At 49.1% G+C, this 71,446-nt stretch overlaps 2 protein-coding genes and 1 pseudogene across 5 annotated transcripts; all 3 read left to right on the forward strand.

Moving 5' to 3' along the window:
* Window positions 1–4,311: 4,311 nt before the first annotated feature.
* Window positions 4,312–16,188, forward strand: LOC144508360 (uncharacterized). 4 transcript variants are annotated; one of them, XR_013500266.1, is made up of 4 exons: window positions 4,312–4,580; window positions 6,319–6,474; window positions 6,566–6,667; window positions 13,180–16,188. XR_013500266.1 is itself a non-coding variant. In XM_078236212.1 (3 exons), the coding sequence occupies exons 1-3, from the start codon at window positions 4,421–4,423 to the stop codon at window positions 10,425–10,427; spliced, it is 765 nt and encodes a 254-aa protein (XP_078092338.1). In that variant the 5' UTR covers window positions 4,367–4,420; the 3' UTR covers window positions 10,428–11,269. The 4 variants fall into 4 exon arrangements, 1 of the variants encoding a protein (XP_078092338.1); XR_013500265.1 differs by lacking the exon at window positions 13,180–16,188 and adding an exon at window positions 9,979–11,276 and having other exon boundaries at window positions 4,342–4,580; XM_078236212.1 differs by lacking the exons at window positions 6,566–6,667; window positions 13,180–16,188 and adding an exon at window positions 9,979–11,269 and having other exon boundaries at window positions 4,367–4,580.
* An 11,371-nt stretch (window positions 16,189–27,559) lies between these two features.
* On the forward strand, window positions 27,560–29,740 carry LOC144508361 (dehydrogenase/reductase SDR family member 4-like). Its single transcript, XM_078236213.1, has one exon. It carries the CDS (start codon window positions 27,701–27,703, stop codon window positions 28,466–28,468), a length of 768 nt encoding a protein of 255 aa, XP_078092339.1. The 5' UTR covers window positions 27,560–27,700; the 3' UTR covers window positions 28,469–29,740.
* Window positions 29,741–37,967: 8,227 nt separating this feature from the next.
* LOC144508206 (dehydrogenase/reductase SDR family member 4 pseudogene) lies at window positions 37,968–38,951 on the forward strand (annotated as a pseudogene).
* Window positions 38,952–71,446: the final 32,495 nt, after the last annotated feature.

The raw sequence follows: 71,446 nt of genomic DNA on the forward strand, positions 1-71,446 counted from the left end.
CATGGTGGGAGATATAGGAAGGATATCAGAGGTATGTTCTTTACACAGAGAGTGGTTGGGGTGTGGAATGGACTGCCTGCAGTGATAGTGGAGTCAGACATTTTAGGAACATTTAAGCGGTTATTGGATAGGCATATGGAGCACACCAGGATGATAGGGAGTGGGATAGCTTGATCTTGGTTTCAGATAAAGCTCGGCACAACATGGTGGGCTGAAGGGCCTGTTCTGTGCTGTACTGTTCTATGTTCTACATTCTAATACTAGAGTTCAAGTCCAATATAAGACCTTAACTGCGTGACTGGCAAGTACCCAGGCAGATATTGGCCTTTATCCATGTGTTGGTCTCTGTAGTCCTCTGTGTAGTCTGGTCCTTTGGTCTGGTCTGGCACTCTGGCTCTGGTCTTCCTTCCTTCTCGGGTGTGGTGGCTCTCCTCGTGCTGGTCATCGCTGGCGATGGTCACTGTTGTTGTAGCCCGTTCGTGGGGTCAGAGAGAGAGATTCCTGGTTGTGCAGCACCCTTTATACCCCGTTGGTTTTCGCGACCCTTTTGGCCATAGCCAATCAATCGATCAGGACTTGATCACCCTGATCGATAAAGTCCAATCGGGTGCTGCCACACCAATCTCTGGGTGTGTCCCCAACGGCCATGTCTGCAGGTGCTGAGGGCACGTAGAGTTCACACCTCCCTCCCAAATACGAGGTTACGGCGCCCTCCTATCTGGTAACCCAGTCTGACCAGAAAGTCTCTTTGATCCTGGAGATGACCCATTTCCTGTTTATTCACTGGTCTGAGTTGAAGCCTGTTTGTCTCTGTCTTTTAAACTGCAGTCTGTCGTTTTAGTTTTGCCCAATTGTCCCAGAGTGCTTTACAAATCGTCATTTTAGCTGGCCCGTTTGGCCACATCGCTTTGAAAGTCCTCCACTGTTCCTCAATTGTCCCACCAAAAAGGTTTTGCTCCCAGTCTATCTCAGTCAACTCCTCCCTCATGCCTTTGTAGTCTCCTTTGTTTAAGCACAAGACACTGGTATTGGATTTTATCTTCTCACGCTCCATCTGTATTTTAAAATCAGCCAGACTGTGATCGCTTCTTCCGAGAGGATCCCCAGCGGTGAGGTCATTAATTATTCCTGTCTCATTACACAGGACCAGATCGAGGATAGCTTGCTCCCTCGTAGGTTCTACAACATACTATTCGAGGAAACTATCACGGATACATTCCATGAACTCCTCAAGGCTGCCTTGACCGACCTGATTTGACCAATCGACATGTAGATTCAAGTCCCCCATGATAACTGCAGTACCATTTTTATACGCATCAGTTATTTCTTTGTTTATTTCCATGATATTATTTGGTGGCCTATAGACTACGCCTATCAGTGACGTTTTCTTACTATTTCTAATTTCCACCCAAATGGATTCACCACTTTTCTCCATAGAACCTATATCATCTCTCACTATTGTCCTGATGTCATCCATAAATATCAGAGCCACACCACCTCCCTTACCTTCTTGTCTGTCCTTCCGAACAGCCTGATACCCTGGATATTTAACTTTGGTCGTGACCACCCTGCAACCATGTCTCTGTAACGGCCACGAAACCATACTCATTCGCGATGATTTGTGCCGTCAACTCATTTACCTTGTTTCGAATGCTATGAGCATTTAGGTAAAGTGCCCTTATGCTAGTTTTTATACTTTTTGAATCCTAACACCTCCATTAATAATATCTCCTGAGTTCTCCTTTTAATTTTTTTTGTAGTTTTCCATGTAGTTGAACTCTCCTCCCCACGTGCTAACCTTCTGCTTTGCTTCCTGTTAACCGTTATACCTCCCATAGTTTTACCGACACCACCCCCCCAGCCACTTGCTAGTTTAATGTCCTTGTGACCACCCTATTTATCCTTTCCGCAAGAACACTGGTCCCAGATCGATTCAGGTGAAGACTGTCCCAACGGTACAGATCCCTCATGTTTGGTATGGCTCCTGCTCTGCCCAAGACCGCAAGAAACTACAAAAGGTCGTGAATGTAGCCCAATCCATCATGCAAACCAGCCTCCTATCCTTTGAGTCTGTCTGCACTTCCCTCTGCCTCGGCAAAGCAGCCAGCATAATTAAGGACCCCCCCCCCGAACATTCTCCCACGTTCTTCCTTCGGGAAAAAGATGCAAAAGTCTGAAGTCATGTACCAACCGACTCAAGAACAGCTTCTTCCCTGTTGCTGTCAGACTTTTGAATGGACCTACCTCGCATTAAGTTGATCTTTCTCTACACCCTAGCTATGACTGTAACACTACGTTCTGCACTATCTTGTTACCTTCTCTATGAATGGTATGCTTTGTATAGCGCGCAAGAAACAATACTTTTCACTGTGACAATAAATAAAATCAGACAAAATCAAATGATGCCAATGCCCCATGAAATGGAACCCCTCTTCCCCGCATCACTCCTTTAGCCACATGTTCACCTCCCTGATTTTCGCATCCTTATACCAATTTTCAGGTGGCTCGGGTAGTAATCCAGAGATTATAACCCTTGGGGACCTGTTCTTTAATTTAGCTCCTAATGCCTGATAATCCCCAAACAGGTCCTCTTTCCTAGTATCGCCTATGTTGTTTGCCCCAATGTGGACCACAGCAACTGGATGTCAGAGATGTCCCTCATCCTGGCACCGGGCATACCGTGTGCGACTCTCGATCTGGCTTACAAAGGATGCTATCAATCCCCCTAATTATAGAGTCCCCTACAACTTCCACTTGTCTTTTTGCTCCCACTCTTCCTTTGTTCAAAGGATGGGAGAAGACAATAGGTGATGGAAAGTTTTTAGGAATAATCTGGGTGTAAATCAGTAGTCTTATAAGGGAGAGGTCAGCACTGCTACCTCATGGCGCCAGGGACCCGGGTTCGATTCCTGGCTTGGGTCACTGTGCGGAGTCTGCATGTTCTCCCGGTGTCCTCCCTTAAAAACCAGTGAAACAGATTTTCTTTTATGACAATCAACTGTGGTTTCATGGTCATCATTAGACTTTAATTCCAGATTTTTTTTGTTGAATTCAAATGCTCTGGTGACTCGGGTTCAAATTCTAGCTTGGGTCTCCGGATTGCTTGTCCAGAGATGATATTACGCATCTGCGTCCCCTGATAATGCATTGTTCCATTGCAAGAGTGCTTACCTACATAAAGTTACAAATGCAATAGTCAAACACATGCATGCTGATCCTCTCCAAATGTGTGTGCATTGGCCGTGCTACCTTCAACCTTCTCATAGAATCATACAGTGCAGAAGAGGCCCTTCGGCCCATCGAGTCTGGACTGACACATTAGACATACCTGAACTCCCACCTAATCCTATCGACCAGCACTTGGCCTATAGCCTGAATGTTATTTTTTTTATTCATTCGTGGGACATGGGCATCGCTGGCTGGCCACTATTTATTGCCCTTCCTTAGTTGCCCTTGAGACGGTGGTGGTGAGCTGCCTTCTTGAATCGCTGCAGTCCATGTTCTGTGGGTTGACCCACAATGCCGTTGGGGAGGGAATTCCAGGATTTTGACCCAGCGACTGTGAAGGAACGGCGATATATTTCCAAGTCAGGAAGGTGAGTGGCTTGAAAAGGAACTTGCATGTGGTAGTGTTTCCATTTATCTGCTGCCCTTGTCCTTCTAGATGGAAGTGGTCGTGGGTTTGGAAGCTGCTGCCTAAGGTTCTTTGGTGAATTGCTGCAGTGGATTTTGTAGATAGTACACACTGCTGCTACGGAGCGTCGGTGGTGCAGGGAGTGAATGTTATGATGTGTCAAGTGCTCATCCACATACTCGAGAGGCAACCCGACTCTACCAACCTCCCAGGCAGCACCTTCCAGACCGTCACCACCCTCTGAGCAAACCTTTTTCCTCACATCCTCTAAACCTCCTGCCCCTCACCTGAACCTTTGTCCCCTCGTGACTGACCCTTCAACAAAGGGGAAGAGCTGCTCCCTATCCACTCCGTCCATGCCCCTGGTAATCTTGAACACCTCAATCAGGTCACCCCTCAGTCTTCTCTGCTCCAGAGAAAACAACCCAAGCCCAGCCAACCTCCCTCAACCGCAAGGTGGGAGAGTTTGGCACTGGTTGATTGCTCACTCGGAGGGCCAGCACAGGCAGAATGGGCCGAATGGCCTCCTGCTGTCCAGGTCCACTCAGCCCATCTCAGTATGATGGACAGCCGCGATAACCAATCACACCGCTGCTCGGTGAGAGCCAATCACGGAGGGGAGGCGGGGCCAGTCCCGCTGAGTGACAGAGATATTGTCCAATGGGAGGCCTCCGCCGGAGGGACGGGCCGATCAGGGGAGCGGGCGGGAGGGTGCGCGGGACCAATGGGATTGGGGAGGGGGTGCGGGCCTAAGCCTCGGGCTCCAGCCGGGAAGCTGCCGGGATCATGTGGATGGGGCGGTGCAGCTGTGTGTCCCTGAGCCGCGGCCGCCGCTTTTGTTTGGGCTTGTTGGCCTCCATCGCAGCAGCGTGGTATCTCCACAAACCGCTCCGGACTCTGATCCACAGGCTCCGCTCCTCCTTATTACCCCGGGTTAATTATAAAGGTAGGAGGCAGTGAGGAGGGATATGAGGGGAAGGATACAGGGGGCGAGGGGGGGAAGGGAGGGGTACGAGAGTGGGGGAGGGGGGGATACGAGGGGGACGGGGGGGATACGAGGGGGAGAGGGGAGGGATATGAGGAGGGAGATACGAGGGAGGGGAGGGATACAAGGGAGGGATATAGGGGAGATGAGGAGGTAGATGGAGGGGAGGGATATGGGGGGCGGGAGGGATTTGAGGGGGAGGGAGTGGGAGAGTTAATCGGGGTTGGATGGGGGAGGGTAGTTGAAGGGGATGGGGAGGCAGGCTGGGCTGTGGGTGTTGGATAAGTGAGAGAGGAGGGTATAGAGGAGGGATGAGGGAGGGAGTGGGAAGGTAAATGTTGGGTGGGTAGGTGATGGATTGGGGTGAGGTTTGGATGTGAGGAAGGCCAAGAGGGGTGGGGAGGGTATAGGAGGACCTCGGCATCATTTGGGAGAAGTAGTGGGGAGGGTTTTTTTTATTTATGGGATGTGGGTGTCGCTGGCTAGGTCAGCATTTATTGCCCGCCCCTAATTGCCCCTTGAGAAGGTGGTGGTGAGCCGCCTTCCTGAACCAGCTGCAGCCCCTGAGGTGTAGGTACACCCACAGTGCTGTTACGGAGGGAGTTCCAGGATTTTGACCCAGAGAGAAGGAAATGCCAATATATTTCTGAGTCAGGATGGTGAGTGACTTGGAGGGGGAACCTCCAGGTGGTGGCGTTCCCAAGTATGTGCTCCCCTTGTCCTTCTAGATGGAAGTGATCGTGGGTTTGGAAGGTGGGAGTGTGGAGAGGCAGGGGAGATTGGTTGGGGTGTGGCTGGAGGGGAAAGTGAAGAGTGAGTGAAGTGTCAGAGGCTCGGGAGAGTGGAGGGTTCGGTCGGAGCGAGTGTGGGGTAGTACGGCAGAATAGGGGAGGGTTATGGTTGGTAGTTCGTGGGGTAGGGGTGGGCTGACCAGAATGATGAGGTGAGATTGCAGAAAGTGTTGGTCTGTTCTCCTTGGAACAGAGAAGGTTGGGAGGTCTCTCAGAGGTTGCGCCGATTGCAAGTTTAGACAGAATAGAGAAAGTCTTCATAGAAACCCTACAGCACAGAAAGAGGTCATTCGGCCCATCGAGTCTGCACCGACCACAATCCCACCCAGGCCCTACCCCCACACCCCTACATATTTACCCACTAACCCCTCTAACCTACGCATCTCAGGACACTAAGGGGCAATTTTAGCACGGCCAATCAACCTAACCCGCACATCTTTGGACTGTGGGAGGAAACCGGAGCACCCGGAGGAAACCCACGCAGACACGAGGAGAATGTGCAAACTCCACGCAGACAGTGATTCGAGCCGGGATTCGAACCCAGGTCCCTGGAGCTGTGAAGCAGCAGTGCTAACCACTGTGCCACCGTGCCGCCCCTTCTAGTTGTCAACGTGACTTTGTCACGGAGCAATCAGTGATGGGGAGAGATGAGCAGAATTCTTTTCCACTCAATTGGGTTCTGGATCAATCTGAAAAAGTGCTGGTTCCATCATTAATTTTAAATGGAAATTTTGGAGGGGGCGAAACTTAACAGGATTCGAGACCAAAAAAAAACATGGGGCTGGGCACAACTGCTTCTACTGGCTGAATAAGTTTTTAATGCATCTTACTCCCTGAAAGCCATGTGCAGTGTGAAATATCACCAGTGTAGTGATGAATGATTTAGAATAAGCTCTGTTTTATCTCAGTGAAATGTTATGGTCGAGGAAAAGTACACGAAGCTATTCTGAAAAAACTAAACATTTCTGAACGTGAAGACGGGCCAGGAATTCCGTGTATTCTGTTTGTCTACAAAGTGTCTCGTGATAATGAAGATCTTCGAAATGCTCTACAATGGGCCACGGGTAAATATTGTCCTTCTGGTTTACCTTCCTTTTCTTCTTGCATATATTTTTCTATGGTACCTGACTCCTTTCCCACGAATTCTGTTTCCAGTCTCCTCTCTATCTGTCTAAGACAGCGGCCGGAACTCTTACCACCTCGCCCGCCACGGAATCGGTGCGAGGGTCCGACAACAGAAATCTCCATCGACCTCGGGTGAGAATTCCCGGTCTCGCCCGAGCGAGGCTTTAAAATCCTGCCCATTGTGTGTGCTCCCCATCATGGGTGAATTTTAAAAAGAGAATTTGCATCTTGAGTGCCTTTTATGATGGCCCAGTGGTGCTATCGCTAGACTATTAATCCAGAAACTCAGCTGATGTTCTGGGGACCCGGGTTCAAATCCCGCTGGTGGAATTTGAATTCAAAAAAATATCTGAAATTAAGAATCTACTGATGACCATGAAACCATTGTCAACTGTCGGAAAAACCCATCTGGTTCACTGATGTCCTTCAGGGAAGGGAATCTGCTGCCCTTACCCGGTCTGGCCTACATGTGACTCCAGAGCTACAGAAATGTGGTTGAATCTCAACTGACCTCGGGCAACTAGGGATGGGCAATAAATGCTGGCCAGCCAGCAACACCACAAATAAATTTTAAAAAATGATCTCAGGACACCTTAAGCGCTTTACTTTCGAAGTGAAGTCATTGTTCTGATGTATTGAATGCAGCAGCAAATGTATGCATAGCGGTTTCCATAAACAGCAAGGTGATGATGATCAAAGCATATTACGGCCGATGCTGGAATCTGAAACCAAAAGAGAAAATGCCGGAAAATCTCAGCAGGTCTGGCAAATTCTGGAGGAGAAAAGAGCTGATGTTTCGAGTCCACCTGACCCTAGTGTCAGCGGGGTGAGCAGGGTAAATATGTGGGGTTAGGGGAGTAAGGTCTGGGTGGGATTGTAGTCGGCGCCGGTTCTATGGGCCAAAAGTTCATTCAGCTTTGACAAAAGGTCATCTGAAACATCAGCTCTTTTCCCCCCCTTGCAGAAGCTGCCAGACCTGCAGAGATTTTCCAGCATTTTCTCTTTTGGTTTCAAATTCCAACATCCACAGAAATTTGCTTTTATACAGTTTAGAGAGCTTTAGTCTGTATCTAACCCCGTGCTGTACCTGTCCTGGGAGTGTTTGATGGGGACAGTGTAGAGGGGGCTTTACTCTGTATCGAACCCCGTGCTGTACCTGTCCTGGGAGTGTTTGATGGGGACAGTGTAGAGGGAGCTTTACTCTGTATCTAACCCCGTGCTGTACCTGTCCTGGGAGTGTTTGATGGGGACAGTGTAGAGGGAGCTTTACTCTGTATCTAACCCCATGCTATAGCTGTCCTGGGAATGTTTGATGGGCATGATGTGGAGATGCCGGCATTGGACTGAGGTAAGCACAGTAAGGTGTCTGTTGTGAAGAAAGTGTTGTGAGACTTCTTACTGTGTTTGATGGGGACAGTGTAGAGAGTCCAGGTGACCCTTTGACAAAGGGTCACCTGGACTCAATGTCAGTTCTCTTCCTTACAGATACTGCCAGACCTGCTGAGATTTCCCAAGGTGATGATGATATTGGTTAAGGGATAATTGGTTGAGGACTCTGCAGAGAATGCCCCTACTCTTCCAGTAGTACAGGAGGATCTTTTGTGTCCACCTGAGGGGGCAAACATGGCCTCAGTTTAGTGTTTCATCCAACTCTTCTGACAATGCACATGCCCTTAGTACTGAACATTGGGAGTTTCACCCTAGATTATGGGTTCATGTGGCTGGATTAGGCTTTGAACCGACATTCTGACTCGGAGAAGGATGCAGCCACTGAGCCTTGGCTAACAGTGCTGAATGTCTGTTACTGTAGTGTGGAACTGGAGGCCAGGTGTGTAGAGCCAGCATTACGTTGGAGTTGAACCCTGCCCCTCTGAAGTGAGGGTGGTGATGGGGGCCACACAGGTGTGAGGTGGGTGGGTGCCTGTTGAGCCAATTGATGTGTGTATATGAAGGTATACCCCATTTTAAATAAGAGATACTCCTGGAACTTAATCCCATTTAAATACCTGCAATATCAGGATGTTTCCAACTCATGGCTTTCAGACCTAATCCATATCATAAACGTGAATCTGAGCACAGTGTGAATCGATTGTCCCATTCCCAGTGAGATTGTAACAAGGCAAGGATGACAAGTTTTGTCTTTCCCGATCCCTACAAAATGAAGCTCCAAAATACATCCCCAAGATATTCATGTCACAGAATCCCTACAGTGCAGAAGGAGGCCATTTGGCCCATCGAGTCTGCACCGACCACAATTCCACCCAGGCTCTTTTCCCGTAACCCCACGTATTTATCCTGCTAACCCCCCCTAACACTAGGGTCAATTTCGCATGGCCAATCAGACACGGGGAGAATGTGAATACTCCACACAGACAGTGACCCGAGGATGGAATTGAACCCGGGTCCCTGGCACTGTGAGGCAGCAGTGCTAACCACTGTGCCACCGTGTCGGCATTTTTTTGTGTGATTGATTTCTCCTATTCTCGCTCACGTTAATTTCTTCCTTAAAAAGATCTGGTCGACTGTGTCAATAATGGTCACAGACCAATGCCAAAGTGGAGGTCAGGGAGACCAGAACCAGTTCTGGAGAGTGGGGAGCAGTCCTTTCATTGACTCGTCCAAAGGCGGAGGAATTCCCTCCTTGGGACACTTTCATATCCTGTGTAGAAGGATGGTTCTGCAAGAAATTGTTCAGAGCTGACTGTGTAGTGTTCATTCTAGTACCATAGAAGATTTGCAGTCATTAACTGGTAATTGTGGGTTGCGGGTGGAGTAGAAAATGGAAGCTCTCACTGCTCTTCTATCACTCCACGATTGACGGTGGTGCCTTCAGTTGCACGGACCCTAAGTTCCAGAATTTCCTCCTTGGGCTCTTTGCCTCTCTCTCTCACACATAGGGTTCCATGATACATTTTTTAAAAATTCATCCGTGGGATATGGGCGTCGCTGGCTGGCCAGCATTTATTGCCCATCCCTAGTTGCCTGAGGGCAGCTGAGAATCAACCACATTGCTTGGCTCTGGAGTCACATGTAGGCCAGACCGGGTAAGGACAGCAGATTTCCTTCCCTAAAGGGCATTAGTGAACCAGGTGGGTTTTTCCGACAATCGACAATGGTTTCATGGTCATCTGTAGATTCTTAATTCCAGATTTTTAAAATTGAATTCAAATTCCACCATCTGCCGTGGCGGTATTTGAACCCGGGTCCCCAGAACATTAGCTGAGTTTCTGGATTAATAGTCTAGCGATAATACCACTATGCCATTGCCTCCCCTAAACATGTCCACAAGGAGAGGGTACAGACTCTCGCCCAGATACGGTGTGTGATCTTTTACAGTGCTCTGTGTGTGTGAGTTTAATGTACTTCTATCTGCTATCATCCAATTAAAATATCAAGAAACTGCAGATAAAGCATTGAAGTTCTTCTGTTGATTCACACTTTAGAACATGGGTCAACGCGAAAGGAAGATATTTTTGTCGTGTTTCTGCTTGTCAAGACTTCAGAGAAATCCAAAGATGTGGGAGAGGAGAAGATAACAGGACTGGATTTCTTTCATCAAGATACAAAGGTTCGCGTTCTTTGGAAGGAGACAAGTGGTTCTCAGCCTGATTTCAGCTGCCCTGAAGCGATTCGGACAGTCACGGAGATGATTAGTCAAAGGAACGTGAGAAATCAAGATGTTCGCCAAAGGGCCAGGAATTGGTTCTACATCCAGAGTCTTGGGCTGGGCCTGGGGTCGATTCTGATGTTGATTCTTGCCAGAAGCGTCTGCCAGGCAGCTGGCACATGCCACCCCTGGATGCAGCTGCCTCTACCGTTCCCTCTCCCAACCATTCCACCTTGGTGCCTTCACTTCCGATGCTTCTGCCCAAGTTTTGTTTGCCTCCACTAATCTCCGAATGTGACTCATTGTCAAACTCCACCTGATTCACGAGATGTGGAGGATTTCTTTGAGAAAGAGAGAGGACAACGGGAAGGGGATGTACGAGGGACAAGGATATTTAGTTCACACCAGGGGCACAATTCAATGATGAGATTTATAAGTGTGTCGCACCTTTAAACAATTGTACTGGAAAGAAAGACAGCAGCCCTGGAAGCTGGCTCCTCACACAGTCTCTAAAAAGGAGTTCCATGAATCCACATAGTCACAGTTAGAACATAAGAACATAAGAAATAGGAGCAGGAGTAGGCCATCTAGCCCCTCGAGCCTGCCCCGCCATTCAATAAGATCATGGCTGATCTGACGTGGATCAGTACCACTTACCCGCCTGATCCCCATAACCCTTAATTCCCTTACCGATCAGGAATCCATCCATCCGCGCTTTAAACATATTCAGCGAGGTAGCCTCCACCACCTCAGTGGGCAGAGAATTCCAGAGATTCACCACCCTCTGGGAGAAGAAGTTCCTCCTCAACTCTGTCTTAAACCGACCCCCCTTTATTTTGAGGCTGTGTCCTCTAGTTTTCACTTCCTTACTAAGTGGAAAGAATCTCTCCGCCTCCACCCTATCCAGCCCCCGCATTATCTTATAAGTCTCCATAAGATCCCCCCTCATCCTTCTAAACTCCAACGAGTACAAACCCAATCTCCTCAGCCTCTCCTCATAATCCAAACCCCTCATCTCCGGTATCAACCTGGTGAACCTTCTCTGCACTCCCTCCAATGCCAATATATCCTTCCTCATATAAGGGGACCAATACTGCACACAGTATTCCAGCTGCGGCCTCACCAATGCCCTGTACAGGTGCATCAAGACATCCCTGCTTTTATATTCTATCCCCCTCGCAATATAGGCCAACATCCCATTTGCCTTCTTGATCACCTGTTGTACCTGCAGACTGGGCTTTTGCGTCTCATGCACAAGGACCCCCAGGTCCCTTTGCACGGTAGCATGTTTTAATTTGTTTCCATTGAGATAGTAATCCCATTTGTTATTATTTCCTCCAAAGTGTATAACCTCGCATTTCTCAACGTTATACTCCATTTGCCATATCCTCGCCCACTCACTCAGCCTGTCCAAATCTCTCTGCAGATCTTCTCCGTCCTCCACACGATTCACTTTTCCACTTATCTTTGTGTCGTTTGCAAACTTCGTTACCCTACACTCCGTCCCCTCCTCCAGATCATCTATATAAATGGTAAACAGTTGCGGCCCGAGTACCGATCCCTGCGGCACGCCACTAGTTACCTTCCTCCAACCGGAAAAACACCCATTTATTCCGACTCTTTGCTTCCTGTCGGATAGCCAGTCCCCAATCCACTTTAACACACTACCCCCAACTCCGTGTGCCCTAATCTTCTTCAGCAGCCTTTTATGGGGCACCTTATCAAACGCCTTTTGGAAATCCAAAAACACCGCATCCACCGGTTCTCCTCCATCAACCGCCCTAGTCACATCTTCATAAAATTCCAACATGTTCGTCAAGCACGACTTTCCCCTCATGAATCCATGCTGCGTCTGATTGATCGAACCATTTCTATCCAGATGCCCTGCTATCTCCTCTTTAATAATGGATTCCAGCATTTTCCCTACTACAGACGTTAAGCTGACCGGCCTATAGAATCATAGAAATCATAGAAACCCTACAGTGCAGAAGGAGGCCATTCGGCCCATCGAGTCTGCACCGACCACAATCCCACCCAGGCCCTACCCCTACATATTTACCCGCTAATCCCTCTAACCTACGCATCACAGGACTCTAAGGGGCAATTTTTTAACCTGGCCAATCAACCTAACCCGCACATCTTTGGACTGTGGGAGGAAACCGGAGCACCCGGAGGAAACCCACGCAGACACGAGGAGAATGTGCAAACTCCACACAGACAGTGACCCAAGCCAGGAATCGAACCCGGGACCCTGGAGCTGTGAAGCAGCAGTGCTAACCACTGTGCTACCGTGCCGCCTTTTGTCTCCTTCCTTTTTTAAACAGCGGCGTAGCATTAGCCGTTTTCCAATCAACCGGCACTACCCCAGAATGCAACGAGTTTTGATAAATAATCACTAACGCATCCACTATTACCTCTGACATTTCTTTCAATACCCTGGGATGCATTCCATCCGGACCCGGGGACTTGTCCACCTTCAGTCCCATTAGTCTACCCAGCACTGCCTCTCTGGTAACATTAATCGTATTAAGTATTTCTCCTGCTGCCAACCCTCTATCGTTAATATTTGGCATACTATTTGTGTCCTCCACCGTGAAGACCGACACAAAAAACTTATTTAAAGACTCAGCCATATCCTCATTTCCCACTATTAACTCCCCCCTCTCGTCCTCCAAGGGTCCAACATTCACTCTAGCCACTCTATTCCTTTTTATATATTTATAAAAACTTTTACTATCATTTTTTATATTAATTGCTAGCCTAGCTTCATAGTCTATCCTTCCTTTCTTTATCGCTTTCTTAGTCTCTCTTTGTTGTTTCTTAAATTTTTCCCAATCACTTGTTTCTCCACTATTTTTGGCCACTCTGTACGCAGCTGTTTTTATTTTAATACTCTCCTTTATTTCCTTCGTTATCCACGGCTGGTTCTCCCTTTTCTTACAATCCTTGTTTTTTGCTGGAATATATTTTTTGCTGCTGTATCTCTCATCTGATCGGTTCATATATTTTAAAGCTTTTTGACCTTTCTCCCCTGCAGCTGCTGCTCCCTGCCGAGTCTGTGCCTGACTCTCTGGTTCCACTGTTTCATTAGCTTCAGCCTGCTTCCTGATTCACTCTCCTGGGCTGGAGGACATTTCACCGGTGCTTCTGGAGCGTATGGCAATCTCAGACTTCACTGTCCTCTTCCTGCCTACACCCAATTCTCTGCAGCTCTTTTATTTTCATTCTATGTCCATCCTCCAATATTTTTACCCTTCAGATTGCTGCTGGGATTCTCTAACTGTTTTAGACTTCTCTTGCTCTGCCTTGCTGCGCGCCTCCTGTCTTGCTGCACGCATACGTAAGGTCTAGGCAACTAAAAACAGATGAAGCACTTGAAGGATACAGGGAAAGTAGAAAAGAATTCAAACAGGAAGTTGGGAGGGCAAAAAGAGGTCACGAAATGTCTTGGTAGGCAGGATTAGGAGAATCCCAAAGCATTTTATACATGTATTAGGAACAAGATGGCAGCTAGAGAAAGAGTCGGTCCACTCAAGGACAAAGGAAGGAAATTATGCATAGAACCAAAGGAAGTGGGTGAGATCCTTAATGAGTACTTTGCATCGGTAGTCACAAAGGAGAGGGCACGTTGATTGATGGTGTCTTGGAGGGATGTGTAAACCCTTTAGGACAAGCCCTCATTACGAGGGAGGAAGTGTTAGGTGAATTAAAAAGCATTACGGTAGACAAATCCCCAGGGCCAGATGGCATCAATCCCAAGTTACTGAGGGACATGAGAGAGGAAATTGCCTCTAACAGAAATCTTTGTTTCCTCGTTGACCACAGGTGCAGCCCCAGAGGATTGGAGGATAGCCAATGTTGTCCAGTTATTTAAGAAGGGCAGCAAGGATAACCCGGGTAATTATAGGCCAGTGAGCTTGACGTCAGTGATAGTGAAATTGTTGGAGAAGTTCCTTAGGGATAGCATCTGGAACTGAATAGTCTTATTAGCGACAGCATGGTTTTGTACGAGGGAGGTCATGTTTCACTAATTTGAGTTTTTTGAGGAGGTGACAAAAATGATTGATGAGGGAAGGATCGTGGGTGTTGTCTACATGGACTTTAGTAAAGCATTTGACAAGGTCCCTCATGGCAAACTGGTGCAAAAGGTTAAATCACACGGGATCAAGGTGAACTAGCCAGATGGATTCAGAACTGGCTTGGCCATAGAAGATAGAGGGTAGCGGTGGAAGGGTGTTTTTCTGAATGGAGATCTGTAACTAGTAGTGTTCTGCAGCGATCAGTGCTGGGACCTCTGTAATATATATATAAAAGACTTGGAAGAAAATGTAGCTAGTCTAGCAAGTTTGTGGATGATATTAAGATTGCTAGAGTTGTGGATAATGATGAAGATTGTCAGAGAATAAAGCAGGATATAGATAGACTGGAAAATTGGGTGGAGAAATGGCAAATGGAATTTGGACAAATGCAAAGTGATGCATTTTGGTAGATCCAATTCAGGTGGGAGCTATTGAATAAATGGCAGAACCATCAGGAGTATAGACACACAGAGGTCTGGGAGTACAGGTCCACGGATCCTTAAAAATGGCAGCAAAGGTGGTGAAGAAAGTATATGGCGTGGTTGCCTTCATCGGACGGGGCATCAAATTATGTTATAAAAAATGTTGGTTAGGCCACATTTGGAATACTGTGTCCAATTCTGGTCACCACACTATCAGAAGGACGTGGAGGCTTTGGAGAGAGTACAGAAAAGGTTTACCAGGATCTTGCCTGGTATGGAGGATACTAGCTATGAGGAAAGATTGAATAAACTGGGATTGTTCTCCCTGGAAAGGAGGAGGCTGAGGGGCGACCTGATAGAAGTTTATAAAATTATGAGGGGCATAGATAGGGTGAACAGTTGGAAGCTTTTTCCCAGGGCAGAAATGACAATTACAAGGGGGCATAAGTTCAAGAAAAAGGGGAAAGGTTCAGTGGAGATGTGCGGGGAAGTTTTTTTACACAAAGGATGGTGGGGGCCTGGAATGCCCTGCCAAGTGAGGTGGTTAATGCAGGTACATAAGTGACATTTAAGACTTATCTGGATAGACACATGAACAGGCAGTTGAGGGATGCAGGCAGTTGGTCTAGACAAGACAATGTGATCGGCGCAGGCTTGGTGGGCTGAAGGGCCTGTGCTGTGCTGTACTTTGTTTGTTGTTTGCTGCGCGCCTCCTGCCTTGCCCTCAATTTTTCCTTGTCTTCGAAGATCTCAACCTCTATGGGGTTGGGGAGTGGAGAAGGAGGTGAGGAGGGAAACCGTAGTGGAGCAGGTGCTGGGTAGGCTATCTAATTCATGGTTTGAGTCCCAGTTAGTTTCTGAAACATAACATTTAGTTCCACCACAAAGTTATATAATCACAACATGTGAAATTGTTCTGTGACTTTTCCATGGTTTAACACATTTTTAAAAATCAATGCGGGGATATAGTCTTTGCTGTCAGGACTGGTGCCTATTTCCCACCCATGGTTGTCCCTTGAGAAGGTGGTGATGAGCTGCTGCTGCTGTGGTGATGCAGTGAAGGTTTACCTACGTAGTTCAATCAGAAGCTCCAGACGTCTGACCCAGTGATGATGAAGGAATGTTAAAAAGTGTGTCCGAGTCTGGATTAGGGGCTATGATTTGGCGATGATGGTGGCCCATGTCCATGCTGCTTTTAACCTTCGAGATAGTGCAGGCTTAAGACTTACCGTTGAAGGAATGTCACAGTCTAGATGTGACGCGAGTCATGTCTGCACTACTTGGAGCCCTTGTGGACTATGTACCCCTTGGCTAAAGAAAGGTTGACTGCCGCAATCAAGGTGCGACATCTAGAGTGTCCTAGATCTGGTTGGATTGTGGTACACATGGACCTGGAGAGGTGCGCAATTAACTGAGAATGAATCTTGCAATAAATTGTGCTCTCTTTAGTTCATGAAAGATTTGTGAAATTAAAATATGATCAAGTTTATGAAAATGCCTGTGACGAACTCAAAGCAAAAAAAATAAAAATATATTTCACTGTGATGGTACTGTGCCTTTAAGAGATGTATTCTAATATTCTCTGCAGTTATAAGCAGGCCTTTTTTTATTTTGGCACCCAGTTGTCTGAGCCGATGTGCTTTTATTGTTGATAAAACCATATAATGGGCCTTTTGTTTATTTTAAATCTGGGCCTAATGCAGTGTTCTGGAGTTTTGACCTTTTTGGGACTGATTGACAGGTCAGGCGATACAGTGGATTTGGTTTTTAATCACAGGAGAAAAGTAAAAGATATTACTTTCAGTCTGGCAGAAGCTGTTTGGATTCCAGGTTGAAAGCAGTGTTTGTCTCCCTGGTATTGGAAATTTTGCTGGCTAGTTAGAAGCTAGAGGCAAGGGGTGCCCCTGTGCTGAAAGTTCCATGGCTGGAAGGTCTCAGCGTTTTCAACTCTACATCCAAAGGAGTAAACCTTTGGAAGGGATTGGGAGCTGCAAAGTCCAGCATCACGTAAGCATACTTGCTTTCTGTGCTAAGCCACATAGTCATCTATGTCATTAATATAAATAACGAAAAATAGGGGATGCAGAACAGATCCCTTTGGTACGCCACTGGACACTGGCTTCCAGTCACTAAAGCAGCCTTCTGTCATCACCCTCAGTCTCCTACAACAAAGCCAATTTTGAATCCACCTTATTAAATTACCCTGTATCCCACATGTATTTGCTGCCTTTATCAGTCTCCCAGGTAGGACCTTGTCAAAGGCTTTGCTGAAACCCATCTAAACTACACTGACTGCACTACCCTCATCTACATACCTCAAAATTCAATCAAATTTGTTAGGCATGACCTCCCTCCATGTTGACTATCCCTGATCAAACCTTTCCTCTCCAAGTGGAGAGTTTTCTTCAGAATTTTCTCCAATAGTTTCCCTATCACTGACGTGAGACTCACTGGTTGGTTGTTTCCTGGTTTATCACGACAACCCTTCTTAAAAAGCGGAATCACGTTAGCTGTTCTCCAGTCTTTTGTTATCTTCCCCCGTGGCCAGAGAGGAATTAAAAATATGGGTAAGAGTCCCTGCAATTTCCTCCCTTGCTTTCCACAGCAGCCATGGGACAATTCTTCCGGACATGGAGATTTGTCCACTTTTCTAAGCCTGCTAACACCTCCAAAAGCTTGTCACTCCCTATGTGAACTTGCTCAAGAACCTCGAAATTTCTCTCTGCGTTCCATACCTTCATCCTCATTCTCTTGGGTGAGGACAGATGTGAAAGTATTTGTTCAAAACTCTACCAATGTCTTCTGGCTCCACCCACAGATTGCCCTTGGTCCCTAATGGGCCCTACTCTTCCCCTGGGTTATCCTCTTCCCATTGATATACTTGTAGTTGAGTAATAACCAACCCTAAAGGGTGAGACAGATAGAAAATGCAAAGCGAAACAAACATCTCCTTCCGCCTCTTCCCCCGCCCCCCCCAGCAACTTTCTGCACTCCATTTGTTTGACTGCACTGAAAACTCTGAATTTAAAAAGTTTATTTATTAGTACACTTAGATTAACACTGCAATGACGTTACTGTGAAAATCCCCCAGTCGCCACACTCTGGTGCCAGTTCAGATACACTGAGGGAGAATTTAGCACGGCCAATGCACCTAACCTGCATGTCTTTCTTATTTGTGCCAAACTCTAACTCCCTTCTCAGGATGTAAAACCTCCCACAACAACTGCTGGAAGAGCAGAGGCGATCTCTCCATATCCTGGGGTCTGCATTCAGCTAATGTCAGAGAAACAGATTATTTTGACATGATCGCAATGCAGTTTCTGGGCGTTTGATGTGTTTTCTGCAGTGTTACCGACAGCCGGGCCTGCAATTCAGAAACATAGTTCATCAGGTGTGAACACATAGAACAGTACAGCACAGAACAGGCCCTTCGGCCCACGATGTTGTGCCGAGCTTTGTCTGAAACCAAGATCAAGCTATTTCCTCCCTATCATCCCGAAGTACTCCATGTGCCTATCCAATAGCTTCTTAAATGGTCCTAAAGTTTCTGACTCCACTATCCCTGCAGGCAGTCCATTCCACACCCCAACCACTCTGAGTAAAAAACCTACCTCTGACATCCTTCCTATATCTCCCACCATGAACCCTATAGTTATGCCCCCTAGTTACCGCTCCATTCACCCGAGGAAATAGTCTTTGAACGTTCACTCTATCTATCCCCCTCATCATCTTATAAACCTCTATCAAGTCTCCTCTCAACCGCCTCCGCTCCAAAGAGAAAAGCCCAAGTTCCCTCAAACTTTCCTCATAAGACCTACCCTCCAAACCAGGCAGCATCCTGGTAAATCTCCTTTGCACTCTTTCCAGTGTCTCCACATCCTTCTTGTCGTGAGGTGACCAGGACTGCACGCAATATTCCAAATGTCTCACCAAGGTCCTGTACAGTTGCAGCATAACCCCACGGCTCTTAAACTCAAACCCCCTGTTAATGAACGCCAACACAATATAGGCCTTCTTCACGGCTCTATCCACTTGAGTGGCAACCTTCAGAGATCTATGGATATGAACCCCAAGATCTCTCTGTTCCTCCACATTCTTCAGAACCCTACCTTTGACCCTGTAATCCACATTTAAATTTGTCTTACCAAAATGAATCACCTCGCATTTGTCAGGGTTAAACTCCATTTGCCATTTTTCAGCCCAGCTCTGCATCCTATCTATATCTCTTTGCAGCCTACAACAGCCCTCCACCTCACATCCACTACTCCACCAGTCTTGGTGTCATCAGCAAATTTACTGATCCACCCTTCAGCCCCCTCCTCCAAGTCATTTATAAAAATTACAAATAGCAGGAAGCACTGATCCCTGTGGCACTCCGCTGGTAACCGGTTTCCAGTCCGAAAATTTTCCATCCACCACCACCCTCTGTCTTCTGTTAGATAGCCAGTTACCTATCCAATCGGCCAAACTCCCCTCTATCCCACACATCCTTACTTTCTTCATAAGCCGACCGTGGGGGACTTTATCAAACGCCTTACTAAAATCCATGTATATGACATCAACTACACTACCTTCATCTACACACTTAGTTACCGCCTCAAAAAATTCTATCAAATTTGTGAGGCAAGACTTGCCCTTCACAAATCCGCGCTGACTATCCCGGATTAAGCTGCATCTTTCTAAATGGTCGTAAATCCTATCCCTAAGGACCTTTTCTATCAACTTACCGACCACCAAAGTGAGACGAACCGGCCTATAATTACCAGGGTCATTTCTATTCCCTTTCTTAAACAGAGGAACCACATTCGCCACTCTCCAGTCCTCTGGCACCATCCCCGTGGACAGTGAGGACGCAAAGATCAATGCCAAAGGCTCTGCTATCTCATCCCTTGCCTCCCAAAGAATCCTAGGATACATTTCATCAGGCCCAGGGGACTTATCAACTTTCAGTTTATTCAAAATTGCTAGTACATCTTCCCTCCGAACATCTACTTCCTCCAGCCTATCAGCCTGTGACACCATCTCTTCCTCAAAAACATGGCCCCTCTCCTTGGTGAACACCGAAGAAAAGTATTCATTCATCAGCTCTCCTATCTCTTCTGACTCCATGCACAAATTCCCACTGCCGTCCTTGACCAGACCCAGCCTCACCCTGGTCATTCTTTTATTTCTCACATAAGAGTAAAAAGCCTTGGGGTTTTCCTTGATCCGACCCGCCAAGGACTTCTCATGCCCCCTCCTAGCTCTCCTAAGTCCCTTTTTCAGCTCATTTCTTGCTAACTTGTAACCCTCCATCGAGCCAACTGAACCTTGTTTTCTCAACCTAACATACGCTTCCTTCTTCCTCTTGACAAGACATTCCACCTCTTTTGTGAACCATGGTTCCCTCACTCGGCCATTTCCTCTCTGCTTGGCAGGGACATACCTATCAAGGACATGCAGTATTTGTTCCTTGAAAAAGTTCCACTTATCATTAGTGCCTTTGCCTGACAATTTTTGTTCCCATCCTATGCTTCCTAATTCCCGCCTGATTGCATCATAATTACCTCTCCCCCAATTGTAAACTATGCCCTGCCGTACGGCCCTCTCCCTCTCCATTGCAATAACAAAAGACACTGAATTGTGGTCACTATCTCCAAAGTGCTCTCCCACAACCAAATCCAACACTTGGCCCAGCTCATTTCCCAGTACCAAATCCAATGTGGCCCCACCTCTTGTCGGCTTATCCACATATTGTGGCAGGAACCCCTCCTGCACACACTGCACAAAAACTGCCCCATCCAAACTATTCGACCTATAAAGGTTCCAATCAATATTTGGAAGGTTAAAGTCCCCCATGACAACTCCCCTGTGACCCCAACACCTATCCATAATCTGCTTAGCAATTTCTTGCTCCACATCTCTATTACTATTTGGGGGCCTATAGTAAACTCCTAACAACGTGACCGCTCCTTTCCTATTCCTAACCTCAGCCCATATTACCTGAAGGGTTTGGATATTGTTAAGGATGTGAAAGGTTCTATAGAAATACAAGCCTTTCTGTTTTCCTTCAGTTGTTCCAGCTTCTTCCTCGTTCCTGTTGAGGTGAAGGTGTGGGTGGGGAGGGAGACAAGCTCCACAATCTGTGTTACCAAAAGGAGAAGCTCAGTCCCTCTGAGAATGCCACTCCCATTACTTAATCACAATCCCACACCACAGGCACAAACACTGGCACCCATCCAATTGGAACGATAAAGGATTGGAATATTTCAACAACATTTGAAGTTGGAAAACAAAACCAGAACGGGCAGGCAGTTCTGATCTGAAAGGTTAACTCTGTTTCTCTCTGACCTGCTGAGTATTTCCAGTATTCAGGTGAGTGGGAATTCTGTTCACAAACAGAGCATATAAAGACACAGACTCAATTTACATGAATAATGGTTGAAATGCGAATACTTACAACTAATCAAGTCTTTAAGAAACAAAACAATGTGAGTGGAGAGAGCATCAAGACAGGCTACAAAGATGTGTATTGTCTCCAGACAAGACAGCCAGTGAAACTCTGCAGGTCCACGCAACTGTGGGGGTTACAAATAATGTGACATGAACCCAATATCCCGGTTGAGGCCGTCCTCGTGTGTGCGGAACTTGGCTATCAGTTTCTGCTCAGCGACTCTGCGCTGTCGTGTGTCGCGAAGGCCGCCTTGGAGAACGCTGACCCGAATATCAGAGGCCGAATGCCCGTGACCGCTGAAGTGCTCCCCAACAGGAAGAGAACAGTCTTGCCTGGTGAATGGGGGTGGGATGGAGGGGAGGGAGGGAGGGTGGAGGGGGAGGTAGGGGGAAGGACGGGGGTCGGAGGGGATGGGGGGGGAGGGGAGAGGGGGGGGAGGGAGGGGAGAGGTGGGGGAAGAGGGAGGGAGGGGAGGGGGGTAGTGTTACTGGATCGGAGGGGGGAGTGGGGGGAGGGGGACGGGGGAGGGGGGACGGGGGAGGGGGAGGAGGAGCGGGGAAGAGGGGGGAGAGAGGGCAGGAAGGGGGTGCGTGGAGGGGGGGGCGAGGGAGGGAGCGGGGAGGGGGGGGCGAGGGAGGGAGCGGGGAGGGAGGGGGGAGAGGGAGGGGAAAGGCAGGGAGGGAGGGAGGGGGGAGAGGGAGGGGAAAGGCAGGGAGGGGGGAAGGAGGGGGGGAATGAGGGGGAGGGAAGGGGAGGGGGTGGGAGGGGGGAAGGGGGTAGCAGGGAGGGAGGGGAGAGAGGGAGGGGGGAGGGATGTGGGAAGAAGGGGGGGTGGGAGTGATAATGGGGGGAGGAAGGGGGAGGGGGGCGGAGGGATGGGGAGGGGGGCAGGGAGTGAGGGCGGGAGGAGGGAATGAGGGGGAGAGTGGGGGAGGGAGGGGTGGAGAGGGAGGGGGAGTGGGGAAGGGGAGGGGGGAGGGAGGGGTGGGGGGGGAGGAGGGAGGGGTAGGGGGGAGGGGGAGAGAGGGGGAAGGGGGAGGAATGGGGAAGAGGGGGGAGGGACGGGGAGGGAGGGGGAAGGGGGGAGGGAGGGGGAAGGGGGGAGGAGAGGGGGAGCGTGGGGGGGCAGGGCGGGGGGAGGGGAGGAAGGGGGAGGGGTGGAGGGACTGGGGAGGGGGGACGGACTGGGGCAGGAGGGAGAGGGAGGGGGGTGGGAGGGGGGATGGGTGGAGGGACTGGGAGAGGGAGGGGGAGGGAGGAGAGGGGGGAGGGAGGAGAGGGGGGTGGGAGGGGGGATGGGTGGAGGGACTGGGAGAGGGAGGGGGAGGGAGGAGAGGGGGGAGGGAGGAGGTTGGGGGGACCGGGGGAGGGAGGGGGGATGGGTGGAGGGCTGGAGGAGGGACAGGGGAGGGGGAGAGGGGAGGGAGGGAGGGTGGAGCGAGGGGGGAGGAAGGGGGTTGGGAGGGGGAGGGGGCGAGGAGAGGGAGTGGGGGAGGAAGGGGGAGGGTGGGGGAAGGAGGGGGGAAGGGGAGGGGAAGGGGGGGGTTCCGGTTATACCTTAGGGTTAGGTCTTTATTAGGTATCAATCTAAATAATTTGGTTAAAATCAAGAGCAAAACAGAAATGAAATGCAAAAATATGATATTGTAAAATTTAATGCTGTTTGGAAAGCGGTATGGCTTTCTGTTTAGGCATTTAGGCTTGTCGTCGATGGAGACGGGGGAGGTGCTGGAGGATTGCGGATGTGGTTCCTATTTTCAAGAGGGGGAGTTGGGATAGCCCAGGAAATTACCGACCGTTGAGTCTTACCACAGTGGTTGGTAAGCTGATGGAGAAGATCCTGAGGAAAAAGATTTATGAGCATTTAGAGAGGTTTCGTATGCTCAAGAATACTCAGCATGGCTTTGTCAAAGGCAGATCGTGCCTTACGAGCCTGGTGGAGTTCTTCGAAAATGTGACTAAACGCATTGTCGAAGGGAAAGCGGTAGATGTGGTTTATATGGATTTTAGCAAGGCGTTCGATAACGTCCCCCATGCAAGGCTTCTCGAAAAAGTGAGAGGGCATGGGATCCAAGGGGCTGCTGCCCTGTGGATCCAGAACTGGCTTGCCCAAAGGAGGCAGAGAGTGGGTATAGATGGATCTTTTTCTAAATGGTGGTGTGCCCCAGGGATCTGTTCTGGGACCCTTGCTGTTTGTCATTTTCATAAATGACCTGGATGAGGAAGTGGAGGGATGGGTTGGTAAGTTTGCCGACGACACGAAGGTTGGTGGGGTTGTGGATAGTCTGGGAGGGATGTTGGAAGTTACAGAGGGACATAGATAGGATACAAGACTGGGCGGAGAAGTGGCAGATGGACTTCAACCCAGATAAATGCGTAGTGGTCCATTTTGGCAGGTCAAATGGGATGTAGGAGTACAATATAAAGGGAAAGACTCTTAGTACTTTAGAGGATCAGAAGGACCTTGGGGTCCGGGTCCATAGGACTCTAAAATCGGCCCCGCAGGTGGAGGAGGTGGTTAAGAAGGCGTATGGTGTGCTGGCCTTTATCAATCGAGGGATTGAGTTTAGGAGTCCGGGGATAATGATGCAGCTATATAAGACCCTCGTCAGACCCCACTTGGAGTACTGTGCTCAGTTCTGGTCGCCTCATTACAGGAAGAATGTGGAAAAGATTGAAAGGGTGCAGAGGAGATTTACAAGGATGTTTCCTGGATTGAGTGGCATGCCTTATGAGGATAGGCTGAGGGAGCTCGGTCTTTTCTCTTTGGAGAGCTGTAGGATGAGAGGAGACCTGATAAAGGTGTATAAGATGTTGAGAGGCATAGATCAGGTGGACTCTCAGAGGCTTTTTCCCAGGGTGGAAATGGCTGCTACGAGAGGACACAGGTTTAAGGTGCTGAGGGGTAGGCACAGGGGAGATGTTAGGGTGAAGTTTTTCACACAGAGGGTGGTGGGCGAGTGGAATCGGCTGCCATCAGTGGTGGTGGAGGCAAACTCAATAGGGTCTTTTAAGAGACTCCTGGATGAGTACATGGGACTTAATAGGATGGAGGGTTATAGGTAGGCCTAAAAGATAGGGATATGTTCGGCACAACTTGTAGGGCCGAAGGGCCTGTTTTGTGCTGTAGTTTTTCTATGTTACCATGTTTCTATTAGCCTTATTTGATTCACTGTTCTCTATCTTTCTTCTCCTCTCTTGTTTCGGACATCATCTTCTTGGAAAGTTGGGCCTTGCAATGCAATGGACTTAGGATTAGATCAATTGAATGACCTGTCTCGTCAGAGTTAGCCACTGGCATAGATCAAATGATAAAGATATCACTGAGATCTTTGACCCGAACAATGACATCATTGGAAGCTGCCAGTGCTTTGATCTAGGATGTTTCCATGTGGTTGTATATTTGACCTCCTGGTGCAAGAGAGTATTGGCCATAGTCAGAGCATGCTGAGAGCTCTCTATCAACAGGAGAAACAATTTGCCTTGGCTTTTGCCGCACCATATTTCCCAACATTTCTGTCCCAGGTATCTGTGTGCCACAGCCAAACCTGGCATCGAATCCCCGGGGGTGTATTTTCTTATTTTAGGATGGCAGCAAGGACATCATCAAGATCAGAAAAGGATGTTTCCTTGTTCATCGGTAAGAAGATGGTGGTGACACGTTGTTTACTACGTTCAAACAATCTCAAACAATGACGAGACGGAGTACAGGAAAGAGATAGAGAATCTGGTGAACTAGTGCGGTGTCAATAATCTCTCCCTCAATGTCAGTAAAACGAAGGAGATAGTCATTGACTTCAGGAAGCGTAGTGGAGGACATCAACAGGGATGAAATAGAAATTGTTGAGAGCTTCAAGTTTCTCGGTGTCCAGATCACCAACAAACTGTCCTGTCCCTCCACACCGACGTTATAGTTAAGAAAGCCTACCAGCACAAGAAACAATACTTTTTAACTGTATCCCAATACATGTGACAATAATAAAGCAAATCAAATGAAACCTGGGTTTGTAGCACCGAGGCTCCAGCCCATGGTGCTCCATAAGGGCGGCATGGTGGCAGAGTGGTTAGCATTGCTACCTCACAGCATCAGGGATCCAAGTTCAATTCCCAGCTTGGTTTGCTGTCTGTGTGGGGTCTGCACATTCTCCCCATGTCTATTTGGGTTTCCTCCCACAGTCCGAAAGATGTGTTGGTTAGGTGCATTGGCCATACTAAATTCCCCCTCAGTATACCCAAACAGGGGCCAGAGTTTTCACTTAATTTATTATTGTCACATGTATTAGTGTACAGTGAAAAGTATTGTTTCTTGCATGCTATACAGACAGCATACCGTTCATAGAGAAGGAAGGGAGAGAGTACAGAATATAGAGTTATAGTCATAGCTAGGGTGTAGCGAAAGATCAACTTAGTGTGAGGTAGGTCCATTCAAAAGTCTGATGGCAGCAGGGAAGAAGCTGTTCTTGAGTCGGTTGGTACGTGACGTCAGACTTTTGTATCTTTTTCCTGATGGAAGAAGGTGGAAGAGAGAATGTCCGGGGAATGTGGGGTCCTTAATTATGTTGGCTGCTTTTCCGAGGCAGCGGGAAGTGTAGACAGAGTCAATGGATGGGAGGCTGGTTTGCATGATGGACTGGGCTACATTCACGACCCTTTGTTGTTTCTGATGGTCTTGGGCAGAGCAGGAGCCAGACCAAGCTGTGATACAACCAGAAAGAATGCTTTCTATGGTGCATCTGTAAAAGTTGGTGAGAGTTGTAGCTGACATGTCAAATTTCCTTAGTCTTCTGAGAAAGTTGGTGGGCTTTCTTAACTATAGTGTTGGCATGGAGGGATCAGGGCAGGTTGTTGGTGATTTGGACACCTAAAAGCTTGAAGCTCTTGACTCTTTCTACTTCGTCCCCATTGATGTAGACAGAGGCATGTTCTCCTTTAAGCTTCCTGAAGTCGATGACAATCTCCTTTGTTTTGTTGACATTGAGGGAGAGATTATTGTTGCTGTACCAGTTCACCAGATTCTCTATCTCATTCCTGTACTCTGTCTCGTCATTGTTTGAGATCCGTCCCAGCACGGTGGTGTCATCAGCAAACTTGAAAATCGAATTGGAGGGAAATTTGGCCACATAGTCATAGGTGTATAAGGAGTATAGTAGGGGGCTGAGAACACAGCCTTGTGGGGCACTGGTGTTGAGGATGATCGTGGAGGAGGTGTTGTTGCCTATCCTTACTGACTATGGTCTGTGGGTTGGGAAGTTCAGGATCCAATTGCGGAGGAAGGAGCCAAGCTCCAAGCCACGGAGTTTGGAGATGAGTTTTGTGGGAATAATGGTGTTGAAGGCTGAGCTGCAGTCAATAAATAGGAGTCTGACATAGGTGTCCTTGTTATCTAGAGTGTGGCCACTAGGGGAGTTTCACAGTAACTTCATTGCAGTGTTAATGTAAACCTACTTGTGACACGGGGCGGCACGGTAACACAGTGGTTAGCACTGCTGCTTCACAGCTCCAGGGTCCAGGCTTCGATTCCCAGCTCGGGTCACTATCTGTTTGCACATTCTCCTCGTGTCTGCGTGGGTTTCCTCCGGGTGCTCCGGTTTCCTCCCACAGTCCAAAGATATGCGGGTTAGGTTGATTGGCCAGGTTAAAAATTGCCCCTTAGTGTCCTGAGATGCGTAGGTTAGAGGGATTAGCGGGTAAATATGTGGGGGTAAGGCCTGGGTGGGATTGTGGGTCGGTGCAGACTCGATGGGCCGAATGGCCTCCTTCTGCACTGTAGGGTTTCTATGACACTAATAAATAAGCTTTAAGTGCGAACTGGCACTTATTGACCCTCCAATAGATGGGGATGTGATCCTTAAAATTAACAAGGGGGAGATCATTTGAAATGAGTAAATGTTGGAAATACTTTGCTGCCTCTGCTGGCAGAAAAAAACAGAATAAACATTTCAAACTTCTCGCAACTGCGGTGTTTTGCTTTTCGTCCTTTTTTTGCAGGCCATCTTACTTCAGTCTTTTTAAGTATCATTTCTGTTGGTATTTTTACTGTCAACCAGGAGCAGGAGACGCCGGCTGACGGTTATGCTAATGTGCTGACCGTTATGCTAATAAGATGACCGTTACACAAATTATCATGCTAATGAGGTGAGCGCTATGCTAATAAATGGGCGGTTACGCTAATGACTACGCTGGGGAATGGGCGGGGTTTTCTCACTCGCAGGCCTGATTGGCGACGCGGCCGGCCAATAGTAACGCGACTTGCTGATTGACTGACGTGAGAGGGCGGGGCGGGGCGAGATAGACCGATCGCCGCGCCGCAATCTGACCAGGGAACGCTGGCCCCGCCTCCGCCGGGCATTGATTGGCCGCGAGGCGGTCGATTCTCGAGCGGGGGGGGCGGGGTGGGGAGACGCTCACATCCAAATGGCCAACGTCGCGGGGCCGTCACTCGGGCCGGTCTTCGATTGGCAGAGCTGTAACCCCGCCCCTCTTGGGACACGTGACCCGGAACGAGCGCGTTCAGAGTCCACTGCCCTGGCCATTTTTCTTCTTGGAAGCAAAGATTTCGTTTCTAACTCTATAGATGTTAAGGGCTCCCTGCACCGTCTGTTGTCTATCCAATTTCCTGGCATCATGTTGAGTGGCAAAGTGTTGAGTGGCAAAGTGGCCGTGGTCACTGCCTCCACCCAGGGTATTGGTCTGGCCATCGCCCGGCGCCTGGCTCAGGACGGTGCCCAAGTTATGATCAGCAGCCGCAAGCAGGCCAGCGTGGACAAGGCCCTGGAGCAGCTGCGTGCAGAGGGTCTGGGTGTCGTGGGCACTGTCTGCCACGTGGGCAAGAGGGAGGACCGGGAGGCGCTGGTCAGTGAGACCTTGAGGCGTCACGGAGCCATCGACATCCTGGTCTCCAATGCGGCGGCCAATCCATTCGCCGGGAGGACGTTGGACTGCCCGGAGGAGGCGTGGGACAAAATTTTCGAGATCAACGTCAAGGGGGCTTTCCTCCTAACCAAGCTGGTGGCGCCACACATGGAGCGACAGGGTGGGGGCTCCATTGTGCTGGTGGGCTCTGCCGCCGGCTACCAGCCCTTCCCCGCAATCGGGCCCTACAGTGTCAGCAAGACAGCGCTGTTGGGCCTAACCAAGGTGTTAGCTAATGAGCTGGCCCCTGCCAACATCCGGGTCAACTGCCTTGCCCCAGGTGTCATCAAGACCAAGTTCAGCTCTGCCCTTTGGTCGGACGACAGCATGCGTCAGCGGTTCGAGGAGACCATCGCCATGCGTCGGATCGGTGAACCAGAGGAGTGTGCCGGCACTGTCTCTTTCCTCTGCTCACAGGATGCAGCCTACATCACTGGAGAGACTATCGTCGTGGCTGGAGGTTTACACTGTCGACTCTGAGTCAGGGTTCCGTCTGTGACATTTTCCACGATTTCCAAATCTTGCTTCTCACCTCTGTAATCTTCTGACCGTCCGTGCACCAACTGTCATCTATGTCTTTTTGCCCTGGCTTCTTACATATTTGTCACTCCTTCACTCAACGCTATCAACTTAACCTACTGCGATCCTCTGTTCTCTCTGCGTTTGCTAACCCTTGCACTTGATTCACCCTCCATTGATTGATGGTTGTGCCTTTCACTGCCTCAGCTCTAATAATTACAATTCCTGAGCTTCCGTCCTGACTCGGTCCTCCGATAAGATACTCATTAATACCTCCTCCTTTAATCAAAATGTGATAATATCGTTTTATGAGCATCACTGTCAAATGCGACCTGATTTTTCTTTCCTTTGAAGCTTTATTTGAAATTTTACTTACATTAATGGCACTATGTACACGTGATGTGTGACCCCCATCTTACAACAGATACCTAACCTTTAATGTCTTCTGAAGTGGCCCGTAAATCCATTGCATCACATTTCCAAATTATTGTGGTTGTTCTGAAATGTAGGGAATTTTGGAAAATCATAAAAACCACATTGTTATCTCTACAGCTACCTATTCAAACCATAATCTGTCGAGCATCAGGTTCTGGGAATTCCATAACTCCCAATATAATTGTTGGCCACATTCAACTGAAACTGTAAATAAAATATGCTGAAGCCTTCTTTCCTCTGATCAAAAATTTGAGAAGGCATTGAATGGGGAATTTTTTCCAATAAAGTATTTTCACCTTCAGATATGTCACCAGCACGGTGGCACAGTGGTTAGTACTGCTGCCTCACAGCGCCAGGGACCTGGGTTCGATTCCCTGCTCGGGTCACTGTCTGTGTGGAGTTTGCACATTCTCCCCGTGTCTGCGTAGGTTTCCTCCGGGTGCTCCGGTTTCCTCCCACAGTCCAAAGATGTGTGCGTTAATTGGATTGGCCATGCTAAATTGACCCTACTGTAGGGGATTAGCAGGATAAATATGTGGGCTTACAGGAATAGGGCCTGGGTGGGGTTGTTGTCGGTTGCAGGCTTGTTGGGCTGAATGGCCTCTGCACTGTAGGGATTCTATGATTGTACAAATGTATATTGTCAATGAAAGTATACTGGTTAGATATCTTGGAATGAATGTTTCAGATAGAAAATACAAACAATCTTCTTAATGTATTTGATTATACAAATTGGTATAAGCTGCTTCTTTGCATGTATTATTGTGTTGGTAATACAAGGACTCCAATTCATATTAATGATTGTTCCTCCACTGAGTGGCCATATTGCCAATAACATTGGAAGATCTTTTCCTGATGAAAGGTCAGCAACCTGAAACATTGATTGTTTCTCCCCTCACCAATGCAGTCTGACTGACTGAGTATTTCCAGCATATTGTTTTTGTTTAAGAACTCGCTCCTGTTGCCTTCTTTTATCTCAATTTCTATTGGGGCTTTCTAATGCCAGTCAGCGCAGACTACCCCTTCCTTGCTGCTTGACATCATGTCTGCTGGGTGACCATTATGTAGATGAGGTGACCGAAAGGCGAATGAGACACTTGTGTGTTCTGAGACATTGGAATGGATGAGGCATCATTTCTCTCAGCACTGATTGAAATGGCCAATAAGGACACACCATTAGGGCTTGACATCAGGCAAATGATGGGATATGTCTGCTCCAGCCAATGGGGAGCAGTGCTGCAGTGATGGGAAGGAAATCATAGAATCCCTTCAGTGCAGAAAGAGGCCATTTGGTCCATCGAGCCTGCACCATCAACATTTCCGCCCAAGCCTTCTACCCCTAACCCAACATATTTACCCTGCTAATCTCCCTGACACTAAGGGGCAGTTTAGCACGGTCAATCAACCTGACCTGCACATCTTTCAGACTGTGGGAGGAAATCGGAGCACCTGGAAGAAATCCACGCAAACACAGGGAGAACGTGCAAATTCCACACAGTCAGTGACCCAAGGCCAGAATTGAACCAGAGTCCCTGGCGCTGTGAGGCAGCAGTGCAAACTATTGTGCTAACCATGCTGTGAGCTGGGAAAAGGTAACACTTTACTGAGTGTGGGTTTTGCAAACGTCTTCGGTCTTCATTCTGTTCTGAATCAATTCTGCCCAATTTTCCGGACCAGTCGACCTGCTGCAATCCACCCAATGGGGACAGAGCTCCTACCTTCTCTGGGCACTGATTGACCATGGCATCAGTCAGGTTCTGTCACATAATGACGGGTGACAGGGTCAGGAGCCATCCTGTTGCTGCCTCTTGTTTGGCCGCTTGGCCACGTGGAGGGGCATGCCTTTGTGTGAGCATTGTGCACTGAATTGCTGAGCTGTGAGCCCACCCCTTGCATGTGACAGAGATGGAGTGGGCCTGGCACCATCCAGCTCGAAGTGTCGAGTGGCCATGTTAAGGAGATGAACTCAGAAGAAGCATTCAACACTCCAGCCTGATTCAATCGACAGTTGATTGAATTACACCAGCAGGGAGAAGCCACTGGGGCTGGCCATGTGCTACTCCACCAAACAAAGAAAATCAGTCATTCTTATACAGTTACTCAACCCACCCTGGACACACAATCCAATCATATCGGTTACAGATTATATACATTACATATAGATCCAATAATGTTAATCACTGGGCATCATGAAAGATAGGTGTCCTCTTTCATGTTGCTGAGCCCCTCCCCCATCAACTGTCCTTGGTTTTTTGATTTGATTTATTATTGCCACATGCATTGGTATACAGTGAAAAGTATTGTTTCTTGTGCTGTACAGATAAAGCATACTGTTCAAAGGGCAGAAGGAAAGGGGAGGGTGCAGAATATAGTGTTACAGTCACAGTTAGGGTGTAGAGAAAGATCAGCGCAATATATGATTTGACCATTCAAAAGGCTGATGGCATTTGGGAAGAAGCTGTTCTTGAGTCGGTTGGTATGTGATCTCAGACTTTTGTATCTTTTTCCCGTGAAAACAATCCTAGTTTATTTAACCTTTCCTCATAGCCAATACCCTCAAGACTAGGCAACATCCTGATGAACCTTCTTGGCACTCCCTCCAAAGTTTCCATGTCCTTCCGATATTGTGGCGACCAGAACTGCACGGTATGGTGGCTCAGTGGCTAGCACTGCTGCCTCACAGTGCCAGGGGCCGGGTTCGATTCCCGGCTTGGGTCACTGTCTGTGCGGAGTTTGCACATTCTCCCCGTGTCTGCTTGGGTGGATTTCCTCCGGGTGCACCAGTATCCTCCCATAGTCCAAAGGTGTGCGGGTTAGGTGGATTGGCCATGTTAAATTGCCCCTTTGTGTCGAGGGATAGCTAGGGTAAATGCATGGGGTTAAGGGGACAGGGCCTGGGTGGGATTGGGGTTGATGCAGACTCGATGGGTCGAATGGCCTCCTTCTGCACTGTAGGATTCTGTGATTCTAATACTCCAAATGCCGGACTCCATGATGGGGCAAATGCCCTTCTGTGCTGTAATGGTTCTGTGAACAGGTTAAAACTAAGTCATTGAATATATTCCAGGGCATGTTAGATCAACAAGGGAGTAAAAGGTTGTGACGGCATACAAAGGGAGTTGAGGCCACATTCAGATTAGCCATGATCTTATCAAATGGTGGAGCACACTTGAGGGGCCAAACAGTCTCCTCCCACTCCCAACTCCTGTGTTCTTGGGCTTTGTAAATCTGGTGCAGAGTGTGCAAAAAGACTGCAATTATCCTCAAATTGAAGATCCGATATATCCACAGTGGTCAGTTTAGTTTTGGCCTGATGACAACTGAAGTGAAAGAGATATATATAGATGGTATGTAGTACACACCAGAGGTCAGTTGATTTTCGATAAAGTAGTTTTTTAAAAAAATCATTTTCTGGGTTGTGGGCGTCACTGGCTGGGCCCAACATTTATTGCCCACCCCAAGTTGTCCTTCAGAAAGTGGTGATGAGCTGCCTGCTTGAACTGCTGCAGTCCCCAAGGTGTATGTACACCCGCAGTGCTATTAGGGAGGGAATTCCAGTATCTTGCCCCACTGATAGTGAAGGAACAGCGATATACTTCCAAGTCAGGAGGGGAACCTCCAGGTGGTAGTGTTCCCAGGTATCTGCTGCTCTTGTCCTTCTTTGGTAATGATCATGGGTTTGGAAGATGCTGCCTAAGGAGCTTTGGTTAGTTCCTGCAGTGCATCTTCTAGGTGGTACATGCCGCTGTCACTGTACATTGGTAGTGGAGGGAGTGAATGTTTGTGGAAGGGGCAGCAATCAACCGGACTGCTTTGTCCTCAACAGTGTTGAGTTTCTTGAATGTGGTCGGAGCTCCACTCATCCAGGCAAGTGGAGAGTATTCCATTAACTCCTGACCTGTGTCTTGTAAACGGTGGACAGGTTTTTAGGAGTCAGGAGGTGAGACCACAACATCACAACCACCACATCTTCCTTTGTGCTAAGAATGACTTCCACCAGCAGAGAGTTCCCCCCAATTCCCATTGACTCCAGTTTTGTTGGGCTCCTTGATGCCATATTCAGTCAAATGCTGCCTTGATGTCAAGGGCTGTCATTCTCACCTCACCTCTGGAATTCAGCCTTTGTCCTGCTCTAGTATTTATATGGCTCGTCCAGTTCAATTTCTGGTCAATGGTCACCCCCAGGTTGTTGATAACGGGGGATTCAGTGATGGTAATGCCATTGAATGTCAAGAGGCAATGATTAGATCCTTGCTGAAGATGATCATTACCTGGCACTTGGGTGACATAAATGTTACTTGCCACTTGTCAGCCCAAGTCTGAATATTGTCCAGGTCTTGCTGCATTTGTACATGAACGTCCTCAGTATCTGTGGAGTCGCGAATGGTGCTGAATATTGTGCAGTCATCTGCGAACATTGCCACTGCTGACTTTAGGATGGAGGGAAGGTCGTTGATGAAGATGGTTGGGGCTAGGACGCTAACCTGAGGAACTCGTGCAAAGATGTCCTGGCGCTGAAATGATTGACCTCCAACCACCAGAACCATCTTCCTTTGTGCTAAGAATGACTTCCACCAACGCAGAGCTCCCCCCGATTCCCATTGACTTCAGTTTTGCTGGGCTCCTTGATGTCATATTCGGTCAAATGCTGCCTTGAATCAAGGGCTGTCACTCACACCTCACCTCTGGCATTCAGCTCTTTTGAGCCGTTTGAACCAAGGCTGTAATAAGGTCAGGAGCTGAGTGACCCTGGCAGAACCTAAACTGAGCATCAGTCAGCAGGTTATTGCTGAGTACATACCACTTGATAGCACTGTTGGTGACCCCTTCTGTCATTTTGCTGATGATCGATATTAGACTGATGGGGCAGTAATTGGCCAAGTTGGATTTGACCTATTTCTCGTGTACAGGACATACCTGAGCAATTTTTCACCTTGCTGGGGAGATGCCAGGGTTATAGTTGTACTGGAAAAGCTTAGGTTGTGATGTAGAAGGTTCTGGAGCACAAGTCTTCAGGACAATCGCTCGAATATTTTCAGGGCCCAGAAACTTTGCAGTATCCTGTGTCTTCAACCATTACTTGATATCACGTGGAGTGAATCGAATTGGCTGAAGACTGACATCTGTGATGCTGGGAATCCTGTGAACAAAGCAGATTTGGTCCATTTAACATCAATCTATAGGTGGCACTGGTGGCTTCAAAAAGGCTTCTCATGTCATGATCAGTATATTGTTAGATCTACCCATCATACGTCCATTACCATACATTTGTCTTTGGGCATCAGCCTTGAATTGATGGAATGCTCCCCTCCCGAGCAGCACACTTGGGTTGTTGTGCCAAGCGATGATAGTTCTGTGTTTTTTATTTCCAGGAGGTCACCTATTTGAGCATCGTTTTCATTGTACCAGTCCTGGGGGTGCGGCAATGCTCAAATCCAGTGGTCTGGACAAAGGTAGCTAGGAGAGCTGACATTCAAACACACTACTAGAATTGAGTTAATTTTGTGAAGATTTGTCAGATTAGTTGTGCGCTGCTCTTGCAATTTCATGGGGGTGAGACATTGAGCTTCCGCTTGGACTTTAGGTCTTGCAATGTCTTAGTGTTAGTTGGATGTCCATTTCCAGTAGAAGACCATAAGATATAGGAGCAGAATTAGGTCATTCAGCCCATCGAGTCTGCTCTGCCATTCAATCATGGCTGAAATGATTCTCATCCCCATTCTCCTGCCTTCTCCCTGTAACCCTTACTCCCCTATTGATCTATCTCTGTCTTAAAGACACCCAATTACTTGGTCTCCACAGCCCTCTGTGGTAATGAGTTCCACAGATTCACTACCCTCTGGCTGAAGAAATTCCTCCTCATCTCAGTTTTAAAGGATCATCCTTTCACTCTGAGGTTGTGCCCTTGAGTTCTAGTCTCTCCCACTTGTGGAAACATCCTCTCCATGTTCATTCTATCTAGGCCTCTCAGTATTCTGTAAGTTTCAAATTAGATCTCCCTTCATCCTTCTAAACTCCCATCAAGTATAGACCCAGATTCCTCAACCGCTCCTCATATGACAAACCCTTCATTCCTGGGATCATTCTTGTGCACAATTTGATGATCAGTCCAGCAGCTAACAGCCACCCTCACACCTCCCCCCATTGGGAATGAATCATGACTTAGATCTTTGACCTGAACAATTATATAATCTGAAGGTGTCAATGCTCTGATTTAGAATGCATTCGTGCGATCTCCTATATAATGTTCTTGCAGAAGAGAGTGTTTGCACCAATGAGGCCCTGCCGAGAGCACATTACCAGCAGGAGCACGCTATTTACATTGGCGTCTCCAGCCATTTTTCCCAATGGTTCTATTCCGGACATTGTGTGCCGTGGCCAACAATGACATTAACATACCCAATAAAGTTTTTTTTCTTCATTTGGGACAGCATTGAGAGCTTCATCGTTGTCAGAATAAAACGTTCGTGCAGATGCTAGAATCTGAAAAAACAGAAAATGCTGGAAAATCTCCACAGGTCTGACAGTATAGAGCCAATGTTTTGAGTATGGCTGCCCCTTCGTCTGAGCCTCTCAGAATAAAACATTTCCTTCTTCATGAGGGTCTTCTTCGAGTGTCAAGGCCATTGACAGTGGCATATTGACCATGGCAATTGGTAATCAACTAAATTGGTAACAAATAGCAAATACATTAGTGGTAATTTGCCAAAATTCGCTGGACTCTGGGGTGGTTCCCGCAGATTGGAAAACAGCAAATGTGACCCCACTGTTTAAAAAAGGAGGTCGACAAAAGGCGGGTAACTATAGGCCGGTTAGCTTAACTTCTGTAGTGGGGAAAATGCTTGAATCTATCATCAAGGAAGAAATAGTGAGACATCTGGATATGAATTGTCCCATTGGTAAGACGCAGCATGGGTTTATGAAGGGTAGGTCATGTTTGACTAATTTGGTGGAATTCTTTGAGAACATTACATGCACAGTGGACAATGGGGAACCTGTGGATGTGGTATATCTGGATTTCCAGAAGGCATTTGACAAGATACTGCACCAAAGACTGCTGCGTAAGATAAAGGAGCACGGTGTTATGGGTAATGTATTAGCATGGATAGAGGATTGGTTAACTAACAGAAAGCAAAGAGTGGGGGTGAATGGGTGCTTTTCTGGTTGACGATCAGTGACTACTGGTGTGCCTCAGGGATCAGTGTTGGGACCGCAATTGTTAACGATTTACATAGATGATTTGGAGTTGAAGACCAAGTGTAGTGTGTCAAAATTCACAGATGACACTAAGATGAGTGGCAGAGCAAAGTGTGCAGAGGACTCTGAAAGTCTGCAAAGGGATATAGATAGTCTAAGTGAGTGGGCAAGGGTCTGGCAGATGGAGTACAATGTTGGTAAATGTGAGGTCGTCCATTTTGGTAGGAATAACAGCAAAATGGACTATTAGTTAAAATGGTAAAAAATTGCAGCATGCTGCTGTGCAAAGAGACCTCGCTGTCCTTGTGCAAGAATCTCAAGGAGTTGGTTTGCAGGTGCAGCAGGTAATTACAAAGGCAAATTGAATTTTTTCCTTCATTGCGAGAGGGATGGAGTTTAAAAACAGTGAGGTTATGTTGCAGCTGTATAAGGTGCTGGTGAGGCCACACCTGGAGTACTGTATACAGTTTTCGTCTCCTTACTTGAGAAAGGATATACTGGCACTGGAGGGGGTGCAGAGGAGATTCATGAAGTTGATTCCGGAGTTGAGAGGATGGGCTTATGAATGGAGAGACTGAGTAGACTTGGGCGAAACTCATTGGAATTCAGAAGAATGAGGGGAGACCTTATAGAAACATATAAGATGATGAAGGGAATAGATAAGATAGAAGCAGGGAAGTTGTTTCCACTGGCGGGTGAAACTCGAACGAGGGGGCATGACCTAAAAATAAGGGGGAGCAGATTTAGGACTGAGTTGAGGAGGAACTTCTTTACACAAAGGGTGATGAATCTGTGGAATTCCCTGTCCAGTTGAGGCTACCTCATTGGATATTTTTAAGGCAAGAATAGATAAATTTTTGAACAGTAAAGGAATTAAGGGTTATGGTGAGCGGATGGGTAAGTGGAGCTGAATCCAAGAAAAGATCAGCCATGATCTTATTGAATGGCGGAACAGGCTCAAGGGGCCAAATGGCCTACTCCTGCTCCTAGTTCTTATGTTAAAGACTCTAGTCCATCTGGATCCATGGGTAATGATGAAATTTAGTGTCCCTACACCATTATTTCTGCCACCGCCCCCCCGGATCTTTTTTAAAAATAAGAACAGGCAATGATGGCAATGCTCAATTGTTCTGGCAGCATCTGTGAAAAGGAAAACAGAGTTAAGCTTGCAGATTTCTAGAGAAGGTAATAAATACTTTGCTTTCCATTTTCTATGACGTATTTTACTGTTGACCTGTTCTTTTAACTCGCAGTTTGATGGGCAGTTATGCTAATGAGGCTCACGAGGCGCCTCGAGCGTTTGAGCGGAGCACGCGCCTTCCATTGCCGCGCCTCACATCGCTGATTGACAGCTCGCTTGGCCAATAGGATGGTCGTCCACCACGCGAAATGGGCGGGACGCTTCCTGTCAACCAATGAGGAGTGGGGACTCGGGCTGGGCAAGAGCTGGCCCCGTTTCGGTCCACGGTGGACGGCTGCGTTCCTTCCCCGCTTGCCCTCCCGCTCCCCGGCTCCTCCTCCCCCACCTCGCGGATCCTCCTCCCCCCCCCGCCCCCCTCCACCCCCCACCCCCCCCCCCCCCCGGAAGCCAGTAGTTTTCTGATTGGCCGCAATGCGAAGGACAGAGATCCCCCATTGGTTGCACCCTCTGACCCCTCAGCCAATGGTGGTTCAGTCCAGCTGGCCACCTCCTGATTGGCTGAGGGGCCACAGGGTGGGGTCATTCAGCTTAGGTTCCTGCCTCTTATTGGCTGAGCTGTGACCCCGCCCACCTGTAGTCATGTTACCAGGAAGCAATGAGCCAGATTCCCATTTTTTTGGTAGCACTATGCAGTTGGGAGTGCTGAGTGGCAAAGTGGCCGTGGTCACCGCCTCCACCCAGGGTATCGGGCTGGCCATCGCTCGGCGTCTAGCCCAGGACGGTGCCCAGGTGGTGGTCAGTAGCCGTAAGCAGGCCAATGTGGACCGCGCCCTGGAAGAGCTGCAGTCCGAGGGCTTGGCCGTCTTGGGCACCGTCTGCCACGTGGGCAAGAGGGAGGACCGGGAGATGCTGGTCCGTGAGGTGCTGAGGCGCCACGGAGCCATCGACATCCTGGTCTCTAATGCTGCGGTCAATCCCTTCGTGGGGAGGGCACTGGACTGCCCAGAGGAGGCCTGGGACAAAATCTTTGAGGTCAATGTGAAGGCGGCTTTTCTCCTGGCCAAGTTGGTGGTGCCGCACATGGAGCAAAGAGGTGGGGGCTCCATCGTGCTGGTGGGCTCCGCGGTTGGCTACCAGCCCAAATCCATCATTGGGCCCTACAGCGTCAGCAAGACGGCGCTCTTGGGCCTGACCAAAGTACTGGCTGACGAGCTGGCCCCCGCCAACATCCGTGTCAACTGCCTGGCCCCTGGTTTCATAATGACCCAGTTCAACTCTGTCTTCAATTCAGATGACAACTTGCTGCAACAGATTAAAAAGACCATTGCCCTGCGTCGGTTCGGTGAGCCAGAGGATTGCGTAGGTGCCGTCTCCTTTCTCTGCTCGCAGGGTGCAGCCTACATCACTGGAGAGACCATCGTGATAGCTGGAGGTATTCCGTGTCGGCTGTGAGGTGGAATGCTGTCCACAGTTCCAATCCAGCTGCCTTGCTAGGATATAGTTGCTTCACCTATATGTAAGCTTTTGCAGATTCTCTCTTCCCCTTCCATTAAGATGCCCATGAGAGCTTTTTTGTCGTGCACACTTCAGGACATGGGCGGCATGGTGGCATAGTGTTAGCGCTGCTGCCTCACAGTGGTAGGGACTGGGGTTCGATTCTCACCTTGGCTGACTGCGGAGTTTACACTCCCCCTGTGTGAGTGTCTGTGTCTGTGTGAGTTTTCTCCGGGTGATCCGGGTTCCTCCCACAGTCCAAAGATATGGAGGTTAGGTGGATTGGCCATGCTGAATTGCCCCTTAGCATTCAAAGATGTGCAGGTTAGATGGATTAGTCATGGTAAATGTGCAAGGTTACAGGGATAGGGCGGGACCTGGGTAAGACACACCGTCAGAGAATCAGTGCAGACCCGATGGGCTGAATGGCCTCCTGTGCTGTAGGCATTCTCGGACAGCTCACAAGAAAAGCAACAGGATAGGGAACAACAATTTATACTGAAATAAAAGCTTTGAAGAAGACTCATAGGGACTCGAAGCATCACCTCTTTCTCCACAAATGCTGCCAGACCTGCTGAAACTTTCCAGCATTTTCTGTTTTTTATAATCGTTTGAAAAGAGAGTGCTGATTGTTTTGCAAGTGAACTTCGGTTGATGGAGATTTTGCCATGGAGAATGCAGCAAGGAACAGTTAACTGCCAAGCTTTTGTTCAAATTAAAACCGGACAGGTCGACTTTTGATTGGCCAAGCGTGACCAATTGCATGGGGATAGGGCCTAGGTGGGATTGTGGCTGGTGCGTACTTGATGGGCCAAATTGCCTCCTTCTGCACTGTAGGATTCTAAGATTCCACATGCATCACCCTCTCCGTGAAGGAGTTGTCCCTTGGGTTCTTTTTAAAATCTTTCCCCTTTCACCTTAAACCTATGTCCTTTAGATTTCAATTCAGCTACCCTGGGAAAAAGACTCTGTGTGTTCATCCTATCTATGCTCTTTGTGATTTATACACCTTAATAAGGTCACCCCTTCATTTTCCCATGTTCCAAGAAATAATGCCCTACCTAGCCTGATCAACCACTCCAGATAACGCAGGTCCACTGGTCCTGGCAATATCCTTGTAAATCTTCTTTGCACTCTTTCTAATTTATCAGTGTCTTTCCTGTAACAGGGCGACCAAACCTGTACACATTACTCCAAGTGCAGCCTCACCAACGACTTATACAACTGTAACATAATGCCCCAGCTCCTATATTCAGTGCCCTGACAGATGAAGGTCAGCGTGCTAAATGGCTTCTTCACCACTCTGTCTACCTGTGACACCGCTTTCAACAAACTATGTGCTTGTACTCCTAGCTCCTCTGTTCCTCAACACTCCCCAGGACCAAACTCCCCACTACCATTGACTACCCAAGTCCTACCCTGGTTTGACTTTCCAAATTGCAACACCTCGCACTTATTGATTGAAATCTATTTGCCAATCCTCGGCCCGCTTCCCTAACTGACCAAGATCATATCTTATGTTAGACCCTATATTTTGAGCTTTGCAAGCATAGGTATTTTTCCTGTTGTGAATAGCGGACGAGACGTGTATGCAATATGATCTGCCAGTCAGATTGTACTGCTTTCATCTGGCATAACATCAGCTCTGAAATTCACACCATATTACTTATGATATTTGACAGCAGCATCCTGCTGGTAGAAAATACTACACCTGTTGCCGATTTTGTTACGATCCCAGTTGATGTGATAACTGGATGGGAAGATCCCAGACTCAAAAGTCTAACATTTACTCTTTTTAAGAAAATATGGGGAACAAAGTCACAGGATTGACTTTCAACAACATGAAAATAATTTATTAAACATGAAAAGCTTGACTATAATTCAGTACTCCTTCACTCCCATGTATCTTGACAAAAGTACACTGAGTTCAAGGATAGCACCCCACTCTGAAACCCTGTGGCAGATGCACTCAATCGATCTTCTGTGGATTTCTCCCCATATCCATGCAGATGATTATCACATAAGGGCTTCCAAATTCCCTCAGCTGTTTTCATCCAAGGTTCGCCTCCAGATTTTCCATCTATCCCTTCAAACAAGGCTTCCACTGTATTCATGAAGGCCCACCTTCTCAACCTTGCGTCTCAGCTGAGATGTGGTGATCCTCAGGTTAAATCACCAGTCAGCTCTCCTTCCCATGTCCTCATCTGGTAACTACATTTACATGTACACTGTTTTGGCAAGGCCTCCAGGTTTGCCAACTCTCCTTTCAGGACTTCCTTTGTCTGGAATTGCCAGAGCAACCAAACGTCTACACAAAAACACCGGTCCCCCGTCCCCAATGGAATACTAGTGCTTCCAAAAGCTGGAAATAAAGACAAGCTTATTGCTTCTGATCCATGTCTGGTTTTTCTCTGACCAATTTCACCCAGGTCTGCACTTCCAGTTCTGCACTTCCAATAGCTTCAGTGGCCAGTACCCTGTTCCAATGGCAGCTCGTCTTTGTTCCTTGAACTCCAAACTTCCTGGAAACTTTTAGTTTCCAGAACTAACTGTCCTTTAGCTTCTCTAGAAAGCTTCCTTACCCATTATTCCATTGTATGGCTTTCTTGCATCTACCAGAGCGGAGAGCTGTTCACACCCTGGCTTCCAATTTCAACTGCCTGGATCCAGTTAAACATTGCAACTCAAAAAGGTCTTCTCCCGGAAAGTGCCCCTGTTTGCTGAGAATGATCTTACTCTCCCCAAACTCTTATTTACTTCACATGTTGTAAACCCTCTCAGCACAATAGAAATATGGATTGAACTGAAACCAAATCCCCCATGCATGCAAACACTTTGATTTAATATGAATCTTACGAGAGTGTTACTCTTTCCTCCACAAAAGTAAACCCACTCAAATCTATACCTTATTTCTTAAATTTAACAACACAAATACAGATCCCTTAAAACTACCTCTGATGCTTCATAATGACGATGTGGAGATGCCGGCGTTGGACTGGGGTAAACACAGTAAGAAGTCTGACAACACCAGGTTAAAGTCCAACAGGTTTATTTGGTAGCAAAAGCCACTAGCTTTCGGAACAGGCTGTTCCTTCGTCAGGTGGATGGGAGTTCTGATCTCAAAAAGGGCACAAAGACACAAACTCAATTTGCATGAATAATGATTCGAATGTGAGTCTTTACAGCTAATCAAGTCTTAAAGGTACAGACAATGTGAGTGGAGGGAGCATTAAGCACAGGTTAAAGAGATGTGTATTGTCTCCAGACAGGACAGCGAGTGAGATTTTGCACATCCAGGCAGGGGGTTACAGATCGTGTGACATGACCAAAGACTCACATTCCAATCATTATTCATGTAAAATGAGTTTGTGTCTTTGTGCCCTGTTTGTGATCAGAACTCCCACCCACCTGACGAAGGAACAGCCTGTTCCGAAAGCTAGTGGCTTTTGCTACCAAATAAACCTGTTGGACTTTAACCTGGTGTTGTCAGACTTCTTGCTTCATAGTAACAGCATGAAATGGCTAGCTTCACCTATTGTTACAACTATTGTGACACCTTAATCTCCCAGAGTAATCGGAGGTGGACGATGCACTTTACAGCCTTGGGTTCATTTGTAAGTTGAGTGAGCATTTATCTGATCGGGACAGACTGGTGCAGAAGGTGAAGTCGCATGAGATCAGAGGTGAGCTGGCAAGGTGGATACAAAACTGGCTCGGTCACAGAAAACAGAGGGTAGCAGTGGAAGGGTGCATTTCTGAATGGAGGGCTGTGATAAGTGGCATTCCTCAGGGATCATTGCTGGGACCTTTACTGTTTCTAACATATATAAATGATTTGGAGGAAAATGTAACTGGTTTGATTAGTAAGTTTGCGGACGATACAAAAGTTGGTGGGTTTGCGGATAGCGATGAGGACCATCAGAGGATACAACAGGATATAGATCAGTTGGAGACTTGGGCGGAGAGATGGCAGATGGAGTTTAATCCGGACAAATGTGAGGTAATGCATTTTGGAAGGTCTAATACAGATAGGAAATATACAGTAAATGGCAGAACCCTTAAGAGTATTGATAGGCAGAGGGATCTGATTTTACAAGTAGACAAGTCACAAAGTGGCCACGCAGGTGGAGAAGGTAGTCAAGAAGGCATACGGCATGCTTGCCTTCACTGGCCGAGGCATTGAGTTTAAAAATTGGCAAGTCATGTTGCAGTTTTATAGAACCTTAGTTAGGCCGCACTTGGAATCTAGTGTTCAATTCTGGTCGCCACACTACCAGAAGGATGTGGAGGCTTTGGAGAGGGTACAGAAAAGATTTACCAGGATGTTGCCTGATATGGAGGGCATTAGCTATGAGGAGAGGTTGGAGAAACTTGGTTCGTTTTTAACAACACCATGAATGCCTAAAGGGAGAGGCAACGGCCTTGTGGTATTATCACTAGACTATTAATCCAGAAATTCAGCTAAATGTTCTGGGGACCCGGGATCAAACCCCACCATTGGCAGGTGGAATTTGAATTCAATAAAAAATATCTGGAATAAAGAGTTAATTGATGACCATGAAACTATTGTCGGAAAACCCCATCTGGTTCACTAATGTCCTTTAGGGAAGGAAATCTGCCTTCCTTACCTGGTCTGACCTACAAGTGACTCTAGAGACAGCAATGTGGTTGACTCTCAAATGCCCTTGGGCAACTAGGGATGGGCAATAAATGCTGGCCAGCCAGCGACGCCCATGTCCCACGAATGAATAAAAATAAATAAATAGATGATGTTCCCATGGGATTCCTTCCACACACAGATCTCACAAACATCTTTGTAGTTTCCACAAGAAATGCTTATTTGACAAAATGACACATAACCTCCTTCCCATTATATATTTCTGATACGTAGATGATCTGTTTGCCATATCTGAATCTTCAGTTGCATAAATGAAATACCTTACAGTCCTTAATCTGCTCCATTAAATCTGATTCCATAACTGGACATCAATTGCTAAACAATCCTGATTGACTTTTTTTGTAATTCCTAAAACATTTTAAGGTTATTCGTCAGGCTTGATCTGCCTTCTTTGAATTTGAAGAAAAGCGTGGCTATTAACTGGTCCTTGCTGCATTCCCCATAGCAACGCTTCCACCAATTAGAGTCCAATTGCCAAGCAGTCTTTTCTCTTTTCAAATAGTACAAATTGTTTCATAGAATCATCATAGAAACCCTACAGTGCAGAAAGAGGCCATTCGGCCCATCGAGTCTGCACCGACCACAATTCCACCCAGGCCCTACCCCCATATCCCTACATATTTTACCCGCTAATCCCTCTAACCTATGCATCCCGGGACACTAAGGGGCAATTTTAGCATGGCCAATCAACCTAACCCGCACATCTTTGGACTGTGGGAGGAAACCGGAGCACCCGGAGGAAACCCACGCAGACACGGAGAGAATGTGCAAACTCCACACAGACAGTGACGTTGTTCCCTTTGTAGTTGGTATCTCTTGCCAGGTGTGCCGATGAGTGAAATCCTTGCTTGGATGAGTGCAGCTCCAACAATACCCAAGACAAAAGGGTATCCAGGACAAAACAGTCCCGCTTGATTGACATTCCACCCATCACCTTAAGCATTCACTCCCTCCACCACCGATGCTCAGTGGCAACAGATGATGTAGAAGAGGCGTTGCAGCAAATCACCAAAGTTCCTGAGACACCATCTTCCAAACCCAAGACCACTACCATCCAGAAGGACAAAGGACAGCAGACACATGGGAACACCACCACCTGGAAGTCCCGCTCCAAGCCACTCACCATCCTGACTTAGAAACATCGCCATTCCTTCACTGTCGCTGGGTCAAAATCCTCCCTAACCGCACTGTGGATGTATCTACAACACATGGACGGCAGCTCACCACCACCTTCTCAGGGGCAATTAAGGATGGGGAATAAACACTGGCTGAGAGGGATAATAATCGCAGAGGTTGAATAATCACAGAAGCTGTTATGAGAAAAACCAGAGGTTTTTATAAAAGTCAGCAGAGAAAAGCACCAAAGCTTTTCGTTGGAGAGAATTCATTAAATCAGACATCTGGAACTGGGAAGAAGGAGTGATGTCCACAGACACAAACTGGAACATCAATGATAAATTGTAACAGTGATGAATTAGCTCGAATAACATGATTAACATGCTCACCTGCTTAATTATAATATCCAATGATGGTGATTGGTTTTAATATCTACATCTTATGCATGATGTAACCTTAATAGCTGTGAATGGATGGCGATAACTCCTATACTTTGATTGGTATATGTTCATTAATCATCAAATTTGAAACTATAACTGCTTGTGTATTCCTGAATTCTGGGTTCTGGCTAGTTACAGACTGTGACCTGTGACTTTCCAGGGTCTTCGCTACAGCTTGAATTAAAACGACTGTTTAAGAAAACTCCAAGACTTGGTCTGGTTATTTGAAGGGTATAAAAGTTGTGATAAAAGGCTGAATATCAAAGCCCGCAATACTGGCCTAGCCAGTGAAGGCCACCTCCATTGATGAATAAAAGATTCTAAGACGAGTTTCCCACTTCACGCTTGTTACATGCCCGCTGATTTCTACCTCGGTAACTTTGCCCCGTCTCAGCTCGTCTGCTGTGGAAAGCCTCACCCATTCCTTTCTTGCCTCCACACTCGACCGTTCCCACACACTCCTGGCTGTGCTCCCACGTTCTTCCCTCTGTAAACTTCATCTCTGCTATCCCCTGTCTTAACTCGCACCAAGTCCAAGTCCTCTATCACTGCCTCTCCTCCCCCCCCTTTGCTTACTGACCAACATTGGCTCCCAGTCAGTCAACTCGTTGATTTTAAAATTCTTATCCTTGTTTTAAAATACCCCTTTGGCTTTGTTTTTCTCTATCTCTAGAATCTCCTCCAGCCCCCACAACTCTCCCAGATATCTGCACTCCTCTAATTCTGGCCTCTTGACTATTCCCAATCATAATCGCTCCATCATTGGTGGCTGTGTCTTCAGCTGCCATTCTTTCTGGCGTCGCAAATTAAACTAAACAAACTGAGGGACAAAGTAAGTAGGGCAGCCTCTTAAAGGGGAGGACAGCCGGAAACAAAAAACAAACCAGAAAGGAAACTTAAAACTTCAAACCAAAATGTGATTAAAATGGTTAATAAAACACTCCAGCCCCTGCGGTGACCAACAGGCACGGAAGGCCTTGATGGTGTCCATGGACTCTGCATGCTCCCTCTCTGGGGACACCCGGCACGAATGTAGCCGCGGTAGAGGGCAGACAGGTCGGATGACCCCCTCGATTGCCCGCTGCCTGGACCTGTTGATGGCGCGTCTGGCAGGTTCACGAGGAGGTCCTCCGCCTTCCTTGCCCTCCGCCCCACCTCCGCACAGGGTGCCCGTAGATCAGGAGCGTGGGACTGAAGTGCAAACAAAACATCTATAAAAGGAGTTTTTTAAATGACTAAAAAGGGAGTGCAGCCTAAAACAATGAACATAGCTATGGTCAATGGGCTCCACAAGATGGTAGAAAGGGCAAGTTTCTTGGGAGCCCATGAACCGGTGCAGTTTTCGGTTGTATTGGGACTGTTGGGTGTACTGGCCTCCACCCCGAGTCCCTGATGTATTAGGGGATGATCCCTCCACAGAGGGACCTCCGCTGGGGACCTCCACCGCAACAAGGCCCGCCAAGGCGTGTCCCAGCAATGGACGTAGGCACGGCAGTGGAAGGTGTGCAGCAGCAGCCTTTACAGGAAATCACCATATGCCGTGGCAAAGGGCACGGGGGGGCATTTCCGTTAGGCGGCTCAGACTGTGGGGGCTCCATCCCCGGGGAGCAGGTCTGGGCTTGGGGTTAGTGTGAAATTCCGTCTGAGCAGGGGTATGTTCAGACGCCTTCAGCTGCCTGGGACCTCCCTAAATCTCTCCACCTCTTTATCTTCCTTTAAGACACTCCTTATATTTCCTCTTTGATCAAGCTTTAGGACATGTGGCCTAATATCCTCTAATTTGTCTCAGTGCCATACTTTATTTTATAATGGTCATGTGAAGCACCTTGGCACTTGCTGTTACTTTAAAAGATGCTTACATAAATATGAGTTGTTGTCGTAAGGAACGCGAGGGATTTAACTTCCTCGCTCGGACGAGTAAATTCCCGCCTGAGGACAACGGAGATTTCCCACCATACCAGGATGTTGCCTGGTATGGTGGGAAAATCGTATGAGGAAAGGCTGAGGGGCTTGAGGTTGTTTTCGTTAGAGAGAAGAAGGTTAAGAGGTGACTTAATAGAGGCATACAAGATGATCAGAGGATTAGATAGGGTGGACAGTGAGAGCCTTTTTCCTCGGATGGTGTTGGCTAGCACGAGAGGACATAGCTTTAAATTGAGGGGTGAGAGATATAGGACAGATGTTAGAGGTAGGTTCTTTACTCAGAGAGTAGTAAGGGCGTGGAATGCCCTGCCTGCAGCAGTGGTGGACTCGTCAACGTTGAGAGCATTCAAGTGGTTATTGGATAAACATATGGATGATATTGGAATAGTGTAGATTAGAGGGGCTTTAGATTGGTACCACTGGTCGGCGCAACATCGAGGGCCGAAGGGCCTGTACTGCGCTGTAATGTTCTATGTTGTCAGACCCTCGCCCGTGCCGATTCCGTGGCAGGCAAAGTGGTAAAGTTCCAGCCGCTGTGTTTATATAGCGCCCTCAGCAACCTCAGGATGTCCGAAAGCCCATGACATGCAATGAAGGCCTTTTCCAGGTGAAGTCACAGTTGTAATGTCAGAAACAATGCAGTTTCATCTCTCTTCTGGAAAAAAAAACTAAAATTAGTTCTGATGAAGGAAAGGCTGTCGAATCAGCTTCAATCTCCGCACATCCTGCCAGGAGTACTTCCAGCACTATCAGTTTTTATTTCACTTAAAATGCTTCATGTGAAAGGAGGGCTCACCTCTTCGTGGAACCTTGCAAGGCACTCTTGTAATTGATGCTGTCGACCACAAGATGGTGGTGCTGCATCACAAAGCTGGACTGTCCCGACCCCTGACACTGTTCCCCTTTCAGTCATTCAACATCAAACAAGTTGGCAACATGGTAATCATTGCTTAATTCCCCAAACAATCGTTCTTTCAGCTACGGAAATCGACGCCACGATTAAAGACATCGACAACATCCTTCTGCAATCATGCGCAGTCAGTCCTTCACTATTCATTAGCTTCGACTCCCATGGAGTACATGAAAGACAGTAAGAAGTCTCACAACACCAGGTTAAAGTCCCCTTCTATCCTCTCCGTGGGCTGCCATTAGCAGCCTTTCCCCTGGTTTCTGTGGCTAAGAGTCATCTTTCATTCCCTCCCCCTGCAGTATAAAGGAGAGAAAAAGTAAGGAAAGGGGGAATAAAATAGGGGGAAGGAGTGGGCGGGGGGGGGGGGGGAAGAAAAATGAAGGAAGACAATAAAGAAATAAAAGGTAGAGAACAGTAAAAAAAATTGAATAAAATGAAAACAAAGGGATGGAGGTGGGGTAGGACTAATCATCTGAAGTTGTTGAATTTGAAGTTGAGACCAGAAGGCTGTAAAGTGCCCAGCTGAAAGATGAGATGCTGTTCCTCCAGTTTGCGTTGAGCTTCACTGGAACATTGCAGCAGGCCAAGGACAGATTCCAGCATTCACAGTCATTTGCTTTTATATTAAAGAAACATACAATCCCCACAGTGCAAAAGGAGACCATTCGGCCCATTGCGTCTGCACCGACCACAATCCCACCCGGGCCCCAAACCGTACACATTTACCCTAGCTAGTCCCCCCTGACACTAAGGGGCAATTTAGCACGGCCAATCCACCTCATCTTTGGACTGCGGGAGGAAACCGGAGCACCCGGAGGAAACCCAAGCAGACACGGGGGAGACCGTGCAGACGACACTCAGACAGTGTGGAGTCTGTACGTTCCCTGGCGCTGTGAGGCAGCAGTGCTAACCATTGTGCCACCGTGCCGCTCCAGCGCTTCAAAATCTGGTTCAGAATATGCCATCTTTAAATATTTTCTCTCAAAGCAAATCTTCAAAACCTTAGAATGCTCTTTTAGCCTGTAATTAAACTACTCTTTGAGGATTAACCTCCTCCTCTTGACGAAGCAGAGCACTTTTTCATTACATGTTGGTGTACCCAGCCACAGTAAATATAAAGTTAATTGTCACACCGACAGGGCTGGGGTCTGGAATTATACCGCCCCGCCGACACACGGGAATCGGAGCGGGCGAGGGGCGGACCATGGAAAGGTCCGGTTCACCTTGGGCCGGAATTTACACTTTCGGGACAGGCGAAGCCGTAAAGTCCCGCCCCAGTCTCTGCTTCCCAGTTTACAGACCATTGGGAAAGGGGGAATGACATTCCCACAGCACCTTCCAATCACTAAAGACGCCTCAAAATGCTTAAAATCCGCTTCATTGCATGTTTTGAAGCACAGTCATGTACGAGGGTCAAGAAATCTACAGCAAGCTCCCAATAAAACAAGGGTGTTTGAGAGTTGTGGACAATGTTTGAACACACGGCGTGGGAGGAGACTCCCTCTGTTGAGAAATAGCGAACATTTAACATCCACCTGAAAGCACAGAAGGGCCAAATTTTAACATTTCATCAAACGACAGCATCTCTGACAGTGCAGCACTCCCTCAGCACTGACCCTCTGACAGTGCGGCACTCCCTCAGTACTGACCCTCTGACAGTGCGGCACTCCCTTAGTACTGACCCTCTGACAGTGCAGCACTCCCTCAGCACTGACCCTCTGACAGTGCGGCACTCCCTCAGTACTGACCCTCTGACAGTGCGGCACTCCCTCAGCACTGACCCTCTGACAGTGCGGCACTCCCTCAGTACTGACCCTCTGACAGTGCGGCACTCCCTCAGTACTGACCCTCTGACAGTGCGGCACTCCCTCAGTACTGACCCTCTGACAGTGCGGCACTCCCTCAGTACTGACCCTCTGACAGTGCAGCACTCCTTCAGTACTGACCCTCTGACAGTGCAGCACTCCCTCAGTACTGACCCTCTGACAGTGCTGCACTCCCTCAGTACTGACCCTCTGACAGTGCAGCACTCCCTCAGCACTGACCCTCTGACAGTGCAGCACTCCCTCAGTACTGACCCTCTGACAGTGCAGCACTCCCTCAGCACTGACCCTCTGACACTGCAGCACTCCCTAGGTACTGACCCTCTGGCACTGCAGCACTCCCTCCGTACTGACCCTCTAACAGTGCAGCACTCCCTCAGTACTGACCCTCTGACAGTGCGGCACTCCCTGAGTACTGACCCTCTGACAGTGCAGCATTCCCTCAGCACTGACCCTCTGACAGTGCAGCACTCCCTCAGTACTGACCCTCTGACAGTGCAGCACTCCCTCAGCACTGACCCTCTGACACTGCAGCACTCCCTCAGTACTGACCCTCTGACACTGCAGCACTCCCTCAGTACTGACCCTCTGACAGTGCAGCATTCCCTCAGCACTGACCCTCTGACAGTGCAGCACTCCCTCAGTACTGACCCTCTGACAGTGCGGCACTCCCTCAGTACTGACCCTCTGACAGTGCGGCACTCCCTCAGTACTGACCCTCTGACAGTGCAGCACTCCCTCAGTACTGATCCTCTGATAGTGCAGCACTCCCTCAGTACTGACCCTCTGACAGTGCGGCATTCCCTCAGTACTGACCCTCTGACAGTGCTGCATTCCCTCAGTACTGACCCTCTGACAGTGCAGCACTCCCTCAGCACTGACCCTCTGACAGTGCGGCACTCACTCAGCACTGACCCTCTGACAGTGCGGCACTCCCTCAGCACTGACCCTCTGACAGTGCAGCGCTCCCTCAGTACTGACCCTCTGACCGTGCTGCATTCCCTCAGTACTGACCCTCTGACAGTGCAGCACTCCCTCAGTACTGACCCTCTGATAGTGCAGCATTCCCTCAGCACTGACCCTCTGACAGTGTAGCACTCCCTCAGTACTGACCCTCTGATAGTGCAGGATTCCCTCAGCACTGACCCTCTGACAGTGCAGCACTCCCTCAGTACTGACCCTCTGACAGTGCAGCATTCCCTCAGCACTGACCCTCTGACAGTGCAGCACTCAGTCAGTACTGACCCTCTGACAGTGCGGCACTCCCTCAGTACTGACCCTCTGACAGTGCGGCACTCCCTCAATACTGACCCTCTGACAGTGCGGCACTCCCTCAGTACTGACCGTCTGACAGTGCAGCATTCCCTCAGTACTGACCCTCTGACAGTGTGGCACTCCCTCAGTACTGACCCTCTGACAGTGCGACACTCCCTCAGTACTGACCCTCTGACAGTGCAGCGCTCCCTCAGTACTGACCCTCTGACAGTGCAGCACTCCCTCAGTACTGACCCTCTGACACTGTGGCACTCCCTCAGTACTGACCCTCTGACAGTGCAGCACTCCCTCAGTACTGACCCTCTGACACTGTGGCACTCCCTCAGTACTGACCCTCTGACAGTGCAGCACTCCCTTAGTACTGACCCTCTCACAATGCAGCATTCCCTCAGTACTGACCCTCTGACAGTGCAGCACTCCCTCAGTACTGACCCTCTGACAGTGCAGCATTCCCTCAGTACTGACCCTCTGATAGTGCAACACTCCCTCAGTACTGACCCTCTGACAGTGCGGCACTCCCTCAGTACTGACCCTCTGACAGTGCAGCACTCCCTCAGTACTGACCCTCTGACAGTGCAGCACTCCCTTAGTACTGACCCTCCGACAATGCAGCATTCCCTCAGTACTGACCCTCTGACAGTGCAGCGCTCCCTCAGTACTGACCCTCTGACAGTGCAGCACTCCCTGAGTACTGACCCTTTGACAGTGCGGCATTCCCTCAGCACTGACCCTCTGACAGTGCGGCACTCCCTCAGTACTGACCCTCTGACAGTGCGGCACTCCCTCAGCACTGACCCTCTGACAGTGCAGCACTCCCTCAGCACTGACCCTCTGATAGTGCAGCACTCCCTCAGTGCTGAGCTGGGAATATTGCCTGGACTGTGAGCTCCAATCTCTGCAGTTTGTTTGTGGTGAACCATCGTTGGTTCCCACTGGATAGTACTGAGCCAGGGTCTGGCCAGTACTACAAGGATGTACATATGTTACTGTTGGGTTGTGCTACTTGTTGCTGTTGGGGTTAGGGTGTGGTTGTTACACCTCTGTACTGTAGTGTTGTGGCACATCCCAGTCGGGCTCCGCCTCCTGGGAGAGGTATAAGAGTCCCTGCTCTGGCCAGGACCCCTTCAGTCTGGGATAGTGTATATAATTACTGGCTGCTTCATTACAGTAAATAAAAGCCTTTCATTTTCCGAGCATCTGGCCTCGTGTTTGAGAAGCGCATCAATTTCATTTACTGTTGTTAAACTCTCGTCGAAGAAAAAGAAGGAGAGTATGGAGCAAATCCTGAAGCCGGAACGCCTTACACTAGATCCACGTGCGGTGGGCGCCTCTAACACCTTCGACCACTGGCTGAAGTGTTTCGAAGACTACCTGGCAGCCTCCGCAGCGGTCACCACAGATGATGACAGACTTCGGGTCCTCCATGCGAGGGTAAGCGACACTGTCTACCTCGCGATCCGTGCGGCCACCGATTATACTAAGGCCCTCGAGCTTCTGAAGAAGCGCTATATCAAACCACCCAATGAAATACACGCTCGTTACCTCCTAGCTACTCGACGACGGCAGTCTGGCGAAACGATGGAGGAATATGCAAACGAGCTCCTACAGCTGGCCAGGGGCTGTAACTGCAAAGCTGTGTCGGCTGAGCAGAGCATGAACGACCTCGCCCGAGACGCGTTTGTGGCCGGGGTCGGATCGTCGTACATTCGACTTAAACTGTTGGAGAAGGGTAACCTTGATCTTACCCAGGCCATCGAGCTAGCGGAGATGCTCGAGACGGCCTCCAAAAGCTTAGTATTATATCCGGAGGACCATGTGGAGACAACGTGGCAGGAGCAGTCGCCAATCCCTCCTCGTCCCTCGGGTTCGAAATGCTGCGTAATGGTGTGCTCACACTCGGGCCAGACGATGGCAGCAGCCCCGGGCGGCCCGCAGTGCTACTTCTGTGGGGGAGCGAAGCATACTCGGCAACGGTGTCCCGCTAAAGCTGTGTTGTGCACCGCATGCGGTAAGAAAGGGCACTATTCGAAAGTGTGCCGATCTAAACCTAGGAACGGCAGTGCGGCCTGCGATTCTTCAGAGCTCGGGTCTTCGTCATCGAAGTCATCGAGGGGTTCTTCCACTTGCGAGGCCAGGACGACGCCATTACGGTTGACAGAGTCGGAAGTGTGTGACCACCAGGGGTCGCTGAGTTTGGCGCCCTCACCCACGTGCGACTCATGGGAGCGGCCATGTTGGTCGACACTGACCGCGAATGACCAGCAGGGGTCCTCCTCATCGATTTCAGCTGCCTGCAGTGGCGCTCATGAACCAACGGTGGCGTCGATCATCCTGGACCAGGCCAAGCCTCATAGACTTGACAAATCTATGATGAATATCCAGGTAAATGACCACGTGATTTATTGTCTGTTTGACAGCGGGAGCACTGAGAGCTTTATCCACCCAGACACTGTGAAGCGGTGTGGACTCCAGATTCAACCTGCCAAACAGACAATCTCTATGGCATCGAGGTCCCGGTCTGTTGCCGTGCTAGGGAGTTGCGTGGTAACTTTGAAGGTGCAAGGCACAGTTTACGAGCGTTTCAAGCTCCTAGTGTTGCCGTATCTTTGCGCGCCAATACTTCTCGGACTAAACTTCATGGTCCACTTGAGGAGTGTAATCCTACAGTACGGTGGGTCACTCCCTTCGCTGGCAGTGGGAAAACAGCAGCAGCCTCCAAATTGCCCAACGTGCCCCGCCTGCAGCCTCTCGACGCTGAAGATCACCACACCCTCCTTGTTCCAGAATCTTGTGCCAGGCTGCAAGCCCATCGCGACTAAAAGTAGGCGTTACAGCGCTGAGGATCGGATCTTCATTAGATCTGAGGTTCAGCGGCTCCTCAAAGAAAGGATCATACAACCCAGCGCTAGTCCGTGGAGAGCACAGGTCGTGGTGGTCAAGAGCGGGAACAAACCCCGGATTGTCATTGACTACAGTCAGACCATTAATCGATATACGCAGCTGGATGCGTGTCCTCTCCCGCGCATATCTGATATGGTCAATCAGATTGCGCAGTACCGGGTGTTCTCCACCATAGACCTCAAGTCTGCCTACCACCAACTCCCCATTCGCCCAGAGGACCGACAATACACGGCTTTTGAGGCGGATGGTCGCTTGTATCACTTTCTCAGGGTTCCCTTTGGTGTCACCAATGGGGTCTCGGTCTTCCAGCGTGCTATGGACCGAATGGTGGACCAAAACGGGCTGCGGGCTAGCTTCCCGTACCTGGATAATGTCACCATCTGCGGCCATGACCAGCAGGACCACGACACGAATCTCCTGAACTTCCTATGCGCTGCATCGCGCCTGAACTTGACCTACAACAGGGAGAAGTGTGTGTTTTGTACGCGCCGTTTAGCCATCCTAGGATACGTGGTGGAAAACGGGGTCATTGGCCCTGATCCAGACCGTATGCGCCCCCTTTCTGAACTTCCTTTGCCCACTAGTGCAAAAGCACTGAGAAGATGCTTAGGCTTCTTCTCTTATTATGCGCAGTAGGTTCCCAACTACGCGGACAAAGCCCGTCCGCTCATTAAGTCCACGACTTTTCCTCTAACGCCAGAGGCCCGATTGGCCTTCGATAAATTGAAAGCCGACATCGCGAAAGCTACGATGCACGCTGTTGACGAGTCCATCCCTTTTCAGGTGGAGAGCGATGCATCTGATTTCGCCCTGGCCGCCACACTTAACCAGGCGGGCAGGCCCGTCGCATTTTTTTTCTCGCACCCTCCAAGGCCCCGAAATTCGGCATTCAGCGGTGGAAAAGGAGGCCCAGGCCATTGTGGAGGCCGTCAGGCACTGGCACCATTACTTGGCGGGAAAACGGTTCACCCTGATCACGGACCAGCAGTCCGTGGCGTTCATGTTTAACAACACGCAGAGGGGCAAGATCAAGAATGACAAGATCTTGCGGTGGAGAATTGAACTCTCCACCTATAACTACGACATCATGTACCGTCCAGGGAAACTCAATGAGCCCTCGGATGCCCTCTCGCGTGGAACATGCGCCAGTATACAGGAGGACCGTTTGCAGGCCCTCCATAATGACCTATGCCATCCTGGGGTCACTCGGCTCTACCACTTTATAAAAGCCCGCAACCTGCCTTACTCGGTGGAGGACGTCAGGTCAGTAACAAGAAGCTGTCGGGTTTGCGCGGAATGCAAACCGCACTTTTACCGACCTGACCAGGCACATTTAGTCAAGGCCACTCGTCCCTTCGAGAGACTGAGTGTCGATTTTAAGGGCCCCCTTCCCTCAACAGATCGGAATGTGTACTTCCTCAATATCATTGACGAGTACTCTCGGTTCCCTTTTGTTGTTCCCTGCTCTGATACATCCGCTGCCACGGTTATCAAGGCATTCCGTGATCTCTTTACCCTGTTCGGGTACCCCGGCTACATCCATAGTGACAGGGGCTCGTCGTTCATGAGCGATGACTTGAGGCAATTCCTGCTCTCATACGGGATTGCCTCTAGTAGGACCACGAGCTACAACCCTAGGGGTAACGGACAGGTGGAACGTGAGAATGCTACAGTCTGGAAGGCTGTCTTACTGGCGTTGAAGTCAAAAGGTCTTCCAGTCTCCCGTTGGCAAGAGGTGCTCCCTAATGCGCTCCATTCTATTCGCTCCCTCCTGTGTACGGCAACCAATGCTACTCCCCACGAGAGGATGTTCTCATTCCCTCGGAAGTCTTCCTCGGGGACCTCATTACCATCTTGGTTGACGTACTCAGGACCCGTCCTCCTGCGGCGACATGTAAGGGCCCGCAAGTCCGACCCGTTGGTCGAACAGGTCCATCTCCTCCACGCCAACCCTCAGTATGCCTATGTGGCATAACCTGACGGGCAAGAGGACACGGTCTCGATCCGAGACCTGGCGCCAGCAGGGGACGTAGCAACCCCTGTCACTCCCATACCCCCTGTTACAAACCCTTTAACTCTTGTTTCTTCCCCGGACACGGCGCGGGCAGCATCGGGACCATTGCTTAACCATTTTACTCCCATGTACAGCTTGCCTGAGCCCAGAAGATGGTCGCCACTGCAGGGCGTGTCAGGATCTTATGGACTACCGTCACCTCAGGGTTAACCGGCCTGTGAGTCCGTGGAAGAACAGCTGGACGCCGCTTTGGGGAGAACGCCACCGCAAGTGCCTATTCCGGTGTCACCGCCGGTATTGAGGAGGTCACAACGACGGTGCGGTCCCCCTGACCGTCTGAACTTATAGACTGCTGACACTTTATTCTGTTTTTTTGTACCCCGCCGGCCTTTGTTCTCAAAGGAGGGGTGAATGTGGTGAACCATCGTTGGTTCCCACTGGATAGTACTGAGCCAGGGTCTGGCCAGTGTTTGAGAAGCATCAGTGTTATGAACACAGGGCCCTGAGAGGCGAGGGTGCTAAGCAGTGACTCCCAGCTGGAACAATAAAGCCTGTGTCTATTCTTTCCTGTGAGATGTCTGACAGAAACAACATTACTCTTTATGTGTGTGTGTGTGTGTGTGTGTGAGTCTAACTGCCTCAGTCTCTGAGGCAATGCCCAATACTTATTGCGTCTATCACCAATTTTCTGAGCCTGACACGAGCACCTGAACATTCCTTTCCTTCCTGATGACAGATCTCTGTTGCCGTCTTTATTCACGGTAAGTCCAGCCCCCTCAGCTTTCCAGAAAGCAATTGAGGTGAAAGTCGAGTCACCTGTTGAATCTGCTTCCCCCGCCCTTTCAGGCAGCGCCTTCCAGATCACAACAACTCGCTGTGTGTAAACAATAATATTCTCCTCATCTCTCCCCCTCTGGTTCTTTTCCCGATTCTCTTCAATCTGTGTCCCCTCTGCTTACCCACCCTCCTGTCACTGGAACACTTTCTCCTCCTTCACTCCATCCAAACCCCCTCATGGTTTAGAATGCATCGATTAAATGTCCTTCTCTGCTGTAAGGAGATTAATCCCAGCTTTTCTCAGTCTTTCCACAGTAGCTAAAGTTTCCTCATCCCTGGGACCGCCAGAGTAAATCTCCTCTGCCCCCTATTCAAGTGGCTAAGCTCCTTTATGGGAGAAAGACCCCTTCAGATGGGGGTTCAGAGTACAGGGAGAAGTGATGGGTTCCCTCTCTCGGGATTGGGTGGCTGAGGTAGAACTGGGGCAATGCAAAACACCTTTGGTAACGTTACACTGCAGCAGTCATCAACTTGTGTGCATTGTATTCCGAACATTGTAATCAACTTGGAACTGCCAAACCAGTTATTACAACCATTGCAAAACAGGATTATTGCTCGCCTGGGTTATTATCTGCCAAAGACAACTCCCAACCACCGTGTCACTTGCTGGAGTTATATTTCCCTGTGGAGATTTTCCATTCCCCTTGCGGCCAAATTGGGATATGTGAATTAAATCTGACCTTGATGCAGTCTGAAGACATATCAAAATGCTTGAGAGGAACTCAAGATGCAGGAGAAAGCAGCCCACTCGACTGGCACCCCATCCACCACCCTCACCTGTCTGTGCGGCGTCTGCATCTTCTCCCCTGTGTCCGCGTGAGTTTCCTCCGGGTGCTGTAGTTTCCTCCCACAGTCTGAAAGACGTGCTGGTTAGGGTGCATTGGCCGTGCTAAATTCTCCCTCAGTGTACCCGAACAGGTGCCGGAGTGTGGTGGCTAGGGGATTTTCACAGTAACTTCATTGCAGTGTTAATGGAAGAACATTTGTGACACGAATAAATAAACTTTAAACTTTTAATATAATCACGTGCTGTAGAATTTTGTTTTAATTCATCTGTGGGACACGGGCGTCGCTGGCTGGCCGTCATTTATTGCCCATCCCTCATCGCTGTTGAACTGAGAGGCTTGCTGGGCCATTTCAGAGGGCAGTTGAGAGTCAACTACATTGCTGTGGCTCTGGAGTCACATGTAGGCCAGACCGGGTAAGGACGGCAGATTTCTCCATCCTTTACATTAATGACCCAGATGGGATTTTCCAACAATCGGCAATGGTTCCATGCTCATCAGTAGATTCTTAATTCCAGATTTTTTAAATTGAATTCAAATCTCACCAGCTGCCGTGGCAGGATTTGAATCCGGGTCCCCCAGAACATTAGCTGAGTTTCTGGATCAATAGTCTAACGATAATACCACTCGGCCATCACCTCCCCCATCTTGTGGCAATCATCTGGATAATCTATCTCTTGTGTCATGCTGGTTGAGGGTAAAATACTGGCCTGAAACCGCCAGGGAGCCCCTGCTCTTCCTGATCGTTCTGGCCACAGGATCCTTTACTAACACCTGAGAAGGCAGACTCACATTAAACCTCTCATCTGAAACACGGCACAGTCAACAGTGTGGTTTGTCCTCCACACTGACCCTCTGACAGTGCGGCACTCCCTCAGTACTGACCCTCTGACAGTGCAGCACTCCCTCAGTACTGACCCTCTGACAGTGCGGCACTCCCTCAGTACTGACCCTCTGACAGTGCAGCACTCCCTCAGTACTGACCCTCTGACAGTGCGGCACTCCCTCAGTACTGACCCTCTGACAGTGCGGCACTCCCTCAGCACTGACCCTCTGACAGTGCGGCACTCCCTCAGTACTGACCCTCTGACAGTGCAGCACTCCCTCAGGACTGACCCTCTGACAGTGCAGCACTCCCTCATTATTGACCCTCTGACAGTGCAGCACTCCCTCATTATTGACCCTCTGACAGTGCAGCACTCCCTCAGTACTAACCCTCTGGCAGTGCAGCACTCCCTCAGTACTGACCCTCTGACTGTGTGCCACTCCCTCAGTAGTGACTCGCTGACAGTGCAGCACTCCCTCAGTACTGACCCTCTGACGATTCGCATTCTAATCAGTATTCTGTAACTTGATTTATGTCTCTGTGCCCTGTTTGAGAGCAGATATCCACTCCATCTGACGAAGGAGCAGCGCTCCGAAAGCTAATGGCATTTGCTACCAAATAAACCTGTTGGACTTTAACCTGGTGTTGTTAAAACTCTTACTGTGTTACAGCACTCCCTCAGTGCTGGTGCAGGGGGCAGGGATTTAGATTTTTGGATCATTGGGATCTTTTCTGGGGAAGGGCTGACCTGTTCAAGATGGACGGGTTACACCTGAACTGGAGGGGGACTAACATCCTGGCGGGGAGATTTGCTCGAGCCACTCGGGAGGGTTTAAACTAGTTTGGCAGGGGGGTGGGATCCAAAACAGTAGGGAGACAGAAGATAAGTTTGAGGACAGCACAGAAGTTAAAGAGAGCACATTAAATTGTAAAGGCAGTGTCAGTAATCCTCATTCTAGACAGATCAGGCAAAAGCAGGACAGAGAGCAAGGGAAGTCCAGATTAAACTGCATTTATTTCAATGCAAGAGGCCTAACGGGCAAGGCAGATGAACTCAGGGCATGGATGGATACATGCTTTATAGCAATTACTGAAACATGGCGAATGGAAGGACAGGACGGGCAGCTCAATGTTCCAGGGTACAGATGTTATAGGAAAGATAGAACAGGAGGTAAGAGAGGAGGGGGAGTTGCATTTTTGATTCGGGAAAACATGACGGCAGTACTGAGAGGGGATATATCCGAGGGTTCGGTCACTGAGTCAATACGGGTAGAACTGAGAAATAAGAAGGGGGAAATCACTTTGATAGGGTTGTACTATAGGCCCCCAAATAGCGGGAAATTGAAGAGCAAATATGTAAGGAGATTACAGATAGCTCCAAGAAAAATAGGGTGGTAATAGTCGGAGATTTTAACTTTCCCAACATTGACTGGGACAGCCATAGTATTAGAGGCTCGGGTGGAGAGAAATTTGTTGAGTGTATTCAGGAGGAATTTCTCATTCAGTATGTGGATGGCCCAACCAGAGAGGGGGCAAAACTTAACCTCCTCTTGGGAAATAAGGAAGGGCAGGTGACAGAAGTGTTAGTGAGGGATCACTTTGGGACCAGTGACCATAATTCCATTAGTTTTAAGATAGCTGTGGAGAATGATAGGTCTGGCCCAAAAGTTAAAATTCTAAATTGGGACATGGCCAATTTTGATGGTATCAGGCAGGAACTTTCAAAAGTTAATTGGGGGAGTCTGTGGGAAGCCAAAGGGACGTCTGGTAAGTGGGAGACTTTCAAAAGTGTGTTAACCAGAGTTCAGTGTAAGCACATTCCTCTTAGAGTGAAGGGCAAGGCTGGTAGAAGAAGGAAACCCTGGATGACTCAGGATATTGAGGCCCTGGTCAAGAAGAAGAAGGAGGCACATGACATGCATAGGCAGCTGGGATCAAGTGGATCCCTTGAAGAGTATAGGGGGTGTAGGAGTAGAGTTAAGAGAGAAATCAGGAGGGCAGAAAAGGGACACGAGATTGTTTTGGCAGATGCGGCAAAGGAGAATCCAAAGAATCTAAAGGGCAAAAGAGTAACTAGGGAGAGAGTAGGGCCTCTTAAGCATCAACAAGGTCATCTATGGGTGGAACCACAAGAGATGGGTGAGATCCTAAATGAATATTTCTCATCAGTATTTACTGTTGAGAAAAGCATGGATGTTAGGGAACTTGGGGAAATAAATAGTGATGCCTTGAGGAGTGTTCATATAACAGAGGAGGAGGTACTGGAAGCCTTAAAGCACATCAAGGTAGATAAATCCCTGGGACCTGATGAAGTGCATCTCAGGTCATTGTGGGAGGCTAGGGAGGAAATTGCGAGTCCCCTAGCAGAGATACTTGAATCATCAATAGTCACGGGTGAGGTGCCTGAAGATTGGAGGGTGGCAAATGTTGTGCCTTTGTTTAAAAAGGGCTGCAGGGAAAAGCCTGGGAACTACAGCCGGTGAGATTCACATCTGTGGTGGGTAAATTGTTCGAAGGTATTTTGAGAGACAGGATCTACAGGTATTTAGAGATGCAAGGACTGATTAGGGACAGTCAAGAGGGCTTTGTGAGTGGAAAATCATGTCTCACAAATTTGATTGAGTTTTTTGAAGGGGTAAACAAGAAGATAGATGAGGGCAGTGCAGTTGATGTTGTCTACATGGACTTTAGCAAGGCCTTTGACAAGGTGTCACATGGTAGGTTGTTGCATAAGATTAGATCTCATGGGATCCAGGATGAGGTAGCCATATGGATACAAAATTGGCTTGATGACAGAAGCCAGAGGGTGGTTGTAGAGAGTTGTTTTTCAAACTGGAGGCCTGTGACCAGTGGTGTGCCTCAGGGATCGGTGTTGGGTCTACCGTTATTTGTCATTTATATTAATGATCTGGATGAGAATTTAGTAAGAAGTTTAACAACACCAGGTTAAAGTCCAACAGGTTTATTTGGTAGCAAAAGCCACACAAGCTTTCGGAGCTCCAAGCCCCTTCTTCAGGTGAGTGGGAATTCTGTTCACAAACAGAGCATATAAAGACACAGACTCAATTTACATGAATAATGGTTGGAATGCAAATACTTACAGCTAATCAAGTCTTTAAGATACAAACAACGTGAGTGGAGAGAGCATCAAGACAGGCTAAAAAGATGTGTATTGTCTCTAGACAAGACAGCCAGTGAAACTCTGCAGGTCCAGGCAGGCTGTGGGGGTTACAAATAGTGTGACATGAACCCAATATCCCGGTTGAGGCCGTCCTCGTGTGTGCGGAACTTGGCTATCAGTTTCTGCTCAGCGACTCTGCGCCGTTGTGTGTCGTGAAGGCCGCCTTGGAGAACGCTTACCCGAATATCAGAGGCCGAATGCCCGTGACCGCTGAAGTGCTCCCCAACAGGAAGAGAACAGTCTTGCCTGGTGATTGTTGAGTGGTGTTCATTCATCCGTTGTCGCAGCGTCTGCATTTATTTATTTAGAGAATTTAGTAGGCATGGTTAGTAAGTTTGCAGATGATACCAAGATTGGTGGCATAGTGGACAGTGAAGAAGGTTATCTAGGATTGTAATGGGATCTTGATCAATTGGGCTGATGAATGGCAGATGGAGTTTAATTTAGATAAATGCAAAGTGATGCATTTTGGTCGATGGAACCAGGGCAGGACTTACTCAGTTAATGGCAGGGCATTGGGGAGAGTTACAGAACAAAGAGGTCGAAGGGTACAGGTTCATAGCTCCTTGAAAGTGGAGTCACAGGTGGACAGAGTGGTGAAGAAGGCATTCAGCATGCTAGGTTTCATTGGTCAGAGCATTGAATACAGGAGTTGGAATGTCTTGTTGAAGTTGTACAAGACATTAGTAAAGCCACACTTGGAATTCTGTGCTCAGTTCTGGTCACCCTATTACAGAAAGGATATTGTTAAACTAGAAAGAGTGCAGAAAAGATTTCCTAGGATGCCACCGGTACTTGATGGTTTGAGTTACAAGGGGAGGCTGGATAGACTGGGATCTTTTTATCTGGAGCGTAGGAGGCTTAGGGGCGATCTTATAGAGGTCTATAAAATAATGAGGGGCATAGATCAGCTAGATAGTCAATATCCTTTCCAAAGTAGGGGAGCCTAAAACTAGAGGACATAGGTTTAAGATGAGGGGGAGAGATACAAAAGGGTCCAGAGGGGCAATTTTTTCACACAGAGGGTGGTGAGTGTCTGGAACAAGCTGCCGGAGTAGTAGTAGAGGCGGGTACAATTTTATCTTTTAAAAAGCATTTAGACATGAGTAACAAGGGTATAGAGGGATGTGGGCCAAATGCGGGCAATTGGGACTAGCTTAGGGGTTAAAAAAATGGGCGGCATGGACAAGTTGGGCTGAAGGGCCTGCTTACATGCTGTAGACCTCTATGACTCTATAACTCTACTGACCCTCTGACAGTGCAGCACTCCCTCAGCACTGACCCTCTGACAGAGAAGCACTTCCTCAGTACTGACCCTCTGACAGTGCGGCACTCCCTCAGTACTGACCCTCTGACAGTGCGGCACTCCCTCAGTGCTGACCCTCTGACAGTGCGGCACTCCCTCAGTACTCACCCTGTAACAGTGCAGCACTCCCTCAGTACTGACTCTCTGACAGTGCAGCATTCCCTCAGTACTGTCCCTCTGACAGTGCAGCACTCCCTCAGTACTGACCCTCTGACAGTGCAGCACTCCCTCAGTACTGTCCCTCTGGCAGTGCAGCACTCCCTCAGTACTGACCCTCTGACAGTGCAGCACTCCCTCAGTACTTACCCTCTGACAGTGCAGCACTCCCTCAGTACTGACCCTCTGACAGTGCGGCACTCCCTCAATACTGACCCTCTGACAGTGCAACACTCCCTCAGTACTTACCCTCTGACAGTGCAGCACTCCCTCAGTACTGACCCTCTGACAGTGCGGCACTCCCTCAGTACTGACCCTCTGACAGTGCAACACTCCCTCAGTACTTACTCTCTGACAGTGCAGCACTCCCTCAGTACTGACCCTCTGACAGTGCAACACTCCCTCAGTACTGACCCTCTGACAGTGCAGCACTCCCTCAGTACTGACCCTCTGACAGTGCAGCACTCCCTCAGTACTGACCCTCTGACAGTGCAGCACTCCCTCAGTACTGACCCTCTGACAGTGCAGCGCTTCCTCAGGATTTACCCTCTGAGTGTGGCGCTCCTTCTATTCCAACACCAGGGGTTTGGGCCTAGATTTCAGGCTCATGTTGCTGGAGGAGGACTGGAACCCACAACCTTCGAACATCAGTGGCGGAAAGTGTTGTGCATTTGGCCACATCCAACAAGTAAATCTGAGGTAGCAAAATGTCATGTTGAAGTAGGCTGAAGGGTTGGCAAGTGTTCAACAGCCATTAACTTTTTCGACAGCGTCTAATCGAGTTGTTATCACGTGGGTGTAGTCTGGATTGTAAGTGCTTGTGACAGCTCTGAGTGAATAAAACATTCCCATTAGTGGTGAGGCAGAATGGAGGCTCCAGGCTGATGTATATCAGCTTAGCTTGAACTCAGCTGGGAAGCTGGTTGGGACGTTGAACGGCGTGGGAAACGGGAAAAATTACCTCTTGTCCAGTGACAGAACATGCCAGGAGTATCCATCTTGCGAGAAGGACAGGCTTGCTTGCTGGCTGCAGTGTCCCTTTAAGGGCGCAGGTTTCTTGGAGGGTCATGTGACCCATTCGGCCAATGGGGTGCAGCCGCAAGTCCCGGGGCTGAGGGTGGGTTTTCCCCGCAGTTAAGAGTCTGGAATCTTGGGGTTATGGTCACCTTCATACCACCCTCTGTAAATAGCCACTCACCTCTAATAAACTGTTCATTCGTTAGTCGACTCGGTGGACGCCCGTCTTTGAAGATACCACAATCGCGATGCTTCACCTGGTTGAATAACACCCACACGAGAAGACCGTGGTCGTGTGGCGTTACATTCAAAATCAACCACCATCCCCCAAACGTCCGGGTTCGTTCCTTGCTGCCAACCACCTTCAGGTGAGGACCAGTCTCAGACCTGGAACCAACACTGAGGAATGTCACCACAGCTCAGCGATGAAACCTCCCTCGCTCACTGACACACTGATGCCCTCATTGTTCCTGAAGAAGAATGTTCTGCCAAGGTGGTTGAGGCCATTCAGCCCATCCAGTATCTCCTACCATACACCGTACACCATCACACGTTCACCCCTTACCCTATCCACCACCCTGCCCCATCCAGTAAATACTCCAGAGTATCTGTCCACACCTCCCCATTCTGTGCTGCATTATCCATGCGACCTCAGTTTAACTGAGGAGGAAATGGATTGTTTAGAAAACAATTAGCAGATCCAATATAACTCATTCACCGTGGCGTTAAAGGCCTGTAGGGAGCTGATTGATTCGGCCTGCCTGTTCAAACAGCACTTACTGTCTGAGTGGGGAGGAATTGAAAGCTTCTTGCCAACCGGGCGATTCTATTCTCTCTCATCTCCAGTCCACCCGCCTCGCTCCCTCGCTCCTCCCTCTCTCTCTCTCCATGTTTTGAACAGGACTTTGGTCATTTTCCAGCTGCTGCCCCTCTCTAACTCGGATTCAAGCTTGTTCATCTTCTGGCTGACACGCACCTCGATTAAAGAACACCTCAATTTTCAGCTTTTTCAGTTTGTTGTTCGCTGCCAACCCTCCCTATCTCTGTAACCTCCTCCAGCCCCGACACCCTTCCCTATCTCTGTAACCTCCTCCAGCCCCTACAACCCTCCCTATCTCTGTAACTTCCTCCAGCCCCTACACCCCTCCCTATCTCTGTAACCTCCTCCAGCCCCTACAACCCTCCCTATCTCTGTAACCTCCTCCAGCCCCTACACCCCTCCCTATCTCTGTAACCTCCTCCAGCCCCTACACCCTCCCTATCTCTGTAACCTCCTCCAGCCCCTACAACCCTCCCTATCTCTGTACCCTCCTCCAGCCCCGACAACCCTCCCTATCTCTGTAACCTCCTCCAGCCCCTACAACCCTCCCTATCTCTGTAACCTCCTCCAGCCCCAACAACCCTCCCTATCTCTGTAACCTCCTCCAGCCCCTACAACCCTCCATATCTCTGTAACCTCCTCCAGCCCATACACCCCTCCCTATCTCTGTAACCTCCTCCAGCCCCTACAACCCTCCCTATCTCTGTAACCTACTCCGGCCCCTAAACCCCTCCCTATCTCTGTAACCTCCTCCAGCCCCTACACCCTCCCTATCTCTGTAACCTCCTCCAGCCCCTACACCCTCCCTATCTCTGTAACCTCCTCCAGCCCCGTCAACCCTCCCTATCTCTGTAACCTCCTCCAGCCCCGTCAACCCTCCCTATCTCTGTAACCTCCTAGAGCACTGACACCCTTCCCTATCTCTGTAACCTCCGAGAGCCCCAACACCCCTCCCTATCTCTGTAACCTCCTAGAGCCCCGACACCCTTCCCTATCTCTGTAACCTCCTCCAGCCCTGACAACCCTCTCCATCTCTGTAACCTCCTCCAGCCCCAACAACCCTTCCCATCTCTGTAACCTCCTCCAGCCCCGACAACCCTCCCTATCTCTGTAACCTCCCAGAGCCCCGACAACCCTCCCTATCTCTGTAACCTACTCCAGCCCCTACACCCCTCTCCATCTCTGTAACCTCCTAGAGCCCCTACAACCCTCCCTATCTCTGTAACCTCCTCCAGCCCCTACAACCCTCCCTATCTCTGTAACCTCCTCCAGTCCCTACAACCCTCCCTATCTCTGTAACCTCCTCCAGCCCCTACACCCTCCCTATCTCTGTAACCTCCTCCAGCCCCTACACCCCTCCCTATCTCTGTAACCTACTCCAGCCCCTACACCCCTCTCCATCTCTGTAACCTCCTAGAGCCCCTACAACCCTCCCTATCTCTGTAACCTCCTCCAGCCCCTACAACCCTCCCTATCTCTGTAACCTCCTAGAGCCCCGACACCCCTCTCCATCTCTGTAACCTCCTCCAGCCCCTACAACCCTCCCTATCTCTGTAACCTCCTCCAGCCCCTACAACCCTCCCTATCTCTGTAACCTCCTCCAGCCCCTACAACCCTCCCTATATCTGTAACCTCCTCCAGTCCCTACAACCCTCCCTATCTCTGTAACCTCCTCCAGCCCCTACACCCTCCCTATCTCTGTAACCTCCTCCAGCCCCTACACCCCTCCCTATCTCTGTAACCTACTCCAGCCCCTACAACCTTCCCTATCTCTGTAACCTCCTCCAGCCCCTACAACCCTCCCTATCTCTGTAACCTCCTAGAGCCCCGACACCCCTCTCCATCTCTGTAACCTCCTAGAGCCCCTACAACCCTCCCTATCTCTGTAACCTCCTCCAGCCCCTACAACCTTCCCTATCTCTGTAACCTCCTCCAGCCCCTACAACCCTCCCTATCTCTGTAACCTCCTAGAGCCCCGACACCCCTCTCCATCTCTGTAACCTCCTCCAGCCCCTACAACCCTCCCTATCTCTGTAACCTCCTCCAGCCCCTACAACCCTCCCTATCTCTGAAACTACCTCCAGCCTCTACAACCCTCCCTATCTCTGTAACCTCCTAGAGCCCCGACACCCCTCCCTATCTCTGTAACCTCCTCCAGCCCTACAACCCTCTCCATCTCTGTAACCTCCTAGAGCCCCGACACCCCTCTCCATCTCTGTAACCTCCTCCAGCCCCTACAACCCTCCCTATCTCTGTAACCTCCTCCAGCCCCTACACCCCTTCCTATCTCTGTAACCTACTCCAGCCCCTACACCCCTCTCCATCTCTGTAACCTCCTAGAGCCCCTACAACCCTCCCTATCTCTGTAACCTCCTCCAGCCCCTACAACCCTCCCTATCTCTGTAACCTCCTAGAGCCCCGACACCCCTCTCCATCTCTGTAACCTCCTCCAGCCCCTACAACCCTCCCTATCTCTGTAACCTCCTCCAGCCCCTACAACCCTCCCTATCTCTGTAACTACCTCCAGCCCCTACAACCCTCCCTATCTCTGTAACCTCCTAGAGCCCCGACACCCCTCCCTATCTCTGTAACCTCCTCCAGCCCTACAACCCTCTCCATCTCTGTAACCTCCTAGAGCCCCGACACCCCTCTCCATCTCTGTAACCTCCTCCAGCCCCTACAACCCTCCCCATCTCTGTAACCTACTCCAGCCCCTACACCCTCCCTATCTCTGTAACCTCCTCCAGCCCCTGCAACCCTCCCTATCTCTGTAACCTACTCCAGCCCCTACACCCTCCCTATCTCTGTAACCTCCTCCAGCCCCTACAACCCTCCCTATCTCTGTAACCTCCTCCAGCCCCTACAACCCTCCCTATCTCTGTAACCTCCTCCAGCCCCTACAACCTCCCTATCTCTGTAACCTCCTAGAGCCCCGACACCCTTCTCCATCTCTGTAACCTCGTAGAGCCCCGACACCCCTCCCCATCTCTGTAACCTCCCCCAGCCCCTACAACCCTCCCGATCTCTGTAACCTCCTCCAGCCCCTACAACACTCCCTATCTCATAGAAATCATAGAAACCCTACAGTGCAGAAGGAGGCCATTCGGCCCATCGAGTCTGCACCGACCACAATCCCACCCAGGCCCTACCCCCACATATTTACCTGCTAATCTACACATCCCAGGACTCTAAGGGGCAATTATTAACCTGGCTGATCAACCTAACCCGCACATCTTTGGACTGTGGGAGGAAACCGGAGCACCCGGAGGAAACCCACGCAGACACGAGGAGAATGTGCAAACTCCACACAGACAGTGACCCGAGCCGGGAATCGAACCCAGGACCTTGGAGGTGTGAAGCAGCAGTGCTAACCACTGTGCTACCGTGCCGCCCACTGTGCTACCGTGCCGCCCACTGTGCTACCGTGCCACCCTCTCTGTAACCTTCTCCAGCCCCGTCCACCCTCCCTATCTCTGTAACCTCCTAGAGCCCCAACACCCCTCTCCATCTTTGTAACCTCCTCCAGCCCCTACAACCCTCCCTATCTCTGTAACCTCCTCCAGTACCTACAACCCTCCCTATCTCTGTAACTTCCTCCAGCCCCTACAACCCTCCCTATCTCTGTAACCTTCTCCAGCCCCGTCAACCCTCCCTATCTCTGTAACCTCCCTCTGCCCCTACAACCCTCCCTATCTTGGTAACCTCCTCCAGCCCCTACAACCCTCCCTATCTCTGTAACCTTCTCCAGCCCTGTCAACCCTCCCTATCTCTGTAACCTCCCTCGGCCCCTACAAACCTCTCTATCTCTGTAACCTCCTCCAGCCCCTAGACCCTCCCCATCTCTGTAACCTCCCCCAGCCCCTACAACCCTCCCTACCTCTGTAACCTCCTCCAGTACCTACAACCCTCCCTATCTCTGTAACTTCCTCCAGCCCCTACAACCCTCCCTATCTCTGTAACCTTCTCCAGCCCCGTCAACCCTCCCTATCTCTGTAACCTCCCTCTGCCCCTACAACCCTCCCTATCTTGGTAACCTCCTCCAGCCCCTACAACCCTCCCTATCTCTGTAACCTTCTCCAGCCCTGTCAACCCTCCCTATCTCTGTAACCTCCCTCGGCCCCTACAAACCTCTCTATCTCTGTAACCTCCTCCAGCCCCTAGACCCTCCCCATCTCTGTAACCTCCCCCAGCCCCTACAACCCTCCCTATCTCTGTAACCTTCTCCAGCCCCGTCAACCCTCCCTATCACTGTAACCTCCCTCGGCCCCTACAAACCTCCCTATCTCTGTAACCTCCTCCAGTGCCTACAACGCTCAGATCTCTGCGCTCCTCCAATTCCGGCCTCTTGAGCATCCCCCGATTCCCATCGCTCCGCCATTGGCAGCCGTACCTTCAGCTGCCTGGGGGCCAAAGGGTGGGGCGGGGGTGGGGGGGGGGGGGGGGGCACTGGTGATGCACTAAGCTCTAGAATCCCACCCTAAACCTCTCCACCTCACTCTCTCCTTTATGGCGATCCTCCACACTGCCTCTTTGGCCAAGCTCTTTTCCCAAACAAATTTGGCTCAAGATTGGTTCGTGTGTTTGAAACATGTTCTGATGAATCTCTTCTGGATGTTTTGATGAGCAATTTTTATTTTATTTTCCTTTTTGGTCCATGTAGCACATTCTAAAGATTAGACTGAAATTATTCCACCAGTAGTTAATTCTATAAGGGGTCACGGGGATAAATGAGGATCGGTGGCATGACAAAGCTTGTATCCCTCCAATGTAGACATTTATGAATTAACCTAAGATGATTAAAATGATTAAAGAGGGGGAAAAAAAGAAACTTGCATTTATATAGCACCTTTTACATCCTTATAGAATCATAGAACCCTACAGTGCAAAAGGAGGCCATTTGGTCCATCAAGTCTGCACTGGCCACCATCCCACCCAGGCCCTATCCCCATAACCCCATGCATTTACCCTAGCTCGTCCCCCTTTTACTAAGAGCCAATTTAGCATGGCCAATCAACCTAACCGCACACCCTTGGGCTGTGGGAGGAAACCGGAGCACCCGGAGGAAACCTACGCACATATGGGGAGAACGTACAAATTCCACACAGACAGTGACCCAAGCCGGGAATCGATACCGGGTCCCTGGTGCTGTGAGGCTAACCACCGTGCCGTCCTTCCCGCAAAGTCTGGAGCATTTTACAGTGAATTGGAGGTGTAGTCATTGTTATAATGTCGGAAACAAAAACAAAGTATTTGTGCCCAGCACATTCCCACAGTCACACGATCCGTCATGCAACAAAAGGAGGCTATTCAGCCCATCGTGCCTGTACCGGCTCTCCAAATGAGCATTATGACTTAGTGCCATTCCCCTGTACCCCTTCCACATTGTTTCCATTCAAATAGTGGTCCATTGCCCTCTCGAATGCCTCGATTGGATGCCGATAACTTGTTTTAGTGATGTCGATTCTGGATTTGGCCAGGAAATACCGGGGAACATCCCCCTGCTCCTCTTCCCAACAGTGGCTGGGAAGTCTTTCAGATCCACTTGCGAGAGTAAGTGGCAACACCTCAGTTTAGTGTCCTATCACATGTCCGGCCACTAACTAATAATCTGGTATTTTGATCATAAAGACATAGAAACGAGGAAGCAGGAAGAAACTAGAAGTAGGCCATTCATTTTGATCATGGCTGATCATCAAATTCAATATCCGGATCCCCCCCTTCCCCCCAAATCTCTTGATCCCTTTAACCTCAAGAGCTATATCTAATTTTTCCTTTTATTTGTGGTACATGGACATCACTGGCTGGCAGCAATCATTACGCATCGAGTTGCCCTTGAACTGAGTGGCTGGCTAAGCCATTTCAGAGGGCAGTTGAGAGTCAATCCCATTGCTGTGGCTCTGGAGTCACATGTGGGCCAGACCGGGTAAGGACGGCCGATTTCCTTCTCTAAAGGGCATTAGTGAACCAGATGGGTTTTTCCAACAATCGGCAACGGTTTCATGGTCATGGCCTATATCGCAAGGGGGATAGAATATAAAAGCAGAGATGTCTTGCTGCATCTGTACAGGGCATTGGTGAGGCCGCAGCTGGAATACTGTGTGCAGTATTGGTCCCCTTATTTGCGGAAGGATATATTGGCCTTGGAGGGAGTGCAGAGAAGGTTCACCAGGTTGATACCAGAGATGAGGGGTGTTGATTATGAGGAGAGACTGAGCAGATTGGGTTTGTACTCGTTGGAATTTAGAAGGCTGAGGGGGGATCTTATAGAGACCTATAAGATAATGAAGGGGCTGGATAGGGTAGAGGTGGAGAGATTCTTTCCACTTAGAAAGGAAACTAGAACTAGAGGGCACAGCCTCAAAATAAAGGGGGGTCAGTTTAGGACAGAGTTGAGGAGGAACTTCTTCTCTCAGAGGGTGGTGAATCTCTGGAATTCTCTGCCCACTGAAGTGGTGGAGGCTACCTCATTGAATATGTTTAAATCACGGATAGATGGATTCCTGATCGGTAAGGGAATTAGGGGTTATAGGGATCAGGCGGGTAAGTGGAACTGATCCACTTCAGATCAGCCATGATCTTATTGAATGGCGGGGCAGGCTCGAGGGGCTAGATGGCCTACTCCTGCTCCTATTTCTTATGTTCTTATGTCATCAGTAGATTCTTG

Source organism: Mustelus asterias, chromosome 20 (genome assembly GCF_964213995.1).
Source record: "Mustelus asterias chromosome 20, sMusAst1.hap1.1, whole genome shotgun sequence".
Taxonomy (NCBI): Eukaryota; Metazoa; Chordata; class Chondrichthyes; order Carcharhiniformes; family Triakidae; genus Mustelus; species Mustelus asterias.

What these genes read in the sequence shown, in the direction of transcription:
- LOC144508360 (XM_078236212.1), top strand. Translation starts at nt 4,421, where the DNA reads ATGTGGATGGGGCGGTGCAGCTGTGTGTCCCTGAGCCGCGGCCGCCGC. An exon ending in ACCCCGGGTTAATTATAAAG is followed by an intron (nt 4,581 to 6,318) that starts GTAGGAGGCAGT and finishes GTTTTATCTCAG; the next exon opens with TGAAATGTTATGGTCGAGGA. An exon ending in TGCTCTACAATGGGCCACGG is followed by an intron (nt 6,475 to 9,978) that starts GTAAATATTGTC and finishes TTCACACTTTAG; the next exon opens with AACATGGGTCAACGCGAAAG.
- LOC144508361 (XM_078236213.1), top strand. Translation starts at nt 27,701, where the DNA reads ATGTTGAGTGGCAAAGTGTTGAGTGGCAAAGTGGCCGTGGTCACTGCC.